The following is a 72,089-nucleotide window of genomic DNA, read 5'->3' as shown; positions in this document are numbered from 1 at the left end:
AATTTTAATACTGTTTTCGAAACAATGTAACCACCAAAGATCCAAGGCTCTAAGAGTAGAATAACGACCTCCGGATGGTCGAAACCACCAAGAAATCATTAGGTGAAGAAAACGTTCAAGAAGGTCTAAGACACTCGCACTATCCCTTCTTTAATAACGAGAACCTAAAATTTGTTTTTCATTTGAAATATCATCGTTATCTAATCCTAATGCCTTGGCTATGTAAGCCGAGTTAATATGTAAGAATTGTCCTAGGAGGTAGGAACGAACTTCTATGGTCTCAGTTTGAGCTCGATTTTTAACACAAATGACATTAGAATAAAAGATTCAAACAAGTTGATGGTAAACTATAGGTTCAAGGTCACAAAGTTTATCGAATTTCCACTCTTGTAAAAGAGGAAGATATTTAAAATTAATATCTAACATAGCTTGACGAGAAGGGATACGTTCTTCTCTAATTTTGTAATTCGAAATATTGATAATACCAAAAACGATGATTTCTGGGACCAGGATGAATGAAGCATGAATTTTGGATAGTTAAATTGGGATCAACTGGATTAGGATTAGGAATTGGAATTTTAGGAATATGAGAAGGATATGGAGGTGGATTTGGTTGACGGTGTGAGCGACTAGATGATGACCTAGTACGTTTAGGATTGGACACGATGTAGGAAATCGGAATAGAATGGATAACCTGCAATTTAGAAAACACATGTATGCAATTCAATCAATCCCAAAACTCAATTGAGTCCTTAATATTTCAAGGTTCACTAAATCAATCCTAATGGGCAAAGTTTTTGAAAACTATTGAAAAATAAGATTTTGAAAAACAATATATGTATAGTTTTCATAACAACAACATAATTCGATTAAATCACAATAATTTGAAAAACATTTTTTTTATTTCAAAAATTTCTAAATTTTTAGAAAATTCTTGTGTTTTTTATGAAATTAGTTGTAATATCTAGTTTCTAATCACTAAACAATCAATGGTCGATCACTATTTCTATCTAGAACTAATTAAAACTAGTCCTATGTTCAAAATCAATGAAATAGAGAGTTTAGAAAAATTTACCTTGAAAGATGAGATTGAGTGGATTTTGATGTTGTTTGCACGATTTTAATGATGCTAGCAGGTTTAGAAGATGATATTTGAAGTGAATTCTAATTAAAAACGTTGTTTTGAGGCAAGAATAGAGATTTAAGAGAGTAGAGGGGAGAAACGACAGAAGAGAAGAGAAGAGATGTTTTGAGCCAAAACCAAGGGTTCTACCTGATAAAACCAGAACCCAGGGGGGTATCGATTCCCTGTGGGGGGAATTGGTTCCCCTTCAAAGGGGGAATCGGTTCCCTCATGGGGGTATCAATTCCCTCTGCACCAAAATACTAAAATCTGATTTTAAACACACAAAATGCTAAATTAATTTTCTTTAGTGGTATTGGCAACTCATATTTTGAAAATTAATCATGTTCAAACAATTAAATTAATCCTTAAACGATATTTGAACATAAAATTAATTTTTCATCAAGAATCATAAACTCTTCCTAACTAATAGCAATGAATGCAATCAAAAATTACTATTCTAAGCATTTTTCATTTGGTCTTTAAAAGTGTTAAAATTATTTTAAACACTAAGTAAAGATAGGTTGGCAAACCTAATTCTCTCCTAAGTGTGCAAAATGTTTCCTTGTCTAAAGGTTTTGTAAAGATATCCGCTAATTGGTGCAAAGTATCAACCAATTCTAGAAATACATCTTCCTTAGTGACATGGTCTCTAATGAAGTGATGTCTTATTTCAATGTGCTTAGTTCTAGAGTGTTGGATGGGATTTTTAGTGAGACAAATAGCACTAGTATTGTCACACTTGATAGGAATGGTACCAACTTCAATTCCATAATCAAAAAGTTGTTGTTTCATCCATAAAACTTGTGCACAACAACTACCAGCTGAAATGTATTCGGCTTCAGTGGTAGATAATGCAACACAATTTTGTTTCTTTGAAAACCAAGAAATCAGCATATTTCCAAGGAATTGGCAAGTACCGGATGTGCTTTTCCTATCTAATTTGCATCCTCCATAATCCGCATCAGAAAAAGCATGCAAGCTAAAGCTAAAGTGTCAAGGATACCAAAGTCCTAAACTAGGAGTGTCCTTAAGGTATCTAAAGATTCTCTTAACAGCTAGTAAATGTGATTCCTTAGGGCATGATTGAAACCTAGCACATAAGCAAACACTAAACATAATGTCCGATCTACTTGCAGTTAGATAAAGTAGAGATCCAATCATTGACCTATATAATTTAACATCTACACATTTACCTTCTTCATCTAAGTCAAGATTTGTTGAAGATCTCATTGGAGTGTCATGCGGTTTGCCATTTTCCAGTCAAAACTTTTTGAGCATGTCTTTGACGTATTTAGCTTGATTGATGAAGATGCCATCTTTTCTTTGCTTGATTTGGAGTCCCAAGAAAAATGAGAGCTCCCCCATCATGCTCATTTCGAATTCACTTTGCATTAGCTTAGAAAATTCTTGACAAAGAACATCATTAGTAGAACCAAATATTATATCATCAACATAAATTTGAACTACTAATAAATCTTTACCTTTATGCTTTAAAAACAATGTAGTGTCAACCTTCCCTTTTGAAAAACCTTTTTCAATTAAAAAATTTGACAATCTTTCATATCAAGCTCTAGGAGCTTGTTTTAAACCATAAAGTGCTTTTGTCAATTTAAGAACATGATCCGGAAATTTTAAATCTTCAAAACCTGGAGGTTGTTCCACATACACTTCTTCCTTTATAAAACCATTTAAAAATGTACTTTTAACATCCATTTGATATAATTTAAATTCATGAAAACATGCAAATGCTAATAACATTCTAATTGCTTCCATCCTAGCTACGGGAGCGTATGTTTCATCATAGTCTATGCCCTCTTCTTGAGTATACCCTTGAGCAACAAGTCTAGCCTTGTTTCTCACTATATTACCACTCTCATCAAGCTTATTCCTAAACACCCATCTAGTACCTACAATAGATTTATTACTAGGCCTTTCAACTAATGTCCATACTTTACTTCTCTCAAATTGATTTAATTCTTCTTGCATACCATAATCCACTGTTCATCATTTAATGCTTCTTTAATATTCTTAGGCTCTATGTATGAAATGAATGCAACATAATTACAAATATTTCTAAGAGAAGATCGAGTTGTTACCCCTTTGGATGGATCGCCTATAATCTCACCATCCTTGACATATTTGTACTCTCTTGGATAAGATACTTCCCTTTCTTCAATGGTTGGATTCTCGAGGGGATCATGAGTTTCCTCATCTTTTGTTTCTTCCTTTGATGATGATTCTCTAACGTCATGTCTAACGTCATTTATATTTATAATCCCTACATCATCGTTAACACAAGAATCCTTCCTCGAAAGAGGATTATCATCGAAAACAACATGTATAGACTCTTCTACAACTAAAGTTCTTTATTAAATACTCGATAAGCTTTAGAATTTAAGGAATAACCCAGAAAAATTCCTTCATCACTTTTAGCATCAAATTTGCCAAGGTTTTCTTTACCGTGGTTCAAAACAAAACATTTACATCCAAAAGGATGAAAATAGCTAATGTTAGGCTTTTTATTTTTGAAAATTTCATATGGAGTTTTCTTTAAAATTGGCCTAATCATTACTCGATTTACAACATAACAAGCGGTATTTGTGGCTTCCGCCCAAAAATATTTTGGCAAATTATTTTCACAAAGCATGGTTCTAGCCATTTCTTCTAAAGTTCGATTTTTCCTCTCAACAACTCCATTTTGTTGAGGGGTTGTAGGTTCTGAAAAATTATGGCTAATGCCATTAGAATTACAAAACTCATTAAATCCAAGATTTTCAAATTCAGTGCCATGATCACTCCTAACACTAGTTATAGAGTGACCTTTATCGTTTTGGATTACTTTTGAAAATGTGATGAATTTTTCTAATGCTTCATCTTTAGTACTTAAAAATAGAACCCCAAGTATATCTAGAATAGTCATCTACCAAGACAAATGCATATTGTTTTCCACCCAAGCTAGTAGTCCTAGTTGGCCCAAAAAGATCTATATGAATCAATTGTAATACTCTACTAGTTGATACGTCATTAATGGATTTAAAAGAAACTCGCTTTTATTTTCCTTTAGCACAAGCATCACAGATTTTATCATTATCAAATTTAAGCTTAGGCAACCCTCGAACTAAATCACCTTGAATTAGCCGTTGCAAAACACTCATACTAGCATGTCATAGTCTCCTATGCCATAACCAACTATCATGTTCATCCTTAGCAACTACGCACAAATTAGTCATATCAATAGAATCTAAGTGCACCATGTATATGTTTCCTATTCTATTACCAACAAGCATAATCCAATTAGATGCAATGTCAATGACTTTACAACCATTAATATCAAACATGACATTGAATCCCTTATCACAAAATTGACTAATACTCAATAGATTATGCTTTAATCCATTCACATATAAAACATTCTTAATTTGTATGGAAGAGGTATTACCAATAGTACCAATACCTTCAATGTAACCTTTTGAATCATCACCAAAAGTCACTTCTCCTCTATTTTTGGCGTTAAGTTCAATGAAACAGTTTTTGTCTCCGGTCATGTGTCTTGAGCATCCACTATCAAGGTACCATGAATTTGGATTTATTTCCCGTGCCTTGTAGCAATGCTCCTTTTCCTACAAACATAGATTAATTTCTAATTTTTGGTACCCAAATTCTTTTGGGTCCATACTCATTAGTTTCCAAAATCCTAGTCCCCTTAGGTACCATTTGTGTAGGATATCCTTATCTTTAGTAGTAATGAGCTCTTTAGGAACCCATATACTTCTAACGATTTTTCCATTAGAGGTTCTTTGGGGACCTCTATGATTGTAGTTTTTAAAACTTTTTCTAACAAAGTTGGATTTTGAATTTTCTCCATTTTAAAAACGTTTGTTCCAACTTTATCAAAAGAAGTTTTAAGATCATCAATTTTCTTTTCATGATCATCATTGACCTTTGAAAGTAAATTTTGCAAATCCAAATTTTTCTTTTCAAACTCTTCTAGTTTGATTTGCAAATCTTTGATTTTACTTTCAAGATCGTTGTTGGTTTTGGATATGAGTTTATTTTCATTTTTCAATTTTGAAACATCATTTTTATATTTTAAAAACAATTTCTCATAATCCGTAGCCAACCCATTATATTCCTCTAATAACTCATCATAAGATAAATCATCAAAATCAGATGAGTTAGAGGTTACCTTAGAATCTTCCCCGAATGCCATCAAGCACAAGTTTGCTACTTCTTGTTCCTCTTCTTTAGAACCTTCTTCATCGCTCCATGTAGCCACATGAGCCTTGTGCTTATTCTTTGATTGACCCTTTCTCTTCAGTTATGGGCAATCATATTTGACATGCCCCGACTTTTTGCATTCATAGCAAATGATCGGGTCCTTCTCTTTTGGTTCATTTTTGAGCCTTCATTTCGTTTGAATTTTCTTCCTCGGTAAGGTCTCATCATTTTTCTGAACCGTTTGGCAAACAATGCCATTTACTCGTCATCGTCATCTTCATCCGAATCACTATTATTTTTTGTGGATTTGAGAGAAACTCCAATGTTTTTCTTCTTCTCCTTCTCCTTTGGTGTCTCTTCAATCTTATCAAGGTCCACCTCATCTTCAAGCATCATTTCATGAGTGAGAAGTGAACCGATTAGCTCTTCAAGAGTTAAGGATGTTAGATCCTTAGACTCGATGATTGTCATCTTCTTTGATTGCCACGATTTTGGGAGGGAGTAGACTAACTTCCTCACAAGTTTTTCATTTGAAATGATCTCTCCATATGATTTGAGACCATTGACAATCGTTGAGAATCTATACGTCATAGCTTTGATATCTTCATTTGGTTTCATCTTGAAATTTTCCTAGTTATGTGTTAGAATACTAATTTTAGATTTATTTACCTCATCAGTACCTTCATGAGTGGCTTGAAGTTTGTCCCATATTTCTTTGGTGGTTGTACAAGATGAAACTCTTCCGTATTCATCTGGTCCAAGAGCACAAAATATGATATGGATGGCTTTGGAGTTGATCTGGAACATTTTTATCTCTCCTTCACTCCATAATCTTGGATGAGTGAGAGGCTTGAAGTATCATTCTTCTACGACATTCCATGCTCCCATGTCACTTGCTTGAATGAAGTACATCATCCTATTTTTACAATAGGCATAATTAGCCCTATTGAAGAAAGGAGGCTTGTTGACGGGTATCGAATCGAGACCGGAGTCAAAGTTTGAAGTAGAGGTCATTGATGACTTTGATTAACGATATAACTCTTCCCGAATCGACTCAAGAGACGACTAAACCTTCAAATGAGTTAGGCTCTGATGCCAATTATTGAGTTAATCAATTGACGGAATCAGCCAATAGGGGGGTGAATTGGCAAAAAAAAATTTGGTGGAAGCTTTTGCAGAAAATTGAAAGAAATTGCACAGCGATTTAGAGTGGTTCGACTTTCTCAACCAAAGTCTACGTCCACTACCTTATCTATCCACACTAAGGATTTTCCACAAATTCACTAATTTGTCTTTCTTTTGAGGACAAAGAGTAACCTTACAAACCCTCAAGAATTATACCCCAAATTCTTGAGAACACTCTCTCCCAAAGAGAACAATACAAATTTGCAAACTTACAAGGAAATCCTCACAAGGTAGATTGTTTGCACAATTCTAGAACAAAGAAAAGAACACTCAATAATGAATACAATTGAGCACAATAAGTGTTCTTGAAAGCAAAATGAATATTGAATGAAAAATAGGCTTGAAATGCTCAAACTTGAGGTTTGATGCTTTATCTTTGATTCTCTCTTGATTCTAGTTGCTTGATGTTTCTTGTTATTGATCAATGGCTTCTAAGCTTGCTTAAATACACCTTGAATCACTTTTGAACGTTGGGGATCATTAATGAAGATAATATAGTCGTTTTAGTGTGAAATCAATTAATAAAACAGTTTGGAGCGTGGGGGAATCGGTACCCCTTAAGGGGAATCGGTTCTATAAGTGTAAAATTCAAATATTTTAACCGTTAAACAGGGGGAATCGGTACCCCCTTGGGGGGGAATCGATTCCCTCCGAGCATACTGGAATTCTCAGAGCCAAACCATTCAGGGGGAATCGGTACCCTTGGGGGGAATCGGTTCCCCCTGAGCAGTCTAGAATTTTTGGCTTTGAAATGGTTCGAAATATTTTGTAAAATCGTTTTGAAATTATTTTAAGATAAAAACTTAATTTTACACTTGAGTAAGGACTAAAAATGACATTTGAAAGATTTGGAGTAATATTTTGATATTTGAATAATTATATCGAATATACTTAGAAAATCTTTTTGGAAAATCTTAAAATTCATTTAACTTAATTTGTTATATCGAAATATTAAAATGTTTTCAACAGCAATATCGATACTCGATCCCAAATCCCTAATTTTTACCCTAATTTAACCAATATTGATACTATTCATCCCAATATCGATAGTCGAACCCTAGAAGGCTTATTTTAGGCTCGAGAATCACTCAAAAATCATCATAAAAGACTTTGTTTGGGTTCTAAACTTATTTGAAAGATTTAACAAGTTGTTTAGGGTCTTAAGGAAATAAAAACATATTTTTAACACCTAAAACGTGAATTGATTGAGAAATTAAAGATGAACCCTAAAATACTCAAATCACCAAATCTTAGAAAATACTTGAAATTTATGCAAGTTTGATACTTCAAAGGATTAGAAATAAACTACCTTGATTTTAGAAACCTGAAATGAAGCTCATTTTTCTATCAATCACTCTCTTTTATGAACTTTGATGTTTTTCAGCCCTTTCTCTAGCCAAACTTGAAAGCAAAGATTTTCTTAGCATGAAATGGAAATATGGAAGGTTAAGATATATTTTGAGGCTTAGGGAAGGATGGAAGAAATAAAAACTCTTACCTTGAGCTAAAATCTTGCTATGAAGGAGGAAGACAGAGAAAGAAGAGAGAAATGAAGAATAAGAAGAGATGGGAATAGAACCCACGTATAAGACACTTAAAAAACCCCCAAAATAAGCTTCCAAATTCTTCAATGGTAAAATTTCACTTTTACTCCTTTTCATTTTATCTCATACTCAAAAATCAACTTCTTGAGGCTAATTAGCCCAAATCCAACCTAATTAAACCCAATAACTTAAATCATGAAATCTACAGGGTCCACTTACCTCTCGGGTAAACCTGGAACTACTAGTCCAGAAATTGGGGTGTTACAACACTCCTATGGTGTCAATTTGCAAGTTTTCAGCTAGTGATGGAACTCATATCGATAATGTTGCTCAATATAGAAGTATTGTTGGTGTTTTATTGTATGTTGTGGTTACTCGGTCTGACATTATATTTTCTATTAATTGTGTGTTTAAATTCATGCAAGCACCCCCTCAATGTTTATTTTCAAGTTGTCAAAAGGTTTTTACAATATCTGCAAGGTATAATTGACTATGGTTTGTGATTCACAACATCTTCAAGGTTGTCTTTGACTGGGTTTGCTGATGTCAATCGGGGATTTGATGTTGATGACAGGCATTCCACTTCAGGATATTATATCTATTTTGAGGGTAACCTTATTTCTTGGAATTCTCGTAAGCAGTAGGTTGTTGCTAGGTTCACTATAGAGGTATCGAAGTGTTGCATCTACTGCTATTGACATGGTGTGAATTGAATCTTTGCTCAATGAGTTACATGTGGCTCCTCATGGGATGTCTACCTTTTAGTGTGACAACTCAAGCGTTGTAGTTGTTTGTGTCAATTTGGTTCTTCATTTTAAGTTCAAACACGTTGAGCTTGACTTGTTCTTTGTTCAAAAAATGGATGTTGCTGACAAGTTATAAGTTCATAAAGTCCTAGCCTATGAACAAGTGGTTGATGTTCTAACCAAATTGATGTCGCCTCTTTTGTTTCTTAAGCATAGACAGAAGCTTTTAATTACTTAACTTAGGCCATGAGAATGTGTTTAATATGGTGAAGCAATAAGGGGAATGTTGAGGTCCAGAGTGAGAAGACTATGAGAGGTTCAGAAGCAAGGTGAATGTTAGTATTGTATCTGTTAAAACGTTGGTTATGTGACTGCTAGAGTTTTCTGTTATGCATGCAATTATGAGTTTGTTAGGGTTTATTTTATTCATACAATTATGAGTTTGTTAGGGTTTTTGTTATGTATACAATTATGTTGAGTTTCTCTAGCTGCTTGTATCAATACCTAGTATTTACCTTGTGAGATTTCACAGCTTCATTAATAAAGTTCTAGACAATATTGACTCTCTTTCTCTCCCATTGCTTTCCTTTCTTTCTTTAGATAGCTCAAGTGTTATCTTATCAGAGCTAGACATGTATTTTATGAGAGAGAAGGTGAAGAGTGTAATGTTACTTGTAAACTATGTTCCGTCTGAGCATCAAACAGCGGATGGGTTTAGAAAACCACTTACTAAGTCATCCTTTTGTAACATTTCGATAGAAGATTTTATTGCAAAAGGAGTTGGAGATGGAATAGTAGAGACAATGTTAGAATAAAAGATGAGGACGTTGAATAGTCTTCATATTGTTTGGTCAATGTAAGCTTTCTGCTAAATAGTTAAGAGTAGTTGCAGCTGTTAGTTTAGTTGTTGTTCACATGTAAGTGGTCGCACTATAAAAAATCAAAGCATCGTTGTATTGATAATTCATTCAATTTCTTAATACATTGCAATTATATTCTTCTTCAGTGTATTACCAAACTCAATTAGTTATTGGGTTTAATAGATTATGAGGTAATATATATTCAGAATCATTTTAGCTATTGAGAATGCATACACATCCTACATTTGAAATTGCTCAAACTCATATTCTTTATGAAAAATAATATTCCCTTTAATCACTAAAGTCACTCAATGAATTCAAATGAAAATAATAACTTGAATGAAAGGCATTGGAACTATGAATGCGGTAAAGGGTGATTTTTGGCTATTTCCATTTATTTTTTCCTTTCTTTTTAATGTTTGATTTTCAAAAAAAGTTATAGAAGAAAGAAAGAAGAGTAAGAAAACATAATTTGAAAGATGGAAAGAGAATGGAAGCCAATTAGATGATATAGATCAAACTTGATGTTAATGGTATACGGGTTAATGATTTTTTTAATGGTTTCGAGTGATTAAAAGGTAATGTTCATAAGTTCCTTAGTCATTGACAACACAACTTATATATGAAGCTACTCGAATATAGGTCTTCAAAGGAAACAATACTCTCTTTAATCACTAAGTCCACTCAATGAGTTCAAACTAAATAGTGACTTGAATGGAAGTCGATGAGACTATAAATGTGGTAAAGGATGATTTTTTATTATTTCCATTTATTATTTCGTTATTTTTAATTTTTTTAAAGGAAAAATTATAGAAAAAGAAAAGAGAAAAAAATGAAAATTAAAAGATGAAAGGAGATTGGAGAATGGAAGGTCACGTGTTATATATTCATTGATTAATATTCTTTTACAAATATAAAAAGTAGACTTTAAATATGAATGAATATGCACCTAAATTTAGGGGATTAAATGAATTGAGTCTGAAAATGGAAAGAATAGGAAACAGACTGCATGATAAATATATATAAATGCAATCTAGAAGCTGTTAAGGAAGTTGGTCACTCGTTCTCATAAGTTGTAAAATTACATTAGCTTTCCTTTTTGCTCTGTTTGTTCCGGTTAGGGACATCTCAACTAAATGCTCGTAAACACCAAACTGAAGTGCTGCAAGAATATGACAAATTATTCAAACTCAACTCCAGAAGAACTGAGGCGGCGCACTCCTTATTCTTTGGTGTCCCATCTCTGATGATATCGACCAACATTCCGATGAATGAAAGCTTTCCAATTTCATGTCTACCTTGTGGATGAGTTGCTAGGAGCAAGAACATAGAGAGTGCCTCATCGAGCATCCTAATCCGCTTATCTTTGAGCAAGAGCTGTACTAGTGGCACAATGCCAGCATCAACAACCCTTGCCTTGTTGGCATGGTTGAGACACAAGTTGAACATGGCAGTGAGAGCATCTTTTTTGCCCATACCGTCCCGATCTCTAACAATTCAAATAGTGCGGGAATGCCTTTGGAGAGAGTGATCATTACTTTGTTATCGTCGAGCATCGATAAGCTACAGCGGAATTCTCTCTCAACTCTATACTTCCGTTTCGTAAGACGTTGATTATAGCGGTATGGCTTGTTCTTGAGCTATGAGCTTCTTGTTAGTATCATTAATGGATAAATTCAATAGAGATGTCACGTCATGCTCTTGAATTTTATGATTGGTATAGGGTAACAACCTCACCAATGATGGGATCGCGCCACAATTGGTGAACAAAACTTGGCTCTCTGGGCTCTCCTTAGAAAGCATACGAATATCCTTTACTGCCCTTAATAGTACTTCTAATTCAGTGGAAGATAGTTCTTCAACTAAAGATATGATTTCTTCCTCTTTAACAAAGGACACTTGCGAATACTCAAGATCCTCTGTACTGGGATGCTTATAATTGTTCTTCTCACGCCATTGGGTGATAAGGTTCTTGTGGGAATGATTTGGTACTACCGATAAATGAGCCAGAGTCTCCCTCATCTTCGGGCATGTCCGATTATTTGAATCAAACCATTTCTGTATGCTCTCTCTCTCTCAAATGTCTGAACCAAAGGACATTATCAAACATACAAGTTTTGCATACCTTAGCATGCTAATCATGTGTAAATTATTCAACATGATATTGTTACCTGTCCACTTTCTATAATAACTGGATCTCTCATTACTTCGAGTGTGATTGGAAAAAGGAACTCGTGAGGTATCACCAAAGATTCGAACCTCTCTAACATTTTATGCTTGATGGGTTGCTAAAAAATATTGGTTACTTCCATGCCTAAAATTCGTTTGAATTTGTTGAGAATTTCAATAATCTGCACTATACACTCTGATGTTCGGCCCTTTTCTTCGGTAAGTTTCCTTATAGCTATGGTTTCTTTCTTCAAATACTCAAAAATAATGTAAATCTAGTTTCTTGGCTAGCCTTTCTATGATGGCTATATCAGCCTTCCGTTCATTAGTTTTAGAGAATACTCCCATCAAATCGAGTGCAAGTTCCATGTCCTGCGTATGTTTTCACCGTTTCCCTCAACGTAATTGTGTCACCAGTAGCTCCACCTGAACAACATCCGAGATTTGAAATTCGAATAAATGCATCTCAAAATAAGCTTGTAAAAACAGAGACATATGACACATTTGATTCATACCTTCTCCTTTACTTCCACGGAAACATCAATTTCATCGAACGATATCTCATCAAGAACTTGGTATAAATTAACATTATCAGCAGGAAAATCTTACTGCCATCACTACAAGTTTTTAAGAAATTCTTCGCTAAACAAGGAACTTTCTTCCTCCTCGTCGAAGAATGGAAACAAACTCTTCATCCTTCTGACGAGGCTGTAACATTCTTGTCTTTGGGTGCTTCGAAAATCTCTGAACTGAGCGACGTACTCGATGAGGCCCACGCTTTTATCACGGGCCAAGAACTTAGGTCCAATACATTGATATAAGCGTCTGAAAATGAGGTTCAAAATATAATATCAAGCTTGTAAAGATAACCAGACTTGGCCCATCACTTGGAGAATGCTTACAAGTTCGTTAAGGATCAATTCCAAGGCGTCCAAGAGAAACGACGAGGGTGTTACATGTGCGATGGGGGAAATTTTATCAAGGCTCATGGATTCCAACCGAGACATGCGTGCGTATATTTTTGTAAGAAAATAATATAGAGGGTTGGGCTTACCTAGAACCATCAGATCTGGCCCGTTCCATGGAGGATTCTAGAAGGATAATATTAGGTGGGATTTACTTGATTTAAAGGATTTGGGTTAGGTGGGAATCAATTCTATCCCTTCATGTAAAACGATCTTGGCCATTGTTTGAGAGAAAGCTCAACTATAAATAGAGAGCTCTCCTCCTCATTTGTAAAGACCCATTCCATTTTTTTCTTTAAGATAGTAATATAGCTCTGAGGCATTTACTCTATACTTTCAGAGTTCTTTTGTTCCTTGTTCTCTTTGTGTTGTTGCCTATCTTAGTGGCCAGGAGTAGCCACACTTGTGTTTGCACTCCCACACGATAGTCTGACCTTAGTGGCTTGGAGTAGCCACGTTGGTGTTAAAGCTTCCGTAATCCTAGAAGCCTTGAGGGCTTGGTTCCAACCTTTATGACTTTGCATGCTCACTTAGCTTGGGTAAGGCTTACTTAGTTGTAGAGAAGACCAAGAAGCGTCATGAAGCGTATAAGGTCACACGACCCATCAGACCTTAACTCTGATATTCTGATGATTTGAGGCGTTGAAGTTATGAGGGCGTGACAAGTAGTATCAGAGTGAGTCATTGTGGGTAGACAACGATCGTTTCGATCGTGTTTGGTGGAAAGTGCGAAACCAGGTAAGTTTGATTTACTTACTTAGTCAATTTACTTTCGAAGTTAAGTTCACAAGATTTGCGCTCAAGCTAGTCAAAGGTGAATTGAGCTAGCTCGTGGCAAAGTTAATTGAAATGGGGCATAAGAGAAAAGGAGTTTCCACATGCAAAGGTAAGGAATGCCATGGTAGGAAACAGGAAGAGAGTTTGGTGGGCTCAAGAGCATCGTCGATGTCCAAGCATGAGGATGCCATGATGAGTACACAAAGAATGCTTGAGGCAATGAAAGCACACCAATGAGAGCTAGTTCTCGAGGTAGAGAGGCTCAAGGGTGACGCTGAAGGCATGTTCGAGTGAGACAGTACGTTCTCTCATTAAGACAAGGAGAGTTTTGATGAGGAACAAGAAGAGGAACTAACTATAGAGGAGAAATGGGCTTATCTGATGGAAGGTTTAGCTTTCCACACACAGAGGCTCATCAAGTTGGAATAGATCTCAACTTCATGGGAAGAGAGGGTCAGGAGACTTGAAAAAACTGAGGATGAGGCCAATGAGACCCAAGATGTTGTGGAGTCCCGCCTTGATAAATTGGAGTTCATGGATGATAAATTCTAGGATGAGACGCAACGAGTTATCGACGAGTTGGAGACGGTTCGAGGGAGTAATGCCCAAGAAGCTGAGGTAATGGCTTTGAGAAATGAGGTGGATGAGCTCAAGAGGGGGATGCTCATATGCAAGGGAGCAATAAGTGAATGGGGTGCGCTCAAAACCTTCTTATAAGGACTTAGACCAGGGACGATGCTCAGGGGAGAGCAAGGTGATGCCTAGAGACTTTCGGAGGCCATAGTTGTAGCTGGAAAACTAACTGAGCTTGTAGATGACAAGCCAAGTAGCGATATGTCGACCATGCCCATGCCTAGAGATAGTGGAAATAGTGGGGGAGATCAGGAAAAGGTGCATCAGGGAGATGGTAGAGAAAGCTCTTCGAATGGTCAATGTGAGCCATCGACTGTTTGTAGCCAAGGAAAACCATCGAGAAATAATGACAAAGCTAAGTACGGTGCAAAGAATAAGGGGAGCAAGGAAAAATTAAAATGCTACTTCTATGATGGTCCTCATTTGATTAGAGGATGTCCCGAGAAGCTCGCCTTGCAACCATCTTGAGGATGATGGGAGAAGGAGAACTAGCACGAGTTGGCGCAGGAACAAATGTTAAAGTTGCCAAGCCAGGGGAAAGACTTTATCCGATTGATGGGATCAATGCGGCCAAGCAAGGAAAGAGTCGAGGTAAGGCTGTTGATGATGAGGAGGTCGAACCCAGAAGAAAGCCTAATGTGATTGCGAGTGTTCAAGCAATCAAGTAAGGAGGACTTGGTGAGGGTACATGTTCCAAAGTAGCCGAATAAAGGGGCAAGGATGTTGTGACTATAAGTTCTCAAGTAGTCAACCCAGGATCGAGACGTGATTAGATTGCGGGTGTCAAAGCAGTCGAGCGTAAGAAGGGACCCGGTGAGATAGCAAGAGATAAAGCCGTCAAGCCAAGGGTGTAAAGTGAGCAAGTCCGCTCACAGTATGCCAGGATGGAGGCGTGGTCCAAGTTGAGGTATCTCAAGCATAGAGGGACACTTAAGGAGTATGTGAGCCAATTCAGAAGACTAATGCTCAAAGTCCCGAGTTTGACTGAAGAATAAGGATTCTTCACCTTCATGTTCGAATTGAAGCCATGGGTGAAGAAAGTGTTGGAGAGAAGGGAAATTAAGGACCTATCTAAAGCCTTGACAACCGCTGAGTCTATCAAAGAATTTGGAGTCAAGAAGAACAAGACTTCCAAAGCAAAGTCGAAAGTCAAGGGTAGCAGTAAGGGACTCCGAGATGAAGATAAGTCAAATGATGAGGAATGTTGTTCCTCAAGTGGCAGAGAAAGTCCACTCAACGATGAACTAGATGGTGAGTTTGGAGAAGATGTATGCAGACTTGGCACAATTTCAACTGACAAAGATGCTAAGCCAAGGGTAAGAGTCGAGAAAATGAGGGGCATAGACTTAAGATGCCAGAAGTGTTGCAAGATTACCCGAGGAGAGTCGGGTCATCCAAGGTGATGGATGAGCCCAGGATCGAGTTGTCCAAAGAAAAGGACGAACCCAGGATCGAGGGGCATTTAGAATTGGCTCAATAAGGTTCATTTCTGCCAAGGCAAGTAGAAGCCAAGGGCAGGAGGTGTTGGCCATGTCCAAGGAGATTGCTGAGCATGTTTGTGTAGAGAACATGGCTTCAAAGGCCATCATAAGAGAAGGGTCGAAGGAGGGGTTTGCCGAGGATGTTCAAGTAAGGAACAATCCTTTAAAGACTAACAGTCAAGAGTCGAAGGGGGCTAAGACGTTGAGGGATAAGGTAACCAAGGAGAAACTACCCATATGCAAGGTAGGGAGTGAGCTCCAACCTTTGTGTTAGAAGGGAGGAGGCAAGAAGGGGCATCGGACTTTCCATGAAAAAGTGTTGATGCATGGTGGCGCAAAGAACGCCAATGAAAAGGTTTCAATGTGAGGAGTTTCAGACTTCATGGAGTAAGAAGGGCTGACGCAAATTTTGAGTAAATGCTCACAAAATCAGAGGGGGAGGTATATCTCATGATTCTAGTGTTCTTTTGAGTTTGATTTGTTATTTAAGTGAGTTTAGGTCGAGCAAGACCTAACCTTTAACGCGGAGGAAACAAGGTTTGGAGGGGTTCCAAGACTTTGTCGCAGGGCCAAGAGGGTCCAAAATGAGGCAAATCAAGACTTGTAGGAAAGGGTTCCTACTGTAGAGATGCACTTGTGGGCGTGTTAGCCCGTTTCATCACTTGGTGACAAGAGCCGAAGCAAGCACAACCGTTATAGGAGGCCGAGTTCTTATGGGGGTACGTGAGCAAGTGGAGGCATCGAAAGGCAACCAAGTTGATGTGATGTATGGCTCGAGAAATAATGAAGTTACTTGCAGAAAAAGCAAGGCAAGCAATTCATATGGGAGAACCACAACAAGACAAGACGTTGGAAAGTATCCAAGGTGATGTTTCCCATGATCGTCGAGAGCAGTGACGAGGTCATCGCTAGGTTTGGTGGGGGAGAATGTCACGGGCCAAGAACTTAGGTCCGAGACATTGATGTAAGCGTCCCAAAATGAGGTTCAAAATATAATATCGGGCTTGCAAAGATCACAAAACTTGGCCCATCACTTGGAGAATGCTTATAAGTCCGTGAAGGATCAATTCCTTGGCGTCCGAGAGAAGCGACGAGGGCATTACAAGTCCGTGAAGGATCAAACTTAGGCTCGTGGATTTGAACCGAGACATGTGTGCACAGATTTCTGTAAGAAAATAATACAGAGGGTTGGGCTTACCCAGAACCATTATATCTGACCCGTTCCTTGGAGGATTCTAGAAGGATAATGTTAGGTGGGATTTCCTTGATTTAAGGGATTTGGGTTAGGTGAGAATCAATACTAGCCCTTCATGTAAAATGATCTTGGCCATTGATTAAGAGGGAGCTCAACTATAAATAGAGAGATCTCTTCCTCATTTGTAATGACCCATTTCATTATTCTCTTTAAGTAATATAGCTCTGAGGCATTTACTCTATACTTTTAGAGTTTTTTTGTTACTTGTTCTCTTTGTGTTGTTGTCTATCTTAGTGGTCAGGAGTAGCCACACTTGTGTTTGCACTCCCACAGGATAGTTCGACCTTAGTGGCTTGGAGTAGCCACGTTGGTGTTAAAGCTTCTGCAATCCTAGAAGCCCTTAGGGCTTGGTTCCAACCTTTGTGAGTTTGCATGCTCATTTAGCTTGGGTAAGGCTTACTTAGTTGCAGAGAAGACCAAGAAGCATCAAGAAGCGTCTAAGTCCGTACGACCCATCAGACCTTAACTCTGATATTCCAACGATTTGAGGCGTTGAAGTTCTGAGGGCGTGACACTTTTCTGGACCAAATCGATCTCGTTTTGCTAGTTGATTCCTTTCTCTTCCTCCAACGTTTCCCCTCTTCGAAAATCGATGTCTCCGTCTCTCTTCCTGTTACCACCATCGGAGTTTGTGCAAGCTTTTTCACCGGACAAGTAGGGACCGTGCCGGTGGGCTTGTCATCGGGCGGTTGGTTTTGAAGAAAGGGAGAAATCATGTTGAGAGATGAAGAGAGGAGACAAATCTGAATAGAGGTTTTGAGGGGGAATCTAGAGACATTAAACCCTACAGCATGTCTCCATGGATGAATATGATGGTGTTAGTGGTGATGTTTCTTACGTGCGATCCCTAAGCGTGCATTTTGGGTTTGTTGCAATGAATTTCGCCGGAGTTTTATTTCTTAAAATAGAAAATCTTGAACAGGTGCTCCGTCTCTTATCGTTTTATATAGAAATAGAATATATATATATATATATATATATATAACTGAACTATATTTATGTTTATATAATTGTAAAACAATATATAAACAAAATAAAATTAAAAGGCAGAGAGAGAGGTTAATTTCATGCTTATGACTACATTAGTGATTGCGTCATTTCTCTAATATATCTAGGTTTAGAGTCTCTTAAATTTTCTAAATTATTAAATTTTTTAAATTTTTTATTTTTTATTACTCATCTATTTTTGTTTTTGAGAATTTTATAAATTTATCATCTTTTAAAATTTTAAAAATTTATTCCTCTTAATATTAGATTATGTGCTCGTCTTTGTATAAAATGTTTTTGAGTAGCCTATAGGATCATTTATTTTGAAAAAAATATTAATTTATCTAGTTTGTACTATAATCAAGTCAATTCATGTACATCTTGAAAGTTATAGGAATTTTAAAAATATACTTAAGTATATATTTATTTTTTATTGAGAAAAATAAAGTTTTAAAAGAATATAAAACTTTAAATATCATATTATAAATTAAAGTAAAAGAATTTAATTCACGTGCTTATTATATGATCACTAATCTCTCTGTCAAATACTTTTATGCAATTTGTAAGTTCGAAAGGACAATGAATGTTCTTGCGATGCGCATCTTGTTATATATATATATATGAAACATCATCATTTATAAATTTCATGGTGTATGCTTTTCACTGACGACATTGTCCTAGTTACCGAATCAAAAACTAAGCTGAACAGAAGACTGGCTTCCTAGAAGACTGCTTTGGAAGCAAAAGGTCTACGGATCAATATTGAAAAGACCGAGTATTTATGTTCAAACTTCAGTGGGAACCAAAACGATGAAGATGTAGAAGTCTGCATAGAGGGGCACATTATCCCCTCAAAGGAATGTTTCAAGTACCTAGGGTTTATGATACATAAAGATAGGGGTGTAGATGATGACGTTACACATCGTATAAAGGCGGGATGGCTAAAGTGGAGGGCTGCAACTGGAGTTTTGTGTGATAAGAGGGTGCCTCTAAAACTTAAGGGAAAATTTTATAGAATGGCAATAAGACCAGCGTTGCTGTATGGATCATAATGTTGGGCAATCAAGAAGGATCACGTAAGGAGGATGGAGGCTGTAGAAATGAGAATGCTTAGATGGGCATGTGGTAGAACTCTGTGGGACATGGCACCAAACTCTTCTATTAGGATGTCCTTGGGGGTGGTGCCTGTATCTGAAAAATTGAGGGAGGAAGACTACGGTGGTTTGGGCATGTCCAAAGGCGACAACCGTCAGATGCGGTCAGGAGGGTAGAGTTGATTACAGTCGACGGTGCTAGAAGGAGAGGAAGACCAAGGCGGAAGTGGGAAGACTGCTTGATATCTGATATGAAGGATTTAGCCATTACCGAGGACATGACCTCTGATAGGAAAGTATGGAAACTTAAGACCAGGGTAGCCGAGTAGTGCGGGTCACAGACATATGATATAATATCTCTGTCCTCTTTTTAATGCCTTTGTAATAAGATCCATGACTTCTACTTTATATACGTTTCTGTCATTAGATTTTATAAAGGCCTAGAACTAGGGTAGCGGAGTAGTGTTTCCTTAGTTTAAGTTTTAACCCATTTGACTTTATTCCTTCTCGTAGCTTGCTATCGTTGACTATTGTGTATCCTTCTCTTCTGGTTTCCTCTTTTTAAATTTAGTCGGGTCTTACGTTTCTGTCTATATGCAGAGATTTTTACGCAGTAATTTATTTACAGGGATTACTTCCCATTACAGACACGCATATGAAGCCTGTATATGAAGACTGTTCAAATATGTATTTATTTATTTACTTATACATGCATTACATTTAATCTTTATCTTTGTTTTTTTGACTGTCGGTGGTCTTCCACGAAGCTTCTCTCAATACTGGCATTAGGGGCAGCCTACTACCCTACCTCCCCCTTACCCTATTGCACATGAGAATAGGGTTTTATTGTTGTTGTTGTTGTTGTTGTATCGTTTATAAATTTCATAACCTTTTTTTCTGGATTCATATTCTCTACTTTTTTAAGACTGAAAGTCCCCCCTCCAAACACCCACCACTAAATCTTGTGACACTCCTATCAAAGTTATCCATCTTGCCTACTCCATCTATTAAGGTGTTCAACGTGAAATCAGACAATTAAAGAATAAATCTGATATAACGTATTGTAGAATTATTACTCTCTTCCTAAAAGATATAGTTTTGTAATGCTATTGTTTATAAATTCAATGACCTTTCCGACATAGGATTCATTCCTCCATCCTCTCCAAAACATGACAATATATTCAGTTCTAAAACAAGTTTTCTCTTCTCTTTTTTTTTTTTGAATAGTTTGGGATAATTAAAAGGTAATATATGTTCATAATTTTCTTAACATATTGACAATACACACACTCCAAAACACAACTGCTTGAACCCAAAACTTTTAAAGATAATAAATTCTCTCTTATCAATGAGATCACTTGATACAAGAACGACCTACTCGTGAGGTAAGACTTACACTTTGATTGTAGGACCTAGGAAGGCTACAAGTGTTCCTGAAATAAGAAGGCTTTAAAGAAAACAGTTAAATATGAATAAATAAATTGGTAAGATAAAAATGTCAGCGGAATAAATGAAGATTATGATATGTTTGAAAGGATTTCAAGAAGTATTTGTATATGGAACAATGTTATGGTGATGGAAGAAAGAAGTATGGAAATGGTAGTGAAGAATGAAGATAGTATCTCAAGAAACAAAGGAATCAAACTAAGCTTTATTAAAGCTTAACCCTAGAACTTATAGAAACTTGAGTGATGGTGTTTAAGGACTTTGACCCTTTAGGTATATTAAACCAAAAGAACCAAAAGTAGCAGGTGGATAGAAGATAGGCGACGCCACAAGCACAAGAGCACTTGTTAAGTCGATATAGTTCTCAAAGAACTAGAAAGAAAGAAAATCTCACAAATTTTGATTGAACAAAGTTGGTTGATTTACAAAATGAAAGATAAACTATTTATAGGCCTAAGGATTCCTAGGATACACATACAAGCTTTAATGAGTGAACATTCATGGATGAATGTTCATACTTTAAGTAAATACAAAGCATGACTTAGGCGAATGAATTTGATGAATGGATGTTCATCTTTTAATGGAATACATCCTTTGGCCGAATTCATCCCACCTTGTGTGAACTTGTTGATTTGTCCTCTATGGATGAATGTTCATGAATGTATCTTGGCTGAAATTCTTCCCCCCTTGTGTGAACATGACTATTTGGCTTCTTGCATGAATATGCATGAGTAGATGAACATAAAAGCCTTTGAATGAATCCTTGCACCTCCTCACAAATGTGCTGATTCATTTTAATATTCTTTTCTCGTCCATGCATGTGTTCATTAATTCCCCCCATGCATAAGTCCTTTGAAGGAGATGAATGGTTGTAAATCTCGTATTTATTTCCAGCCTGCACTGTCTTCAGTAATCTTGACATATCTCGAGCTACCAATATCGGATTGATACGATTCAGAGTGCGTTGGAAAGCTAAGAGATAGGGGATTAAATGTTAAGAGACTTCATCACCCAAAAATGCTTGGAACATGTTAAAAAATGGAGATAAATCTGACTGACGTGAACTGTCCATTGGAAAGCCTTGAATGTACCTTGCACTAAATACAAAATGTATATAAGTTACAATTCTCAAGTTCATGAAAAATTAATAAGTAACATTATAATGTAACACATGATTCCATGGGTAATATAATAATGCAATTGATATGATAACATAAGAAAGGAATGTGTAACATATGCATGAATTAATCTAATTAAAGATGTGACATGCATGAATATCATATAGGATGCAAGCATAGGACAATATATGAGTATTCAAGCATAGTTTAGAATGTCAAAGCATAATTATAACAAATATAAAGCATAAATGAGCAAATAAGTAATAAAATAAGAAAGAACTCCCTTAGAATCATCTGGGAAGAACTTCAAAGTTGTGAGCATGTTTTGTTTGAACTTGGTGGTCGGCAGGATCATATCATCACTTGATGAGTTAAAGAAAAAATTTAATAATATTTTGATAAAAAAATATTTATTTAACAATCTTTGTAATGATATATAGTTTGGACTATAATTAAACCTTCAGATAAATTAATCTCAATACCTCTTAAAATTAAATGGATTTAAACACAAATTTATTGAATTTTTTTATTTAAAAGAAAACTTTAAACAAACTATTAATTTAAAAAATGTGTAAAAAAATAAATAATGAAAATGTCAGCTCATAAGCATATTATTTGAATGCTAGTTTTTACAGGAAGATAATTAAGAGTTAGTTTAACATTGTTTTTCGATAGTGCAAGGAAACATATTTTACAAAGTAATTATAAAAAGAATTAATTGCATCACATATCCTCAAAGTTCGACCCTTATTTTAAATTGATCCTTAAACTTTTACATGTTCCATTTTCATTCCTAAACTATGACTATTAGGGGTGTAAACGAGCTGAGTCGAGCTCGAGTATTGATGAGCTCGAATCGACTCGAAAACTCTGAAATGTAGCTCGGCTCGACTCGAAAACTCACTGGTTTAAAATTTTCAAGCTCGACTCGAACTCGAAATCCTGAACTGAAGCTCGTGAGCAACTCGAAAAGGCTCGAAATGAAAAAAATCTTAAACTTAACTCGATTGAAGCCTCAAACTCGAACCTAAACCTTAAATACATAAAAATCTTACTGTATTTAAAAAAAATGAATACATGAAATAAATATTATTAATAATTTATTTTTTAAAAAATAAAATCTTAATATATTATATTTTCGAGCTGCTCATGACCTTTTTTAGTCGAATATCAAGTAGCTCGTTTCGACTCGTTAAGAACTCGAGTCGAGCTTGAGCTCAAGTCGAGTCCATTCGATCCGAGTATTTATCGAGCCTTGATCGAGTCGATCTCGAGTAGCTCACGATCTGTCTCGTCTCATTTACAACCTAATGACTATCATTCTAAATTAATCCTCATAATTTTGAGCATTTCAATTTCATCCCCAAACTATGACATTCATTCTAAATTAGTCCCCAAACTTTTTTGAACATTTCAATTTCATCTCAAACTGTATGTATATACTAGTCACATCTCTCATTAATAAAGTCGTTAGACCAAGTTATATTATTATATGTTTGAAAAAATATCTAGATTAAAATATGGTTAAAACTAATTACATATTTAGATGAATTTGGGCATGAAATTGGAATTTTAAAAAGTTTGGGGATTAATTTAGAAAGAGTGTCAGTTTAAGGATGAACTTAGAATGTTCAAAAGTTTAAGGACTAATTTAGAATGAGTCATAGTTTGGAGATAAAATTAGAATAATCAAAAGCTTAAGGACCAACTTAAAATGAGGGCTACCGTTTAAGGACATATGATCCAATTAACTCTTTAAAAAAATCTTTATTTATTGTTTAATAAGTATTTAACATTAATATCAAAAAGTATTTTTGAGAAGGTAAATAATCATTTTAGATAAATATTAAAAGTTAAAAAATATGCCTTTTGATGGTAATTAAATTCTTTAACATTGTTTATTAAATATATAAACTTAAATTAGGATAAAAGTGTAACAATATTTTTAAAATAAATAAATTTATAATAACTTTGAATGTTCTATGAAAATATATAAAATTTTAAATAACTTCTATTTAAAAAAATAATACTACAATATATAATTTTTTTAACTCATAAATGATTTAATAATCATATGATAATTTCAATAAAAAATGCATATGATAATATCTTGATAAAAAAATATAAATTTATAAGTTATAAAAGAAACATAAGAAACATAACATTGACAATAAGTGAATGTTAAAATAATAATTTTAGCTCAAACAACAGTTTTTAAACGTAAAAAAAATTAACTTTTATGTTTGAATTTTAAAAAAAAAATCAAACAGACTTAATTTTTCGAAAGTATTTTGTTTAAACTAATAACTTAAAAAATACTTTTAACCTTACAATCACTTTTTTTACATAATGCTAAACAAAATTTAAATAGTCACTCTGAAGAGGGACAAAATGTTTTCTCATGCGGGTAAGGGGTCTTGTACTACACCCTTTTATTTATTTATTTATTTATTTATTTATTTATTTGAAAAAGTTGTACTACACATCTTGTTATATAAAACCACCAATAAAAAGTTATATTACAGTGAACGTCCCACAAGCGTCAGTCAGACCAAATATGACAACTATTACGGGATTAAGTTACAGAAAGTATAGCTCCTCATGAGTACATATACACAATGAAGGCCAAAAGGCCGTATGATTGCCTGAATTACCTCTGTTAGCGTCCAAATAAAAGATAAAATGGCCGATGAACCACCAAAAAAAAAATACCCTAATTTAGAAGACTTTATGACATTGAAGGTACCATTTCAGATGATTCAATCCTTGTTACTCGAAATTATTGGATATGAAAGTGTTCAATTTTTTCCGAAATTTTTCATATGCATTAGAATCAAATTCTCTATGTCGATATTTGTCAAACCAAGGTATCAGACACGAGTAATTTAAAAATAAATATATCAAAGAACAAAAGATAGTCACAGTTGCAGTTTTTCCTATGATCACAAACAGTAAGGCAGGAGCAAAATTCAGACCAAGGAACGGGTTCTTAGATCAGATTGCATGATTTATAATTTCCCCTGCCTCATTTATACATATTAAAAAAACAATTAGAAACTGTTGAGAAATTAAGATTCAATGAATAAAATCTGATATTTTATTATGCTTAACATGCAACTACATCATATAACCAGCTTATATAGCAGCTATGACTTCAAGCTTACTCAATCTATTAACTTCCTATACAATATTTATAAAGAATCCAAAACAACTATAACAACTCACACCACACTCAATGCACACATCAGCAGTGCATGTTCTAGAATGCATTGCATATTCTAGAATACATATTCCAATATTCTCCCTACTCTTTTCCTTCTTCTTGAGCAAATAAGAAAACATGCACTTTGGGTCGAAATTGTTCAAAGATTTGGACAATGATTTAGGAAACCATCTGTTCTAGTTGAGTTGAAAGTGCAATGATTCCTTCCGTTCGACTTGAATCGAAAGTGCGATGCTTCCTTCCATTTTACTTTAATCGATTTTTTTACAATGAACCCGTATCCTTCATTCTTGCAAGATTAGCGCACGGCATGCTATTGAATTGCTCATTAAAAACCTGCTAACTGAGCCTCAACATCAATCAAAATGCTGCAAACAGATTCCAACGATAATGGTTCTCAACTGGTGGATAAGATAGCCATGAATGGCTGATATTCTATTGGCAAACCCTTTAGAATGTTGGTAATACGCTCTATCTAGGACACCGGATTTCCATGCGAGGACAAAGGATCACATACTTCTTTAACATGCTTGAGGTAAACGCGTATGCTGTCATCTCCCTTTCGAATCAATTGGAGCTTATAATGCAGCCCCGTCACAGTAGTCGTGCATCGGTTCACAAAGAACTCAAGAGCCATATGCCAACCAATAGATGTTGTTTCCGCACCAACGAATTGAGGCAAGAGATACACGCCCACCGTGGATAACAACCATGTGGCAAGTGCATTGTCTTGCGCAACATATTCTTCATATTCGTCGTTGACAACCACTACTCTTGCACTATCTCTACAGTTTTCGGTTGCAGTGTCATCTTTCCAGCTAAAAGATTCTCCAAACGGTGACTACGGCCGGTAAGTAATTTTTGTTGCTTCCATAGAAGGAAGTTGGACTCATCAAGAACAATGTTCACTTCCTTGTTAGTGAAAGTACGCACATCTAGCGAGGAAAACTCCACCGGCACACCACCAGGATCTTCGCTCGAAAGACCCAAAGGAATAATAGAACAAAGTCTCCTAAGCGAACGGATCCGACTGGAGGATTTCGTCGAACACTTCACGTGCTTCTTGGTTTGACCCATGTCGCCCAGCAACAACTTGGCATGTTCCTTGACCAATTCACTTCACTCAATGAACAGCTCCAGTTTGGCGATTTGCAATTTCCTCCATCTTGCCTCTATATCTTTTTGACAGCTTGAAAACATTCTGTTCATGGGCTTTAGAAAAGGTTTGATCCTCACCCTTTTTATCTTTTCCGACATTGTTTTCAAACTTTTTCTTTAACCTTATAATCTTATCCATCAACTGTGCTTTCGTAACACCAGTATGAATCAATTTCTTAACAAAATCATAAAATACATTCATATTAGTACAAGGGTCAGCTCCTCTTTTAGCAGAGTAATCCAACATACCTTTCAACAGAGCAATCTCGTCGTCTTCACTGAATAACTCTGGAAAATCTGCTTCTTCACATCTTCACCAGATTTTCACCTCCTCAACAGCAGGAGTAACAGTGTTATTCCCTTCTTCCACAACTTTCTTCTTGGATTGTTTCGCTTCCTTGGCATCCAGCTCTATCTCATCAGGCCGTTTTGATGAACAAGCCCTAACGAGAGAAGACAACGGCTTGTTGGATATGAGTTTCTAGGTTTGGGGTTCTTTATCATCTTCTTCTTCCTTAGATGAAGATTCAACGTCTTCATCCTCGGAGGTAGTCTCCTCATATTCTTCAGAAGTAGAAGCGGTTGTTGGGACTTTAATGTGGTTTGAATGATTCGGTGCCATCGATTTTCAATTCTGAGAAAGAGGAAGAATGAGAAATTAAAATTTAATGAGTAAAATCTGATATTTTATTATGTTTAACATGCAATTACATCATAATCAATTTATATAACAGTTATGACTTTAAATTTATTTAATCTCTTAACTTACAATAGTAATATTTATAATAAAATCCAAAACAACTATAATAACTCACACCATATTCAATGTAAAATGCACTGCATATTCTCAAGCAGTCATGCTGGCAATTTCATTATCCTCGCACTCGACCATGCCTCCTCTGTAAAGCTTCCCTCTCTTAAGCTCCACCGTTACTACGTGGCCAGAAGCCTCATGTATAGCTCCATTGGTATGCTCAAGCTCCGCCTATATTTTTCCTTTTATCTTTCTTTCTCTCTCGCTCGTCCACTCTGCTTTCGCACGAATCAAAAACCCTAGCATTGACAGAAATTATTTTTCCTGGTGAGTTGTTTGTTTAAATTTCTAATAAACAGAAATCTTGGGGTTATAGTTGTAATTTTGTACACATGATGACAACAAGTTTAAATAGTCGCGATGTTTGAAGGTGATTTGACAAAGAGATACGATTTTTGATGAAAAATTATAACTTTTGGTGGAAAGATATGACTTGAAACGACATCTCTTAATGAGAAATCATAACTTTTGATGAACACGATTTGAAATGACATTTTTATTGAAAATACATGACTTAAAATGACACATTGTGACGAAGAAACGTTTTTTGTGTGAAGGACCCTTCAATGAAGAGACAACTTTTGATGAGATATGACACAACTTTTGTTGAGACACATCTTTGTAAAGAGTCATGACTTTTCATAAAAAGGTATGTCCTTTCAGTGAAACATTGCTTTCCTTAATCTCTTAGCTATCCTTGCATGATTAAGTGTATCATTTGTCTTTGCACTCTAATCGTTTGTTCCTATAAAACAAAACATAGTTTATATGAAAACTATATAATATAATCAAAGCATACATTTTAACATGTATATCATGCATGCCTAAGTAAAAATGAATATACAAATGTATAATATATTAATGAGATGTATAACAAGATGATTCGTGCAAACTAATCAAACATTCAACATAAGTATGCTTAATATAAACATATAAACTATAGGTTATGCATAGGCATCATATAATATATAATTCATAGTATATAAAAACATATTATAATAACCTAAGATATGATATGAAACACTAAATGCATTCATGACATGCATATGAATGATATAAATGAAATGATAGCATATGCTAACATGTGAATGCGTGTTCATAAATGAATAAATTGTATACATGAAATAAAGTAAGGTAAGGAAAGAAAGAACTTCCTCCAAATCAGAAATTGAAATCTTTAAAGGTGTGAGCAATGCATGGAAAATTTGGGGCCGGTCAGGATCACATTATCCGAGGAGGTTTTATGAATATTTATTTATGTGGATGTCTTCTTATAAGATAATGTTTTGATCACTACTAGAAAAAACCCCTTTAATGACGCGTATTGCGCGTCATCTATGGCAGATGACTCACAAATGCACGTCATTGAAGTCACCGTCATAAATCTCAGATGACACGCAATTGTGTGTCATAAATCTATGACGCGCATTTATAACACGTATTTATGACGTGCATTTATGTCGCGCATTGCGCGTCATTGAAGCCCCGTCATAAATGAAGACGACATACATTTATGAGTCATAAATTTATGACACGCATTTATGACTTACATTGCGTGTAATTGAAGCATATATCAATAAAAAAAGATGACACACATTCGTGTGTCGTGATTGTATGTCGTAAATTATATATATATATATATTGTAGATTGACAAATAATCAAACTAAATCACATTTAATGCCTCATAATACTAAATATATATATCATATTATATATAAGCAATCCATTTACATACAATATATTAACATTAAGTTATCAAAAATATTGTAATCATATGTCGATATAAAATATCACGGCATAATAAAGTTTGCCACATAAGATACCCATTCTTTGCGAATATCATCAATGTCATCATCCGTGTATTCTTCATTCTCATCACCAACCTAAGTAAAAAATATGAAATAAGTATATAATTTATACTTATTTAAAGTGAAGTATATAACTATCAAAGAGTACTAAAATGACCAATTTTATTCATCCGTTTGCTTTTTAACTAAAGACATTGAATCAGGAGATGCTGCAAATGAGAGTTTTGATTCTGAGAAAGAGTGGTCTTTGGTGTTTTAGGAGCAAAGAAAGAAAATAATACAACTATGGAATGAATGAATGCAACATACAATTGCATCACATGACCTATTTGTCTTGCCTTTTTCCACAACAATGCTCTATCAATCTCGTCTTCCTCCTTTCCCGTTTCTTGCATCTAAATTGTACATCCGTACTATAGTTTGCTAACTATTTGAAAGCTAAAAGATTCTGAATAGTTTATGCATCAAACTATGACAAAATTGGAAAAATAACTACCCTTTTGTACAATTAAATAACAACTAGAAGTTTAAATTAAGGATGACAGGAAAGGAAAAATAAAAAAACATACCCAAGTTGCAATAGTGAACGATTAATATTGTCGGCCTCTTTTAAGCGCTCCCCTGCAGCACCAGTTAGCTTTTGTCGCTCTGAGCCAGCTAGATCATCGAAATTTATCCGGCTTGTTTTAAAGCAACTTACACCATTAGTTACACTATGTAATAATAAAGAGTACTTCTGAATCCCTCAAGCATTATTGAGAGGGTATACAAGAAATTAGCAAATAAATAATGACATGGTATATAAGAAAATTCCTCTTTGCATAGCTAAGAAATTAGTGATTTGATTCCACCAATTTGTAATTGGAGAAAGTATATCGGCTCAAACCTAAATACTATAAACACAAAATAGAACATTTGGCATTCGAAGCATTATTACCTTGCATCGAGATTCAACAACACAAGTTAAAACACTATGGGAACGAGAACTTTCAGCATTGATACTAGTCGCACCTGTCCTTCTACTTGATAATCCCTACATCATTCATTCAGCAGCTTATTACTGGAATAAATGGTCTAATTCATTTCTCTCAAGAAAAAGAAAAGCATTAGCATTCTAAACATAAAAATTGATTATCTTCTTCTTGAAAGATTATTAAGAAATTAGCAATCAAAGCATTGGCCAAAATGAAAAGAAAGAAAAAGAAGAAAAACCTTTAGCAGTAGCTTAGTCAATCCCTTCATTGAATGCACATACTCTTCTGTCAAAATCTCAACATAGACGCCAAATTTACATCTTCTCTTATCTGGATGAAAATGATAGAACAGTATAAGAAAAACCAATTTTTTCGTCCAATAAAAAATGGAAACTGAAAAGTTAAATAATAAGCCATTCTACCTGCAGGTTTCTTTGATTTGGATCCAATAAATCTGTTTTTTCTCATTGTATATCTGCAAAAGAAAATTGAAAATGAAGTGATAAGAACACGAATAGTACAACGCTAAGCAGTCCAATTATGTCAAAACTAAGAATCAAAATAATTCAATTAACTCTACCTCAAGAAAAGAACAGCGGATTTGATACTTGAGATGTTTATCAACATGCTTAATTTGCTCCTATAGAATAAAGAAGGTCAAAACACAAACTATTGAAAATGATCCATTCTTAAAATTCAAAAAAATCAACATAGTGGAACACCATCATAAAACTTCTAGCAGTAGAATAAGGCTTCACAAAAATTCAAATTTTAAAGTATTATGAAATCTTAGTTTAGGCTAAAATTTGAGTGCTCACCCCAAGTACAATACCATATGCAACTTTCTGTAAAAGAGATTCCATGTGTTGAGCCTGCTCACTCATAAAACAAAAATGATTCCACAAAGATAGGGATATATCTGAAAATTTTCAATCATGAAAATCATTGGCAGGAACAGAGTAGTCTAACCTCATGCCGAGGGACCCTTATCTTAATATCATCAAAATATTTCAACCCTATCACTTGAGAATTTGTTAAAGAATCTTCGTTCTTCAAGTCATTTAATGTGTGGTGTCCTTTCTCGTATAATTTTAGGGTTGTAGTTGGGCCAACTCCCCAAACTTCGCCAAATAAACTTATTGTTCTTACCTACAAAAGATTGAAAAGAAAATGTTGTAAAGTAGAAAAGTATTGGCAAGCATTTCCTCTCTATAAAATTTACTACCAAATATAAATATGGGTCAATCATTGTAAGAAAATTTATATTTGTAAAAGTAAGCCCAAAGAAACAAAAAGAAAAGAGTAGTCTAAATTAAATTGAAAAGGAACCTTTTATCTTACCTTCTCATCAGTTTCAAAATGCCCCAATTTGGATAACTTTCCAGTAGTCACTATCTCCTGAATCTGCATGAATATTCCACAGTCTGGAATTTTAGGGGACTAAAAGGTTTTTGTTAAAAAAAAAGAGAGACTAAAAGGTCTATACATCTTTGCAAATCACTTATAAGGTACATTTTTCGGTAATTTATATTACTACCTCTGTCCCACATCACTGCCCTCTCAGAAAAGCTTAAATGGAAAAATTAAAACAAGTTAACCAAACTAAGCAGCAAATGCTGCAAGCAAAAGTTCAAATCAGAACATGTTCACTTATGATCTTGCATTGACTTTCCAATTCCAGGCAGACCTTTTACCTAATCTACACTTTCAATTTTAAAGGGCAGCTTCTCACAACTGAAATAGCCTTGTAGTAGCTAAATGATCTGCGGTCATCACCCAATGCTTTTGAAAGAAATTAACCATATCATGTTAGATCCTCAGAAAGCAATATGTGTAACTAGCAGTAATGGCACATATCTGAAGCACAACCAAGTCTCGCCTCTATATATGTTCACAAGTTTCCCAAATATCTCTGTGATGTCTTTGTTAAAATCTGGTGGACTGTGCTGCAAAGGTGTAGGTGTGCCAACCTAATCACCGAACATAGTATAATTAAACAAGCAATAGCACAACAAAAGCTTGAAACTTAAAAGCATACACCTTACTGTTAAGATGCTTATTTTTAAGGCTATTATTTGCATTATGCAAACAAAAAGAGTGGAAAAATAGACAAGTTTCATCGGAACCAACAATGGAACGGGGAACTCACATCCTTATCTTGAGTACTGAGGTTTTCAGGACTGCTAGGTACAGAACTGGGAGAGTGAGGCTCAGTATCTGATGTTGCAGATGCAGAGTTAGTTTCTATATCTCCTTTCCTTTCTTCGTTAGTTTGCTTTATCTCCTCGGGTGATGATTTGATCCTTTTGCAATTTAACTGTTCATCATAGTCGCAAGAATTTCTGTTGGCTAGTTTAGGTTTTTGACTCTTGTCAGGTACATCCAGTCCTGCCGGATCCACTTTCAGGGTATAGAAATCCTCAGAAACCTTTTCACCAGCTGCCAAGCTGTCCTCCAACCACTGACACAACAGAACATGCTTCAACAAGTATTTATTGCAAAACAACTTATACTTCAAGCAAGCACTTTAGAAATAAATTCCAACATACGCACAACACATCAAAATGGATTCCCAATTACTGGTATAATTTGAATACAAATATTGAAAACAGATGTGACTATAAATGAATTGTTCAAATAACAATTCTGCATTGTCTGGAAGATGAATTTGATAGAATGAATCTGGACTTAGCTTCCTATATAAATTGTGAGAATGAAACGAACACACTAAATACAAATCAGCTAAAGTTCAATATACCCATATATTTTAAAGGGTATAACAAGATGAATTCCAAATTCAAAAATACCTACAAGTATTTCAAATCCACCGCCAAGCTCTGTTTAGAATATATATTTCAAATTTTGGATTTGGATTTCCTTTGTTATATAAATTATGGGAACAAACTACACGCATTCTGTATAAATTAGTTAAGGTTCAGTATGGTTGTATATGTAGAAGATATAAACATATGAATTTCAAATTTACAAATATCTATAAATATGCCAAATTCACTGCTAACCTAAATCTATAATCATGAATGTCACTTGTGTTTCATTTAACATACACTACCGTTCATTCTTGAAATCTAAGTTCCCAAACACAACCCTAAAAAATCATGAATTTAAAAATAATCATTGAAGTCATAATTACATGTTCTTTATCAATTTACCGAATTGAAATGTTACGGTTTTCCCCAAGCAAAGTCAGGACATCAAAGAATTTCTAGTATTCCGTTGAAATACCATCAAATTAAAAAGACGAGAAAGAGCACTGACCCCTTTGAAGCGAGCCAATTGGTCCTCATTGATGCGGTGTAAAAGAGCATTTGAACTGATAGCAAAAACATGAGTCACTTTATCCGACAACTGAGTCTCGATCTTAGCTCCCATTTGTACTAGCTTTTGCTTCCAAATCTACAATTCACCCAATAAATGAAGTAACAAAAAATGTGGCAAATAAATGAGATAGTTAAAGAAACGAAGAATAGAGAACAGAGAGACCTGCTTTTTTTTTGGGTTAAAATTATGAAATACCTTTATACCGGAATCGAAAGCTCCAGAGATGGGGTTTTCATGGAGGTTTTCCATGAGAAGCGGGTTGAAGGACGGCGGACGAGGTGGCAAGGGGCACTTGATCTTAGCTGTTGCGGCGGGGGAGAGTTGTTAGTTTGGATCTGGCAGCGGAGCGTTATCCTTAGATGATTTTGGGTGCTTTCGTTTGGATTTTGGAGGGGTAGGGTTTGGGGAAGAAGCATTCTCCATCTGATCTCTCAATATCGTGTTTCTTGGTAACGTGAATGCAAAGAGAAAAAGGGGGAAGCATGCATGCATGAACTGATGCAAAGAGAAAAAGGGAAACATAGGTTTAATGTGAACTGATGATCGAGGAGGACTAGAAGCGGGAAAGCATGCGTGATGAAAATTATGGGGGGAAATTAAAAGACGACTTTTAGAGATGACACACAATAAAAAGTGTACTCCGTGTGTTTGCTAATTTTTTTGGATTATGACTATTAAATATGATACACATTATTGTAAGTCATAAATCGTTCAGATTTTAAGAAACATGACATTTTTTTATGACACACATTTTTTGCAAGTCATAAATTAGTGTGTGTCATCGTTCGTGTGTCATTAAAGGTATATTTTCTTGTAGTAGATATACTTTATTATTAAGAATTTAATATCTATTAGATTCAGTGTTCTATCTGATATAAACTCCTCATGCTGCTTAAATATGTAATTTAGAGAAAGCATATATACAATTTAAATTAGGATAATAATACAATTCTCTTTGCATATTCTTATATCTCCTTGTTTCGTTCTTTCTTATTTTATAACATAATCTTTATCACTTCTAATATATGGAAGTCCAATTTATATATAATAAATCGAGGGTAAAGTACATAAATAGTCCTCGATTATAGGGTGTTGCTTTGTTAAGTCTTTCAATTATTAAAAATTATAAGATGGTCCTCCAATTATATAAAGTTGTTTTGTTAAGCCTTCAACTATTAAAAGTCATAAAATGATTATTTGACTATTCATATGTTCTAAACTCGTCATTTTTGTTAAAATATTTGTGTCTATTTGAGCTAAACATTAATATGTTAATTGTAATATGATAAAATTTGATTTTAAAATCATTTGAGTTATGTTTTGTAGACCAATTCTTCGTTTATATTATGTCGTAGAGTTAGTGCTTGAACAATTATATCGTTGAACCAATGCTTGAAAGCAATGATAGTGTTAGTAGACTTCATTAAAATATGATTTTATCATATCTCAGTCAGCAGGTTAACATCCAGCTCAAACAACTGCCATTGTTTAGCAAAAAAAAGGATGAGTTTTGAACATATGAATAATTAAATGATTATTTTATAGATTTTAATAGTCAGAGGACTCAACAAAATAATATATTATAGTTAAAGAACTATTTTATAATTTTTAATAGTTGAGAGACTCAACAAAACAAACGTACTATAATCCGGACCTTCCGTATACTTTACCATAAATCAAATAAATATCAAACACTATAAATGAAAATTGAAGTCATACATATGATAAATCAAATAACATGTTTTTCATTGTGCTGCAGTAGAAGAAGAGATGAGATTCATGAATTTTCATTTTCTTTTAAAAATAATCCGCTGGATTTTAAACGGGCAGCTGAGCTGCAACGTGTTAGTATATGCTTTGTCTCATTCGGAAGGCAACTCAATCATTATTTCAACTGCAGCACTTGTTTTTCTGCGGAATTTTGATGGCGATATTAAGACTGGACAAAACTACTTCGCTTATTTATCGTTAAACAACCAACGGCCTAGATTTTTTTCGACAATATATATATATATATATATATATATATATATATATGGAATCTGCACTAATGCCAATCAATTTTCCCTGTTGAAACCATTATTTGCTTGAAAGAGGCAATGGAATTGAGCTGAGCTGAGCTGAGCTGAGCTTGAGAGGCTGAATCTCATGGATTGGCAAAGATGTTGGGTTCGTTGAGTCTTCTCGCTTCGCCTTCTGTTTTTCGATCTTTCTCGCCTTCATCGAGCAAGAATCGCTCTTTGGTAATTTTACTTTTTTTTATTTAAATTTCTTCAAAACCAGACCATTTTCATGGCGTTTCTACTCCTTCCATGGCCGTTTAATTTGTTTATGTTTCCACGGTGTTCAACGACTAATCATCGACTAGCCAAACAACTAGCCGCTGAATGCCGGCGTGGATCCCAAATTTTGCTCCGGGGACATGTGTTTCCCTCCAACTCTGTGCGTCGAAGGATAAAATTTCTCCTTTCAATTTCTTTTATTTTAAGCGCCTGTTTTTTTTTCTTTTTTTTTACGAATATTAGTCATAATCACGCTCGATGAAATATAAAATAGATTGAACTCCTTGGCTATATTTGATGTCAAATTTGGAATTGTAAGTTATATGGTGTTAATTAAGCCATCGTTCGTACTCTACTTTCCCCTCCTCCAGGTCAGCTATGGTTCCCCAATATCAGCTGTAATGATTCAGGATACTTCAACGATGACAACCTCTGAGGAAGACAGAGAACAACACATCGGTATCTTGGATGTGGATACTGCACTCGTACCATTTAAAGATCACTTTCAATATAGAATTAATAAATACGTGGATCAGAAAACTCTATTTGAACAGCACGAGGGAGGCTTGGAGGAATTTGCAAAAGGTCATTTCATTGCTATCCACTTATTAATTTGTGTTTATCAATGGCTATTTCCATGATGAAATTGCTTGCTAAGTGGTAAAATCAATATTTTATATGAGAATATTCAAGTGAAATATATCTTTTACCTTATTTTGTAGGTTATTTGAAATTTGGATTTAACAAAGAAGATGATGGAATTGTCTACTGTGCGTGGGCTCCTGCTGCTCAGTAAGTTTTTGGTTATGAAACACAAAGTTGCTAACTTTTTTGTTAGCATTTTATATATATTTGATTGCTAGCTAGAGTCTTTTGCATCATGCAGGGAAGCTCAAGTTGTTAGAGATTTTAATGGATGGGATGGTTCCAACCACAAGATGGAAAAAAATCAATTTGGAGTATAAAAATTCCCGATGCTGAGGGGAAACCTACTATTACTCATAATTCAAGAGTCAAGCTCAGATTCATGCACAGTGATAGAGCTTGGGTAGATAGGATTCCTACTTGGATTAAGTATGCCACTGTAGACCCTAATGCATTTGGAGCACAATATGATGATGTGCATTGGGATCCTCCACCTTGAGAAAGGTACAATTTCTTCATATTTTATTTGATTTATATTTATACTAATGATTCCATCTTAATTAAAAGAAATATAGTTAGTAGTCAATAGAAGTGATGTGTTTAGGCCAAAAAGAAAAGGGGAAAGAAGAAGAAACAACTATGTGGTGCAGGGTTTTGGTTATTGTAGTACTTGTGTATACTTTTAACCCAAAATTTAAAAACCAATATTAAAATCAGTTTGATATTGCTTGAGGTTGGAAGCTTGCTGCCTTATTCTTTTGATGTTGCTAATTTTCTAATTTTAATCTATGTGATTGAGAAAGTGTTCGTTTCAAATCTTCATTTATTATGCAGGTATGAGTTTAAATACCCCCGTCCTCCAAAACCTAAAGCCCCAGAAATATATGAAGCTCATGTTGGAATGAGTAGCTCTGAACCACTTATTAATTCATACAAGAATTTGCTGATGAAGTTGTACCCTGACAAATAACTATAATACTATACAATTGATGGCTATAATGGAGCATTCATACTATGCATCATTTGGATACCATGTTACAAACTTTTTTCTGCTAGCAGTAGATCTGGAACTCCTGAGGACCTCAAATATTTAATTGATAAAGCTCATAGCATAGGTTTACGGGTCTTAATGAATGTTGTTCACAGCCATGCAAGTAACAATGTAACCGATGGACTCAACGACTTTGATGTTGGCCAAAGTTCATAGGAATCATATTTTCACACTAGAGAACGAGGTTACCACAAGTTATGGGATAATCAATTGTTTAATTATGGTAATTGGGAAGTCCTGTGCTTCATTCTTTTGAACTTGAGGCGGTGGCTTGAGGAGTTCAAATTTGATGGGTTTAGGTTTGATGGAGTAACTTCCGTGTTGTATCATCACCACGGTATCAACACGGCATTCACAGGGAATTACAACGAGTATTCCAATGAGGCAACTGATGTTGATTCTATTGCTTATTTAATGCTGGCCAATTCTCTGATACATAGCATCTTGCCAGATGCCATTGTAATTGCTGAAGATGTTTCTGGTATGCCTGGACTTGGTAGGCTTGTCTCTGAAGGGGGAATTGGTTTTGACTACCGCCTAGCCATGGCCATCCCTGACAAGTGGATTGATTACTTGAAGAATAAGAATGATGAAGAGTGGTCAATGAAGAATTTATCCTGGAACTTGACAAATAGGAGATACATTGAAAAGTGTATATCATATGCTGAAAGTCATGATCAGGTATAAATAGTGAGGAATTGTTTTTCTCACCAATTATTTCTAAATTTAGTTAAATCATTTCTTCATGAAACCAAAACTTGTTTTGAAGTGGGCTGATCTACACACTTTGATGGAAGAGAGTAGATAGCCTTATTGTGGCCCGATCTAGGATTGACAAGTACTGATGTCCTTAAATTATAAGCTTGGGCTGTAATAAAAATAAGAAAGAAATAATATTAATGGTGGACTTAAGAAATGGATAATAATAAAAGTAATGGAAATAGAAAGAAATGAAATAAAGATAGAAAAGAGATGGTTGCAGAAGAATGATGTTGGTATGGTCTTGATGAAGGATGTTGATGATGGTTAATGATGAAACGACAATGGTGGTGATGTTGTATCTCAAACTCGCCAAAGATGAAACAATGCTAAGGAGCACAATCCCGATCTTTACAAACTTGCTTGAGGGGTGGTGATAGTGTCTTCAACCTACTAGATATCAATCTAGGAATTTTGGAATCAGGATGGAAGGTATGACGCCACAAGTATATGAATTATACTTGCTTAATCGATAAAGTTCACAAAAAACTTTGAAGAGAAATTAACTCACAAGAGTAATTTTAATATATGAGATGAGATCTTTATAAATGATGGCAACCTCTCAATTTATAGGAAATGAGAGGGCTGGCCGAATAATTAGATGTTTATTTGTCTAAATACATGACTATTTGAAGGTGCATGATGCTTTGGACGAATGGAGATGCTCATTGGCCTTGGTGTTGGTTCGGTTACTCCTTCATGAAAGGATTTGATGTTTCGGCTGAAATGAACATACATCTCCCTTGGCCGAATGGTTAGGTGATGTTTCAACCAATTCTAGTGCATGTGCTAGGCATGTGGGGGCTGGCCGAATGGTCATGTTGTTTGTCTCATGTCTCTTCATGATTTAGGCCTCCAATAGATGCAATCTCTTCACCAACGCGTGCCTTAATGAACGGACTTCTTCATGGACAGCAACATTCATGAAAGGTCACAATTGTTGGAAGGTAACCTTTCATGTTTGAGCTAGTTCTAGGGTGAATGAGATGGAGGTGAGCTAGCCATAGGTGAGTTGTAACATGATGAACATTATGGCAGCTCCTTGTGAAAAGGTACCTCTTGAGGTGGCAACTATTCGTGAAAAGGTATGATTTCACAAAATTTGACTTAGGACATATTTGAAGTGTCCTAAATGGTGATGATGATGGTGCAGCTCCCCAGCTGAATTGAAGTCATCTTGTAGCTCAAATCTTCAGCTCAACCAGCTATGAGCTCACGGGTCTCCGGACAACTTTTCACCAATTGTTCCTTATGCTCTCCTAAACGTCCCCATGTAAGTTTTCTTGCTGTTGCATGCTCCATTTAGCTCCAATATAGCTCCTAAGTTGTGGCCGAATGTACCTACACATATAACATAAAGAATTAAGTATATGAACTTATATAATGTGTATACGATATAAATGTGTACTATAGGTTATAATAATAACTCATGCATCATATGATAATGAATATTATTATAATTATAGATTATATGCTTGAATATCAATGATTCAAACCAAATGACATAATCAATGCACAAGTTATGATAATTCAAGTATTGTCTATTATGCAAATGTATGCTCATAATAATATATAGTGCATAAATGAGTAAATATAATATGAAGTATGGTAGAACTCCCTTAGATTGAGCTTGATGAATCTTCAATGATTTGAGTGTTTCATGAAGAAAGTTGGTACTAGACATGATCACATCATCATCCCTTTCTTTTAGGCGATTTGTCCTCAAATCGTAAGGTGATTTCTTCTTAGTGTCTTTCAATTCAAATGTTGCTGATTTAACTTCAAAATGTATCAATTCAATAGCAAATTGTTCAAGACATTCCCTTTTGAAAAGATCTATGAAAGGATCCTTGTGAAAAGTCATGAATATTGAATTAGTACTTTGAACCTCCTAGTCCTGGAAAGAAAGAAGACTTTTATAAGTAAGGGAAATATTAATCATTAGAAAGTTAAAGGTATACTCCCTGTTCACATCTTTTGGATGGCCAAAAGTGATGTCTTTTGAATCACAAGATATGTTGCTTTGAACGATCATGTCCCCAAAAGTCATGTTCCTTGGTCCTTCAATAGGTGTATTCATTGAATCATGAAGGGTTATAACTCTTGGAATGGAAATGTCCTCAGAATCCTCATAAGTCACATCCTTTGGGTCTCCCTTTGCCTCGCATCTCTTGGCTCTTTGAAGGTCACGTCCCCTAGCCTCCCAATTTGACAAGTTGTGTCGCTTGGAACATTCAAAAAATCAAAGAAAAATTATGCAATTTTATGGTTAGAATAATTGTCCTTGATATTTCGTTTCATCTATAGGCATTCTCGAATGACCTTTCCATCACCAAGTGATAAGATAATACCATAGATATGAATCGAATTTCTGCCAAATAAATCAAAACATGTAAAGGAAAAACTATTAACAAGATAAATAGAAATATCAAAACAGGGTGGATATTTAATGGGAGTTAGTTGCTGAATTCTTTTCAGGTTTGGCAATGCACTTGGAATGTCAACGAACACAACTCTTGGCACTTCAAGTGATGCTTCTTTTGGAAATTCAAATGGCATAACCTTTGAAATATCAAGATACATGTTTTGTGAATTACCAAAAGTTATGACTATTGGTTCTTCAAAAGTCGCATCTTTTAGTTTTTGAAAAGCCATGATTCTTGTATCATCTCCTTGAAAAGAGACATCTCTTGAATTTCCCTGCAAAACAAAAAAGAGAATAGAAGAAGAAGTAAGATTAGATAAAAATTGTTCTTCACTCTTGTCTTTTCCTCCAACTTCATTCTTTTCAATTCTCTTATTTTTAAATTCCAACAGTTTCTACATCCACTCTCTGTTCATCATTTTCAACTCCAACATTTTGTTCAACTTCAAAATGCTTTTGTTCATTTGAATTTTTCTCCAAACATTCTTCAGTTGTGTTATCTTTAAGTTGTTCTTTCATTTCTTCAATGTTCTTCTTCAAGGTGTTTTGATCTTCATTTACTCGGCTAGGAGATAGTGGAGTCAAGATGACTTTCCTCTCATTGTGATAGAATGAATACTGGTTTGTGAAGCCATAATAAATAGCCCGTTTGTCAAATTGCCATGGCCTCCCCTAAAGTAAATGACTCATATTCATAGGCAACACATCACATAGGATATCTTCTTTGTACCTTCCAAGTGAGAATGGCACAAGTACTTGTTCAGTGACCTTCAACTCTTCCTCGTTATTCAACCATTACAAGTCATATGGGCTGGAATGTTTAATTGTCATAAGTCTCAATTTGTTCACCATGTATGTGCTTGCAATGTTTGTACAACTCCCTCCGTCGATAGCTACAAGACACACTTTACCATTTATATGGCAACGAGTGTGAAATGTATTTGTTCTTTGTTATTCGTCCTCCAAGGTTTGGAAAGATGAAACTTCACAAGACATTGTTAGTAAAAATTAAAGAAAATTAAAACCTTACCAGCACACTCACAAAGCCTCATAAGTTTCACTCCAAAGAAAAGTTATGATCACTCCACTCAACACTCGTGTTTACTCTCAGGAATATAACTTGGCTTTTAACAATTCCCCTTCTGATCTCACTCTCTCAATTAGCCTTTTTCCACTCAAATTCTCTTGCTAAGTCCTTTGAAGAACTTACTCAAGATTAGAACAAGTTAATTCTCTAATTGTGTGCGTCGGTTGCAAATGGGTTAGGGTAGAAAGGAATAGAAAAAATAGAAAGGTAGAAGAAAGGATTTAAGGTATTAAAAGAAAGAAATGGTTAAAGACAAGGAAAATGAAAGTATAGAAAGGAAGATGTGACTTACAATTCAAGAAACAACACTTATTGCAACCTTTCTCAAGAAACAATAAGGTTATCTTCTCTTAGTGTAGGTAGGCCTCTTTGATGTACTTGTAATGGTAGAGCATTTTCCTTGACTTTGCTTTCTTTTTGAAATTCTTCTTTTTATTTTCTTCTTTTCTGAATTTTTCTTCTTTTTGTCTTTTCTTTCTTTTTGTACTCCAATTTTGATGTAGGAGTCTTTTTCTTTTGCTTTGCATGCCAATGACACTTTTTTGTCAATCCAACTAAGCTCTGATTACCGCTTGAAGTAGGCTGATCTACACACTTTGATGGAAGAGAGTAGATAGCCTTATTGTGTCCCGATCTAGGATTGAAAAGTACTGATGTTCTTGAATTATAAGCTTGGGCTGCAATAAAAATAAGAAAGCTAATATTAATGGTGGACTTAAGAAATGGATAATAATAAAAGTAATGGAAATAGAAAGAAATGAAATAAAGATAGAAAAGAGATGGATGCGGAAGAATGAAGTTGGTATGGTCTTGATGAAGGATGTTGATGATGGTTGATGATGAAACGGCAATGGTGGTGATGTTGTATCTCAAACTCGCCAAAGATGAAATAATGCTAAGGAGCACAATCCCGATCTTTACAAACATGCTTGAGGGGTGGTGATAGTGTCTTCAACCCACTAGATATCAATCTAGGAATTTTGGAATCAGGATGGAAGGTATGACGCCACAAGTATATGAATTATACTTTCTTAATCGATAAAGTTCACAAAAAACTTTGAAGAGAAATTAACTCACAAGAGTAATTTTAATATATGAGATGAGATCTTTATAAATGATGGCAGCCTCTCAATATATAGGAAATGAGAGGGTTGGCCGAATAATTAGATCTTTATTTGTCTAAATACATGACTATTTGAAGGTGCATGATGCTTTGGACGAATAGAGATGCTCATTGGCCTTGGTGTTGGTTCGGTTACTCCTTCCTGAAAGGATTTGATGTTTCGGCTGAATTGAACATACATCTCCCTTGGCCGAATGGTTAGGTGCTGTTTCAACCAAGTCTAGTGCATGTGCTAGGCATGTGGGGGCTGGCCGAATGGTCTTGTTGTTTGTCTCATGTCTCTTCATGATTTAGGCCTCCAATGGATGCAATCTCTTCACCAACGCGTGCCTTAATGAATGGACTTCTTCATGGAAAACAACATTCATGAAAGGTCACAATTGTTGGAAGGTAACCTTTCATGTTTGAGCTAGTTCTAGGGTGAATGAGCTGGAGGTGAGCTGGCCATAGGTGAGTTAAAACATGATGAACATTATGGCAGCTCCTTGTGAAAAGGTACCTCTTGAGGTGGCAACTATTCGTGAAAAGGTATGATTTCACAAAATTTGACTTAGGACATATTTGAAGTGTCCTAAATGGTGATGATGATGGTGCAGCTCCCCAGCTGAATTGAAGTAATCTTGTAGCTCAAATCTTCAGCTCAATCCAGCTATGAGCTCACGGGTCTCCGGAAAAGTTTTCACCAATTGTTCCTTATGCTCTCCTAAACGTCCCCATTTAAGTTTTCTTGCTGTTGCATGCTCCATTTAGCTCCAATATAGCTCCCAAGTTGTGGCCGAATATACCTACACATATAACATAAAGAATTAAGTATATGAACTTATATAATGTGTATAAGATATAAATGTGTACTATAGGTTATAATAATAACTCATGCATCATATGATAATGAATATTATTATAACTATATATTATATGCTTAAATATCAATGATGCAAACCAAATGACATAATGAATGCACAAGTTATGATAATTCAAGTATAGTCTATTATGCAATTGTATGCTCATAATAATATATAGTGTATAAATGAGTAAATATAATATGAAGTAAGGTAGAACTCCCTTAGTTTGAGCTTGATGAATCTTCAATGATGTGAGTGTGTCATGAAGAAAGTTGGTGCTAGACATGATCACATCATGTTTTCCTTTGGATTGTGGTTTTCTCACTTTTGGATGATGACAGAAGCAGATATAAAATAAAGAAAGGCCAAGTAATAAAATGCTTACTACCTCATCCTTTTATCCTTTATCCATTAGCAGAGCCTAAGAGGACATAAATCATAAATGGTTAATCGTAGATGATCTCCTTGCCTGAATCTGACTGTAGAAATTGAGTTTTCCGACTCTGGTAAATAGAGTTTTTCGACTAGTTAACAGGGTTTTTTGATTCTGAAATTATTTTTATTCAAAGAATAATTGCATCTTACATAAGAGGGTATATAGGCTTTTTATACACATGAATTAGAGACCTAGATGAAATAGGAGTAATTTTTTCTACAAATTAAGAAGTAGTTTTAGAGATAAATTAGGAAGAAGCGTTTAACTTAAACACTACTTACACTCCCCCTCAAGATGGGGAGTAAATATTGTGAAGACCCAGCTTGGATGTAATTTCATCAAAGGAAATCCTTGGAAGTGCCTTGGTCAATACATCTGCTAGCTGGTTTTGTGAGGAGACATAGTTTAATTTCACAGTTCCAGCATCTACTTTTTCTGCAATAAAGCGTCTGTCGATTTCCATATGTTTTGTTCTGTCGTGGTGCACCAGATTTTTTGCAATACTTATTGCAGATTTGCTATCACTTTGAAGTTCAAAATAGTTGTTGTCGCACATCTCTAGTTCAGTTAAGTCTTTGTAGCCAAATTCCTTTTCATATCCTGAGTGTTATTGCCTTATATTCTGCTTCTGCACTGCTCCTGGAGACTCCTGATTGTTTCTTGCTCCTCCATATTACTAGGTTTCCCCCATACAAATGAGTAATATCCGGTGGTTGACCTTCTATCTGCTAATTCTCCAGCCCAGCTTGAATCTGAGAAGATTTTAACTGTTCCTAAATCTTTGGTTTCAAATTCCTTTGCTAGTAAAGTCTTCAACTTTTCGATTTCAACTAAATCATCTCCCGTGATGATGATATCATCAACATAGACAATCAAGATTGATTTCTTCTTATGAGGAGCAATTTTTACAAACAGTGTGTGATCAGATTGACACTGTTTGTAGTTGTCTTGTAATATTACCTTCGTGAATCTATCAAACCAAGCTCGAGGTGATTGTTTTAGACCATATAAGGATTTCAGTAATTTACATAAGAATGAATTCTTGGTGGAACTTGCATATAGACCTCTTCTTAAAGATTTCCATTGAGAAATGCATTTTTCACGTCTATTTGGTGAAGTATCCAATCCTTGTTTACCGCCAAGGATAATAGAACTCGAACAGTGTTGAGTTTTGCAACTGGAGCAAAGGTCTCATGATAGTCAACTCCATAAGTTTGAGTGAACCCTATTGCCAGAAGTCTAGCATTATATCTCTCAATTTTTTCGTATGCCTTGAATTTCAAGTAAAGACCCATTTGCAGCTGACTGGTTTCTTGTAGGTCAACGATGACCCAGGTTTTGTTGTTTTCTAGAGCTGAAATTTCTTCTTCAGCTGCCTTATTCCACTCATGACTTTTTAATGCCTCCTTTATGGCTTCTGGAATGTGAATATGATCAACCTGAGCTGTGAAAGTCTTAAGACCAGACATTAGTTTCCCATAGCAACAAATTTACTAATAGGATGAGTTGTACATCATCTAACTCCCTTTCTTCGAGCAATTGGTAACTAGTATCAATTACAACATCCAACTTACTTTGGTCACCATCTCCTTCATCTGTCGATAGATTTAAAATCGGTTTTGGCTCTTAACAATGCATTGGCTGCGGTGTGGAAGGTAGGGCTTGTTTGGGTCGTCTTTTGTAGATGAGAATATCGGTAGATGGCTTGAGTGTTTTAGGAGTGTCGATGAGATTAGTGGATTGGTTTTCATTATCAGATTTGGTTATGTTAGGAGGTTGTGGAGTGGTAGTTTTTTTAGTAAAAGATGGACTTATGAGTAACTCAGTAATAATTGGTAAAAATTGAAATTCAGACTCACTCTCCCCCTAGATTTTGGTTTTTGAGAACAGTTTATGTTCTTGAAAAGTGACATCCATAGATGTGAAGAATCGTTTTGTAGAAGGAGAGTAGAACGATAACCTTTCTGATGGGATGAATAACCAATAAAGACACACTGAATTGCCCGAGGATCAAGTTTAGACTTATGAGGATTGTGGTCATGGACAAAGATAGTTCAACTAAAGTCACGAAGAGGAACGAAAGAGGTAAAAGGTTTGAAATGAGGGAATTTAGTAGAAAGGATATCATGTGGACAATTAAAGGCAAGAATTTTACTAGGCAAACGATTGATTAGAAAAGTAGTTGTTAAGAGAGTCTCACCTCAAAGGTATTTTAGAACATTAGAAGAAAAAAGGAGTGCTTGGGTTACCTCAAGAAGATGACGGTTTTTATGTTCGGTGACCCCATTTTGTTATAGAGTGTCAACACAGAAAGTGAGATGGACTATTCTGTTTTCCTGGAAGAAAGATCCTAACGACTGAGAGAGGTATTCCCCCACATTATCAGATTTCAGGATGCCAATGGAACTTTGGAATTGTGATTCAACCATTTAGTGGAATTGTTTGAAGATGATACACGACTCAGATTTGTCCTTCATAAGAAAAGTCCAAGTGGTACGAGAGTGGTCATCAATAAAAGTAATAAACCAACGAATTCCATGTAAACCTGTAACCCGTGAAGGTCCCCAAATGTCACTATGAATTAAGAAAAAAGGTTTAGCTGAGCGGGAGAGAGGAGGATAAGAGCTCTGAATGTGTTTTGCAAGAGAACAAATGTCACAAGAAAACGATGCGGGATTTTTATTAATAAATAATTTGGGAAATAATTTTGTTGTGGAGTGTCGACACAAGAAGTGAGATGAACTATTCTTTTCCTGGAAGAAATATCCTAACGACTGAGAGAGGTATTTCCCCACATTATCATATTTCAGGATGCCAATGGAACTTTGGAATTGTGATTCAACCATTTTGTGGAATTGTTTGAAGATGATGCAAGACTTAGATTTTTCCTTCATAAGAAAGGTCCAAGTGGTACGAGAGTGGTCATCAATTAAAGTAATAAACCAACGAATTTCATGTAAACCCGTAACCCGTGAAGGTCCCCAAATATCACTATGAATTAAGGAAAAAGGTAGCTGAGCGGGAGGGAGAAAGAGGATAAGAGCTCTGAATGCGTTTTGCAAGACAACAAATGTCACAAGAAAACGATGCGGGATTTTTATTAATAAATAATTTGGGAAATAATTTTGCAAGATAAGGAAAGCTTGGGTGACCTAACCTAAAATGCCATAACACAATGTCGGCAACCGTATCTGTAGGAGAAACTGAAACAAAGAAAGAGATAAATGGTGTGGGTGAGTGGTTTGGAACGAGAACATAAGGATGAGCATCAAAGATGTAGAGTCCACCAAGACGCCTAGCATTGCCAATCACCATCCCCGAGGTCAAATCCTAAAATTCATAATGTTCATAAGTAAAATGAGAAATACAACCCAAATCGGTAGATAATTTGCTAATCGAAAGAAGATTGCAAATCAAACTTGGAACAAATAGAACATTATACAAAATAATGCGGCTATTAATGCGAACTGAGCCACTGCCCTTAACCGGTAATAGGGAGCCATCTGCAGTACGAACACTGCATGAGATACCATTTTTTTGAAATGTTGAAAATAAACTGAAGTTAACTATCATACGATCACTTGCTCCGGAATCAACAATCCAAGAGACACATCCGAGTAAAGGGGATAAGGAGGCAAAAGGAGAACTACCTTCGCTAATAGTGCAGACAGACTTGAGCTCAGTAGGAAGATGAATTTGTAAATGACCAAACATCTGTCGTAGATCGTCCAATTGTTGACTAGAAAATGAACCACCTTCCAATTTTGTTACAACAGAGTTATCGTGGGATGGATGCGAGGAGGATTTCGATGGAGTCTAGTTGGTCGGACGACCATGTAATTTCCAGCATTTATCACGAACATGACCAGGTTTCCGGTAGTGATCGCACTAGGGACGACATTTCTTGATACGGTGCACCGGAGGAATGGGTATTCAAGGCAGAACTTTCAACGGATGGCAGAAGCATCAGAGAGCGACGACTTTCTTCACGACGGACTTCAGAGAAGGGATTTGGTGTTGTGATGGGTACAGCGGTGTGATCGGATATTCACGATTGGGAGGACGACAGTGTACTGGAAGCACACTATTGATCAGAGGGATGACAAACGTCAGCGACAGCAAGGCTACCGGCAACTGATAGAAACAGAGTTTTCTGACCTGATTGGTTAACATTCTGAAACTATTTATATTCAAAGAATAATTGCATCTTACATAAGAGGGTACATAGGCTTTTTATACACACGAATTAGAGATCTAGATGAAATAGGAGTCATCTTTTCTACAAATTAAGTAGTAGTTTTAGAGATAAATTAGGAATAAAAGTTTAACTTAAACACTACTTACACTGACACCATATTTTCACTTCTTAATGTTTCCTTTCCTTTTAATGTTTATATATTTTTCCATTTGTCGTGCTTCTCTGATATTATTATTGTTTGGAACAGTCTATTGTAGGTGACAAGACAATAGCATTTTTCCTGATGGACAAAGAAATGTACTTGGCATGTCATGTTTAACAGGTGCTTCTCCTGCCATTGAGTGAGGGATTGCACTTCACAAGGTTGGTGCTAGCTCAAATCTTAGAGGTTTTTCTCTGTCTCCATAATGCCTTGCCTTGTTGATGAATTACGACAACCATGAATCTGTTTTGTTCTGAAAATCTGCAAAGATGAAACTTTGGTCAATTTATTCAGGAATCTTATCTTGCGTCTGTGTAGATCGTTTTCTTTACTCAAGTCATTTTATCATTGTTTCTTTCTCCCCCTAACATTTTTCTTTATTTAAAATTTATTTTGCAGTTGATACATTTTATCACTATGTCATTAGGAGGAGAGGACTGCCTTAATTTTATGGGAAATGAGGTAAACATTTTTACTCAACTTTTTCATACTGAACATTACATCAATATTTTATTTGGGTGGATGTTGGATATGATATTAAGGTGGTGTTTGTTTTTGCAGAGGTAAAAGATCCACAGTCTGCGGACCACATCTGCAGGCATCTGCAGCAGAAGAGGTGGACCAAAAGTCTACAGTCTGCAAGAAGAAGTCTGTTTGTTTTTTAACGTCTGTAGACTGTTAAAATGAACTGAAATATAAATAAACTGATTTTTTAAACTTAAAAGAGTTTTGCAATACTGAGATTTAAATAATTTTAGTTTTACAATACTGAAATTTAAATAATCCATACAACTATGATAATAAATTATTTAAAATAAATCAATCCATATTTTAAAATAAATCAATACATACTAATAAATTATTTAAAATAAATCAATTCATACAACTACAATAATAAATCAATCCATATTTTAAAATAAATCAATCCATACTAATAAAATATTTAAAATAAATCAATTCATACTAATAAATTATTTAAAATAAATCAATCCATATTTTTAAATAAATCAATCCATACTAATAAATTATTTAAAATAAATCAATCTATATTTTAAAATAAATTAATCTATAATAATAAATTATTTAAAATAAATCAATCCATATTTTAAAATAAATCAATTCATATTTTAAAATAAATCAATCCATACTAATAAATTATTTAAAATAAATTAATCCATACAACTACAATAATAAATCAATCCATATTTTAAAATAAATCAACCCATACTAATAAATTATTTAAAATAAATCAATCCATATTTTAAAATAAATCAATCCATACTAATAAATTATATAAAATAAATCAATCCATATTTTAAAATAAATCAATCCATACTAATAAATTATTTAAAATAAATCAATTCATATTTTATAATAAATTATTTTAAAATAAATTATTTTATAATAAATTATTTTAAAATAAATTATTTTAAAATAAATAACCTTATTAAATTATTTAAAATTATTTTAATAAATAACCATATTTTATAATTGTTCTTGAAGAGGTTTAAAGACCTTTGAAGACATAAAACCATCTCTGTACCAAGTAGAACTCGTGCAGACGTTAAAAGAGCTTCTGTCTTCTAAAAAACAAACGGTCTGCGAAGCCTAATGTCTGCGCGTGGTCTGCGCGGCGCAGACATAAGAGGTTTGAAGAGGTTGCACAGTGAAAACAAACTAAGCCTAAGTCTAGGAAAGTAGGATGAACTGATGGAGATCTGCCCATGATATTTAAGTTGGAAGGACACTAAAAAAATAAAGAGATGATAGGCTATACCTGTCTAGAGGGCAATTTTTTAATATAAGGTTTTGCTTTCTCTTTTAAAAATTAAGTTTACTAGATATTTCTTCTGCATGTTTGTACAGTTTGGACATCCTGAATGGATTGACTTTCCGAGAGAAGACAATGGGTGGAGTTATGAGAAGTGCAGAAGACAATGGAATCTGGTGGATACCGATCACCTAAGATACAAGGTCCATGGTCATTTTCCTTGTTAAGAGTTTCTTAAGGTTTCTGTGCATTATTTCTGAGGGGAAACTGGAGCACTGCTGAGATTTGAACTTTTTAGTCTTAGGGAATAAGGTAGTGACTATAGGCCAAGAGACTGTTAAATCTTTCACTATCTTTTCGTTACCATAACATAATTCTAAGATTCGGATGAAAGTCCAAGTTGAGAGGTCAAGCATTTTGTTGAACATGGATCATTTTCAGTGACCTTCCTTTTTAACCTTGAAGGCATCTGTATAATCTATTTTATAAGCTGAACTTTCTTCGCTAATAATCATTTTGTGTCTTACTTTTTTTTCTTTCTCCATTCAGGCATTCAGGAGTGGTTTGCTCCTCCTATGCAATCTTTACATAAACTTTTCCCTTTGCATTTGGCTTTGCAGTTCATGAATGCATTTGATAGAGTTATCAATGCACCTGGTGATAAATTTCCATTCCTTTCATCGACAAAGCAGATAGTGAGCTGCACTGATGAAGAAAACAAGGTAAATCTACAATGGCAGTTGGTGGTTAGACTAAGACCGTCGCAGCACTTCGTTTGATTCATGATACAAAATACATGCATATTGTTGATAAGCTAGGATTGAACTTCTAAATTTTAGAAATAATAAATTGTTTATTTATCACTCTTTTCTCGTTAGCTATCTGAAAACCAAAAGACTGAATTAACCAGCAAACAAGATTATTATTTCCTTTTATGAGTTTCAAACACGTATGATATAATGGAAGGTTTCTTGTTATGCCATCATGCTGGTGTATCTTTTTCTGTATTCTTTTTACCTCTGATGGATGGAGATAACCGCACTACACCCTTGTTGAATTCTCTGCCTTATAACCTTTTTCAATAACTTCAGTTTTGGTGGTTTCAATAATGATTTCTTGATTTAGGTTATCGTCTTCGAGAGGGGTGATCATGTTTTCGTTTTCAACTTTCATCAAGAAAATACATATGATGGGTATGTATGCCTCATATCATGAAAATGTATATATTTATTTTTCTGTTTGTTACAAGGATCCATTTACTGGGGACTAGTCTGCTTATCTCTATGTGTCAGAAAGTAATAACATGCACCTTAAAACTCTTTTTAGTGAATATTGTGTGAAACATGCAGGTACAAAGTGGGGTGTGACCTGCCAGGAAAGTATCGAGTTGCGTTGGATAGTGATGCTTGGGAATTTGGTGGCCATGGAAGAGTAAGGAACTTCTGATATTCTTCTTATTCTTACCTTAACCTATTGGTATAAGGGAAGTGCATTATGGCTTGATTTCTTCCAATATAATTGTAATATTAAAGCTAATTTCATGAACTTTCTTGGGACTTGAAATCAAAATTTTGATTGTTTCCTTGGGTCGAGGGGTGGCCTGTGCTCCTGTAAGTTGGTAACCACAGTGTGCCTACCCTGATACCGGTTACTAATGAAGCAGTAGCATCTAAAGCCTCTCTTTCTCATCTATGTTTGATTTCTCTGCTGGACCTGGTAATGCTATAATTCATTATTCTGGTAGGTGGCTCATGATGTGGACCATTTTACATCTCCTGAAGGAGTTCCAGGTATGCCTGAAACTAATTTCAACAATCGCCCTAATTCTTTCAAAGTACTGTCACCAGCTCACACATGTGTGGTATGATTATGTCTTCTCGGTCTTTCTGATTATTTTAGGTTATATCATTTATATCCATCACAGCCAACTAACAGTGCAATTCTGGTATGGAAGTTTTATTCCCTTTTCTTTTTATGGCATGGAGATGCACTTGACTGATGACTCCCTACTTACATGCTTTGCATTGGATAATTGTGTATATTTATTGTTGTGCACTTAGGGTTATAGCTTTTGGAAGTTTGAATGGCATCATGGTCATCAAATCTCTACCTGTATCTATTGTCTGCGTGCCTTCGAACGGAAATGAGGACTGACAGATTTCTTACAAATTTTCCACGGGTTTATTACAAAGTGGACGAAAGTCTAAAAGAAACTAATGATGCAATCTTAAGCGGTGTCGATGAGATGCTAAAAGTTGATGCATCAAAGCAGGAGAATGTTGAAGAGTCGACTATCTTGGTAGGTGATCAAATCTGCGCCTGTTTATTTGGCCCTGAGCCAATGAATGAAAACTTGAATTGACAGATTTCTTAAGAATCTCCCCAGGTTGCTCATGGAGCTGAAGAAAATCCAGGAGAAACTAATGACAGTCACTCTGCCTGTGTTGATGAGAAATCGCAAAAATTTCAGGCAAAGCAGGAAAGTAATGAAGAGCGAGCTTCTGTGGTAGACAAAATTATTTCTGCAAGTTAGCTAGACGATCCTGAAGTGGAACAAACAGAGGATGGAATGTTGGACGAATAAACTTTTCGGCTCCAACACGAATCCGCGGGACGCATTTGATTACGGAAGCCTATGCGTAATAAGTGGTTATTGTCTAGTGAATAATAATAGTGCCAGGACTAAGCAGGGAAATTTAATTTTGTTTTGCAGTTGTAAATAGTATGCAGAGAACAGTAAAAGTTTGCTTAATCACTAGTTATGCTATCTAATTACTTGAATAAAAAGCTGTTCAAGTTTAGCAGTGTAACGCCCCTTCCCCGTACTCGTACTTAAATACGAGTCGGAGATGTCACATAACACATAACATTTATAAAATAGGTGATTTTTTTCTTAAATCTTATTCCATTAAAACCCTTTCTAGCAAAATTTCTCAGTCGCACAAAATAAAAGATAATATGTTAAACATCTAATTTAAATCCGATTTCAGACAGAAACTAGACAATTCAATATTGTTTCATATAAAGAATGAAATTGCCTAAAATCTGCTGGAATTAAAACTCTTTACATTAATGAAATATAACTTTATCAAATATTTAACTAAAACCCATATTTATAATCATTTTTATACTTGCTAAAAATCCACACATAAATATTGTTACGAACCATTTAAAAATTATACGCATATAAGAGTGTTTCTAATTCATTTCAAATATAATTTTATTAAAATATTTATGACATTTATTACACATATACATGCCAACTATAATTCATAACAAGAGTAGGATGTCATTATTGTTACCTGCAATAAATCTTCAATATTTTTTATGCCAAGTTCAACTCCTTACTCCACTTGCTTTATTTTACCTACGGGTGAAATAATCACACGATAAGTATACGAGACATTAATAATAATAAAATAGAATATCAATGAATATAATTATTTTCTTTTACCTACGCATGAAATAATCACACGCTAAGTATACACTTAGTGAGACATTAATAATAACAAAATAAAATATCAATGAACATAAAATCTTATGTAAAACTTAATATAATAATTTCATATAAAATATGAAACCATAAAAAATAGACTTACTAAAATCTTTTCATTTATTGTAAAACACAGTTTTATTGTAAAGCAAATTATTTTAATTTAGAATACTTATTGAAATATATGCTTTTATTCAAATCATATAACTTGTACTCTTCACATATTCAAACCATATTTGTACCTTTCAATTTCAAATAAGTATAACTCAATGTATATTAAATGAGAATGAAAGATACGTGAGTCTCGTTGAGTGTGTGTAATATGCACTCGAAAATGCCTCATATATAAATTGCACTCGAAAGTACCTCATATTAGATATACATGTACTGCAAACACTTCATCAATATATCAATAATAAGGAATACATTGCACAGTGTACTATATTGTATAAGCACAATGTATTGTGTTTTGCAATATAATGTATCATGTACGTACGTTTTGCACCATGTACTATGTTGTGCTATGTACCAATGAATGTACAAATATGTACCATATAATCACTCCACCTCATGGCATACCAATTATACCTGCGACACTCAATGCACATACAATATGCTTTTGGTTTTAAAATTGTATATTATTCACTTATCAGAAGTATTTATAGATACCAACATATCCAAATATCATATAGAGGTGCGGTGGGCAATTCATACCTGAAATCATCCATAAGCATTTAAAAATATCGTATAAAAATGCATTTGGGAAATCATATCCCAAAATCATTCAAAAATCATTTAGTAAAATGCCATATAAAAATGTATTGGGCAATTCATACTAAAAATCATCTGAATACTATTTTGTAAAACCGTATAAAATAAATAAAAATTATGAATTAAATTATTTTCTTTTAAATTCATTCGAGGTTGACTTATCGCAATTCTTCCTCCTATTGTATTTATATAAAATAAGTAGGAATGCACTCACTTGATATGCCTCACTAGCTAACCTTCACTAACGATACGCTTTACTCTTTAACTTTTTAATTTGCTTGAAGCTTCCTTGTATCATAGTCTAGATCAAAGTCTATACAAACATAATTTACCAACAGATACAATTCAATGTATATGTTAGCATCAATAAAAAATAAACATATATTAGGAATAAAATTCCTAAAAAGTATATCGATGTAAATTCAATACTAATTCTAATTCACAACATCAATGTTGATCTTAACACCTCCAAAATAACACATCAAGTCCCATCCATCAATAGTTCACATAATATTATCAAATTTCATATCTCAACCACTAATTATGAATTCTTTTAGAGTGTATCTCAACTTTTCCAATTTATTCAAAATGGTCATTTCCCAATAATCTTCAATTTTCAAGCATCACTTACATAATCAAGCATTCCAACAATGTATTCAAACTAGTGTATCAATATTATATCAATTTCCATTTTAAGCCTAACTTTCATGCATTTCACGTTTTGGTCCCCAAACTTTAATAACTTCAAAAACAATTCAAATCAACCCTGCAATATCAAATTAACATTTCAACATTCAATTCCAACATAGTACATCAATTATTGAATAATTATACTTTAATTCCCACATTTATCAAATTATGTGAATAGGTCCCTATACTTTCAAAAACTTTCTAAATTTATCCAAATCATATTTCAAAGCATGTAAAATCATTCTAATACCATTTCTAGGCTTAGGGAAGTTTTTGTATAATTTTCCCTTATTTTTCTTCCTTGGTTGAACCTATTTAAGCAATTCTAGCATGGTTTTCACTTTAATTCAAGCATGAGTTCAACTTCCTTTCATCACTTCCATGCAATTCAACTCAATTCCATATCAACTTAAACTCAAACAACCAATTTTTGAGAGAAACCCTTAGTGGTCGAATGTTATATAAGCAATTCTAAGTTGTTTTAATCATCATTTAAACTTGGAAACAAATCTACAACAGTAACATCAATTTCCAATATTAAATCATTGAATTTCAACTTGTTCTTCATCCACCCTAATCACCAAACCAATTATCCAAGTAAGAAAAACATGACCTATGTATACCAAATGATAAAGAATTTGATGTGGATTCATTCCCTATTTCACACCTTAGTCCAAAAACCAACTAAATAAGTTTAAAATAAAAATAAAAATAAAAATTCCTCACTTTATAGCTACGGAGTTGATAGAAAAGTGGCAACGGGCGGTGTGAATGTTGCTCTCATCGAAGGAACAAACTTAAGAAAGTTCTAGACTTGATGAAGAAGCGAATGTCTTTGAATGGTTACTTGAAGGTGGCGATAAAGATTAGGGTTTTGGGAGGCTTTTAGTTGCTGGAAAATAAACAAAGAGGTGAGATTAAGACAAAAAAAATAAGGGTAATAAAAACTATAAAGAATTAAAGACACAAATAAAGTATGTAATAAAAGAAAGATGTTCTTATCTCCCTTGTAATAGGTGCCCAAGGTGTTTATAATCTGATCTTGATGGATGATGGTTCCTTTGGAAGAGGGTGAAAAGATGAAAAAGGCAGTGAAGACGTATTTGAAATTGGATGGTCGAATTGTGAGAAAAACACAATTGAAAATTTACCCCGATAGGTTTGTGTATTAATGGAAACCCTAGATTTGATGTGGAAGGTGGCGTGAATGATGGATGATGTTGATAATGGAGTTAGTGTGATGATGATATAGTTGGATATGTCCTATCGAGCTTCCTAGTCGCAATGAAAAGGCAAACTCGAAATACGGCTCTAACCTGCCCTCCTAATCGTAATGAAAAGGAAAACCATAACGTGAAGATCTCTTTCAAGAACTCAAATGAACTAAAGAAGAAAATACTTCGAAGGCACAAGGAAATCAACTCTTATAAAAAATGATCTCTTATTGTATTGTATAAAATTGAAGAAACGTTGAAGATTTACAAGGAGGGGGAGGGCCTCCTTATATAATGTTTGAGGAGTCCTTGTGGGAACATGAATGATGAATAAAATAACAATAAAATACTATCCTAATCCATGTGATGTGGGAAGAATCAATATGGGCCCTTGAAGGTAGTGCTTGATCCGATTGTGGAGATGGAAACTAGGAATTTGAATGCGGACTTGATCCTCGGCCGTTGGATATGATGAACCAGATTGAGCTTCTAGAAGGTGGAGGCTTGGAGAATAATATTGGGGATACTAGGTTTTTATCATTATAATAAAATTACCCTTATAACCTTAACTTAAACCATTCCTAAGATGAAAATAAGGAAAATTGTAATTAATTATAAAATCCCGTAAAATCCTATATAGGGATTTCTGCACGCGTTATCTTCACTAAAATGGTCATATATTGAGTTACCGATATCAAACTGATGTGATTCAAGAACCATTGGACAGATAAGAGGCAGCTGGTCAGATCTATAAAAGACATGTTGACCAAATAACATTAGGACCCATTAAAAAAAGAAGTCACAATTATGCTGATATGTTATTCTTCTTTTCCTAGGCTTGATCGTGTGAGTACATTGGAAGCGTTAATCCATCTTCCTCTTATGCGAGCCTTGTGATGCATGTATCATCCACCCTCTCTTTAGAAAGATTCGACCTCAAATTTGAAGCATCAAAGAGAGAAACATTAGAGCCTTTTAAGAATTCACTCATATTATACTTACCAAGTAGATATGCTTTAAATCTTCAATACTTATGTCTTCTAATAGGTTAAGTATAAACATTACTCTAAAGAAGTTGGTGTTTCAATTTTTATGGACTCTATTACGTGTATCATTCCTCAACTCCTCAAAAGGATTCGTCCACGAATCTAAAAATTCAAGAGAAAGAGAATTAGACGTGCAGAAAAGAAAAATTGTAAAATACTTACCTAGATCAATGTGATGTGTCTTTATGCACTTTAGTAGAGGTTTCTTCCTTATTGGAATCAAATTCTTGTTGTCATGAAATCCTCTTTTAAACACAATTCTTGAAATCTGAAGTTTTAGTTGAAAATCAACATGGCGCCTTCAACTGGTTGTTTTCTTCGTGATTGCTTCATATGTTGTTTCCATGATTTTACTCTTTTGTGGTGAGAAGGAGTGTTTAAAAACCATGTCAAGTTGTTCATGAAAGTAGTCCATGAAGTCCCCGAAGTGTGGTTCAGGAAATAATGACTCTCGTGAGGAGCTTTTTGGATTGCATAACATGTTTAATTGAAACGAATACCCATATCGATATTTTAACCACTAAAAGAATTCATCAACATAGATAACAATGCACTTACCTGTGGAGTGCTTTAATTCGTGTGTCGTCACAAAGATGGTACAATGACTAAGGCTTTCCTGGAAGTAGCCTTTTTGCATCAATATAATATTTTGGTTCCTTTAAGATTATTTGTTCGATGGAGTATGATAAAACCATGAATTAGATTAGTTTGGTGTTGTTTCCCTCTTTTCGGTGGTAATTCGTCAGGTTGATCACCTAAAACTTCTTGAAAATCCTGCAAGAGAGAAATAAACAAACTAGGTAAATCCTTATTAATGTTAGAAATCGAAACCATTGATTCTCTAAAGTGAACAAGGGTGCAAGGCTTTTTATGAAGGAGGTTCACTCTCAATAATTTTGTTCTCACATCTATTTTTTGATTCGCTTTTTTTTCCTCACAAATAGGATCACTCACCTCATGTGGGTCATTTTTTTTAGATTTTATGGGTTGTGACCTCATTTTGTTTTTCCTCTTTCTTTAAATTCCCAATCTCCTCACGAATTCTATTTTGATCTTGCTTGATGTCCTTTGGATGTATTAGATTGAGCGCATAAGGCTTACCTTTGATGACGATGGAGTATTTTGCTTTATCATAGTAAGTGATGTCATTTTCATATTGCCATGGTCGTCCCAAAAGGATGTGAGATGTTTGCATTGGAAGTACATCACACCAAACATCATCGTAATACTTGCCCATTTTTAAACTAACAAGGCATTGTTTCATGACCTTCAACTCGGCACTCTCAATGAACCACTGTAAACAATATGGATTTGGATGTCTCTGACAAGGCAAGTTAAGTGTGTCCACCAAGTAACTACTGATCACATTGACACAGCTTCCATTGTCAATGATCAATGAGTATATTTTCTCTTTAATTTGACATCTTGTGTGGAAGATGTTTATTCGTTGAATATCTGAGTCATCAAATGTTTGTATACTCAAAAATTTCCTTAAAACCATGCAATATGTGTTATTTTCGAAAGACTTGGGACAGTCTGTTTCAGTATCCATTAATTCATCATTCTCTTCTCGGATTACCATTATTCTCATATTCGGACAATTGTGATTGATATGGTCGTAACCTTTGCATTTGAAGCAAGAGGTTTTTGTATAGTGTGATTTTTAGGGTTTTTAACCATATCTTTTTTAGCCCCCTTGGGTTTTTCATCCCTCGTTTTATTCATGATAGAAGAAGGGGTAGAAGATAAAGAGGGTTTAGATGAATTACCAAAGGAAGAAGATGAAGCACCTTGGTAGTTTTCTCATATTCAGAATTTCCTTTGAAGTTGTTCTTCAATTTTTGTGGCTCTCTTCAATGTTTCTTCAAGGTTTACATATCCATGTATCTCAAGAAGATCGTTTATGTTTCTGTTTAAGCTAATAACAAATCTTGAGACACTATCTTCTTCGTCTTCATTTATGTTTGCTCTGTTCCACAAGGACTGCATTTCCTTATAGTAGTAGTCTTCAACTAAATACGTTGATTTTTTGTGAACTAGATACGCTGGGGTACTTCGATGATTGATGCTTGGAGAACAAGTCAAAACTCTTTGATTCTTTCCAAGAATTATCCCAAATCTGATACCAATTGATAGAGAGCCATAACAATCGAAACAAAACTTCAAAGGAAATTCTGAATCTGAGAAAACTGCCAAGATACTTCATCTTCTTCTTTGGTAATTCAGCCAAACCTTCTTCATCTTCTATCCTTTTTCTATTGCGAATAAAACAACGGATGAAAATCCCAAGAGGGCTAAAAAAGATATATGGTTAAAAACCCTAAAAAGTCCCACTATACAAACTTAGGAAAGTTCTAGACTTAATGAAGAAGCGAATGACTTTGAATGGGTACTTGAACGAGGCAACAAAGATTAGGGTTTTGGGAGGATATTAGTTGCTGGAAAATAAACAAATAAGTGAGATTAAGATAATAAAAATAAGGGTAATGAAAACTATAAAGAATTAAAGGCAATAATAAAGCATGTAATAAAAGAAAGATGTTCTTATCTCCCTTGTAATAGGCACCCAAGGTGTTTATGATATGATCCTAATGGATGATGGCTCTTTTGGAATAGGATCAAAAGATGAGAAAGGCGGTGAAGATGAATGTGAAATCAGATGGCCAGATTATGAGAAAAACGCAAATGAAAATTTACCCTGGTAAGTTTGTGTGTTAACACAAACCCTAATTTAATGTGGAAGGTGTTATAAATGATGGATGATTTTGATGATGGAGTTGGCACGATGATGATATTGTTGGATATGTCCTATCGAACCCTCCTAGTCACAATGAAAAGGCAAACTCGATAATATGGCTCTAACCAGCCCTTCTAATCGCAATGAAAAGGCAATCCGAAGTGTGAAGATCTCTCTCTCAAGAACTCGAAAGAATTAAAGAAGAAGATGCTTCAATGGCACAAGGTAATCAACTCTTGCAAAAACGATCTCTCGTTGTATTGTATAAAATAGAAGAAATGTTGATGATTTACAATGTGGGGGATGGCCTTCTTATATAGTGTTTGAGGAGTCATTGTGGGAACATGAATGATGAATAAAATAATAATAAAATACTATCATAATTCATGTGATGTGATGTAAGGTACTTGTACCTTTTCAAATGATTGTGGATCTAGGAAGGAAGCAAAACAACCTGCAAAGTGAATGGCTCAAAATAGAATGGTTAAGGGTGGTAGACGTATGGGTGAATTGGTAGGCTATTTAAATAATGAGTAATGGAAGCGGAAGATAGTTGATAAGGCTATGGTTATGGTGATGAAATAAAAGGATGGTTGTGAGGATAGTATCTTGAAGAAATCTCAAAGAAGAACCAATGCTATATAGAGCAGAGACCCAATCTTTATATTATTTCTTCAAGGGATGGTGTTAAGTACTTTGACCCACTAGTTATATGAACTAGGAACCAGAAGTATCAAGATGAAAGGAAGGGGTTGACGCCACGAGTATAAAATACTTGATAAGTCGATAAAAAGTCACCAGGACTTAAGAAGAGAATAATCTCACTTTAATTGAATAAAAAGGTGTAGTTACAAATGATGGAATGTTTTCCTATTTATAGGAAATGGAGACATGGCCGAATAAATACAAGATGATCGGCCAGCCTATGTATCTCCCTATAAAGACATAATTTAAATGCTAAAAGAGAGGATGGTTCGGCCCTAGATGGAGGGAAATGATTCTTGGCCGAATAGTTCTTGTGTCTCCTCAAGTTGGCGCCAATTTGGATGGAAGATGATGCTTGGCCGAATAAGTAGAAGGCTCTTCATCTTGGCGCCTAAATGAGTTCACATGCAAGGCACATGGGGGCTGGTCATATGCACGGCACATGGGTGTTCTAGGAAGCCTTGTGGTGCACCCATGTGCATTGGATGATGGCTGGTCATGTGCTTCTTCTTAGGCGTGCATGTGTCTTCTCCAAGCTAACTTGAGTGTTGAGCTAGCTAGCAAGCATGGGGCTGTTTGTGAATGATCTTCCTAGCCGAGTCCTTTTGAGCTCCATAACAGCATGTTCAGCTACATTCAGCTACCTTTGTCATCACTTTTAGCAACTCAGCTTCAAATAGTCCAACTAGCTAAGTTTAGCTAGCCTGAAGCTTCTCCAGCTGAATCGAGCTTCCCTTAGCATTCCATGAGCTGCCTTGTACTTTGTGAGCTGTTTGTGAGCTATGTATGACGTCCAAATCATTCACCAAGCTACCTCAACGTGCATCACACTCCATTGTACCTATATGTGCAAGGAAACAAGGTAAGTTCATGGTATTGAGCTAAAATGAGCTAAATACCTTGCTGCCATGTTTGTTTATGGTAATGTGAGCTAAGTATGATGGTCATGAGCTAAGTACATCATCTCCTAATATGTGTAAGATAATGTATAAAGCCTAAGAGTTAATATGAATGCAAATAAACTAATGAAATGCATTATAAGTATGCTGGTTTGATGTATATATAATAATCATGCTTAATATGATAATAAAACTATCCTAACATGCTTAACATATTAAAAAAATAACAATGTGTAAGATGTGTTCATACTAAGTTATTCTTTAGCTATTAAAACATTATATAACATAACATTAGAGAGTGTTAAGTTATCAAATGAATCAAAAGCTTCAAGACACTTAGTTAAGAGAACTTCCCTGAATTGTTTGGCCCTTGACCTAGTAATGGGACCATGTGGCATGACCTTCGGATCTGGTGTAGATGTGACTATATCATCCCCCCTTCTTTTAAGCGATTTGTCCCCAAATCGTGTCCATCCTCAAAGGGAGATAAGTCAGTGATGTTGAATGAAGCACTGACGCCACCAAACTCACTGGGCAATTCAATTTTATAGGCATTGTCGTTGATCTTTTCTTTAATCTGAAATGGACCATCTCCTCGGGGTAATAGTTTAGACTTCCTTTGGTTTGGGAATCTTTCCTTCCTAAAGTGTACCCAAACCCAATCTCCTACGTCAAAAGTTACCTTCTTCCTTCCTTTGTTTGCTTGTTGTTCATATTGTCTTGTTCTTCTCTCAATATTGTCCTTGACTTGTTGATGGAGTCTTTTAACAAATTCTGCTTTGTTCTTTCCATCTTTGTTCACTATCTGATCATAAGGTAAAGGAAGTAAGTCCAAAGGAGTTAAAGAATTGAAACCATACACTACCTCAAATGGAGAATGTTTAGTTGCCGAGTGAATGGTTCGGTTGTATGCAAATTCCATGTGTGGTAGGCATTCTTCCCATGTCTTAATATTTTTCTTGATGATGGATCGTAGTAGCGTTGATAAAACTCTATTAACTACTTCAGTTTGACCATCCGTTTGAGGATGACATGTAGTAGAGAATAGTAGTTTTGTGCCTATTTTACTCCACAAAGTCCTCCAAAAATGACTTAGGAACTTAACGTCTCTATCTGACACAATGGTTCGAGGAAGTCCATGTAACCTTACCACTTCTCGGAAGAATAAGTTGGCAACAAAAATAGCATCATCAGTCTTGTGACATGGTATAAAGTGAGCCATTTTGGAGAAACGATCAACCACCAAATATTGAATCCTTTCCACTCTTTGTTTTTGGTAAACCTAAAACAAAGTCCATTGAAATATCTATCCATGGCATGGTTGGTATTGGCAAAGGCAGTATAATCCATGAGCATGACTCTTGATTTTGCCCTTTTACATACTAAACACCTTTCACATACCTTTTCAACATACCTTTTCATCTTTGGCCAAAAGAGGTGTTCTTTCAGAATGCTAAGAGTCTTTTCAACTCCAAAATGTCCCATGAGTCCTCCTTCATGTGCTTCTTTGGTTAACACTTCTCTTATGGAACCTTGTGGAATACATAATTGTCCTTCTTTGAAAAGATATCCATCATGCTGATAATACTTATCATGAGCACCTGTTTCACATAACTTATACCTTTCTCCAAAGTCCAAATCAGTAGCATAATGTTCCTTAATGAATGAAAAACCAAGAAGTTTGGAATCCAAAGTGTTAAGTAAGACATGCCTGCGTGAAAGCGCATCTGCCACGACATTATCCTTTCCTCTCTTATAGTGGATGACATAGGGAAAAGACTCAAGAAATTCAACCCATTTGGCATGTCTCTTGTTGAGTTTGTGTTGTCCTTTGATATGCTTTAATGCTTCATGGTCAGTGTGTATCACGAATTCCTTTGGCAATAATAGTGCTGCCAAGTTTCCAATGCTCGAATGAGTGCATACATCTCTTTGTCATATGTTGGATAGTTCAGAGTTGCACCATTTAGTTTTTCACTAAAATAGGCAATGGGTTTTCCTTCTTGACTTAGAACAGCACCAATTCCAATTCCGGAAGCATCACATTCAACTTCAAATGTTTTCTCAAAGTTTGGCAAGACTAGTAATGGGGCCTTTGTCAAACAATCTTTGAGTTCGTTAAAAGATTTGTCTTGTTCATTGCCCCAAGAGAAGTTTGAATTCTTCTTAATAATCCCTGTTAAGGGTGCAACAATGGAACTAAAGTTTGGTACAAACCTTCTGTAAAAATTGGCTAATCCATGGAAACTTCGAACTTGACTGACATTAACCGGTTTTGGCCATTCTTGTATTGCCTTAATCTTCTCTGGATCCACTGATAATCCCTGTGAACTTACAATAAAGCCTAAGAAAGTAACTTGATTAGTACAAAAATCACACTTCTTGAGATTAGCATATAAATGCTCTTCTCTCAAAGTGATAAGAATAGATCGTAAGTGTTCAACATGATCTTTTAATGACTTACTGTATATCAAGATATCATCAAAGTAAACAACACAAAACTTACCAATATAAGGCCGAAGGACATGATTCATTAAACGCATAAAGGTACTAGGGGCATTAGTCAAGCCAAAAGGCATGACTAACCATTCATACAAACCTTGTTTGGTCTTGAACGCAGATTTCCACTCATCACCTTCCTTCATTCTTATCTGATGGTAGCCACTTTTCAAATCAATTTTGGAAAAGATATTGGCCCCGCTAAGTTCATCAAGCATATCATCCAACCGAGGTATAGGGTGCCTATATTTGATAGTGATTTGATTCACTGCTCTACAATCCACGCACATTCTCCAAGTTCCATCTTTCTTTGGTACCAACAAAACGGGGACAACACATGGACTTAAGCTTTCTCGAATGTAACCTTTGTTTAGGAGTTCTTTGACTTGTCTTTGTAATTCCTTTGTTTCTTCAGGATTACTCCTATATGCTGGTCTATTAGGAATGGTGGCTCCAGGAATGAAATCAATTTGATGTTCAATTCCTCTAATCGGTGGCAATCCATCGGGAATTTCCTCAGGAAACATATCCTCAAATTCCTGCAAAAGATTAGAAATAGAAGAAGGCAAACCTTTAGGAGGGTTAGTAAGAAGAAAACTTTCCTTATACATAAGTATAAGTAGAGCTTTCTTAGTTGATAAATGTTTCCGAATATCTCCTCTGCTGGCATAGATATTCATCTTTGGAGTATGGATTTCTTGGCCTTCTTTTCTTTCTCCCTTCTTCTATGCGTGATTTGAGGGTCACTTGACATTCCTGAACTTGGCTTGGTAACAAAGGTGCCAATATGATTTTCTTTCCCTGATGTTGGAATGGTACTTGTTAGAGAATCTGTCATGGGTGGCTTTCTTATCATATTGCCAAGACGTCCTAGTATAAGGTGACTTGCACTCATGGGCACACGTCACAAAGGACTTCATCATTGTATCTTCCAATTGAGAAAGGTACAATCACTTGCTTGGTTACCTTGGCTTCTCCCACATCGTTGAGCCATTGAGTTTGTAAGGATGAGGATGTTTGGAAGTCTTAGACCCAACTTTTCCACCATGTGAGTACTTGCTACATTGGTACAACTTCCTCCATCAATGATCACCACACAAATTTTATCCCACGTGACATTGGTATGGAAGATGTTTCTCTTTGTTCATCATCTTAACTTTGATGTTCAAAGTCCTTTTGACTACAAAATGTTGGATGTAAAGACATGTTAGCAATAGGAAAAAATTGAAATGTGTGTAGGACTTACCAGAATACTCTCACAAAGCTCACGAGTCACTCCAAGAAAACTTGATGTCACTCAATCCGCTCGTGTTTGCACTCTAGGACTTTAATGGCTTTTACTTGTTCTCTTCTGATCTCACACGCTCCAGCCTTTTTCCCTCAATTCTCTTGTCTCAAGTTCTAATGAACTTTTACTCAAGACTATATCGAGTAATTTCACTTGTTTGGGCGTCGGCTGCAAATGGTTAGTAGGAATGGAAAGCAAATATAATTGAAAAGGTGGCTTAGAAATTAGAAAGAAGAGAATGAAAAGGGTTACTTACACAAGTCACTTCACAACCTTCTATCACCACAATCAATTTTAAAGGCTTACTTGAAATGCTTGGTGATGAGAATTGTTGATGAGTGCTTCCAACTTTTTTGCTTTTTTTCTTCTTTTTGAGTGCTTTGACTTTTGAGTCCTTTAATTTTCTTTGCTGATGTTTCTTTTTTTTTCTTTTTCTTTGACTTTGCACTTCACTTTTGCACTTCTTTTTGTATTTTTCTTTTTGTTGTTGTTGCACGTTGCTTCTTCCACCAAAGCTCTGATACACTTGATGTAAGGTACTTGTACCTTTCAAATGATTGTGGATCTAGGAAGGAAGCAAACAACCTGCAAAGTGAATGGCTCAAAATAGAATGGTTAAGGGTGGTAGACGTATGGGTGAATTGGTAGGCTATTTAAATAATGAGTAATGGAAGCGGAAGATAGTTGATAAGGCTATGGTTATGGTGATGAAATAAAAGGATGGTTGTGAGGATAGTATCTTGAAGAAATCTCAAAGAAGAACCATGCTATAGAGCAGAGACCAATCTTTATATTATTTCTTCAAGGGATGGTGTTAAGTACTTTGACCCACTAGTTATATGAACTAGGAACCAGAAGTATCAAGATGAAAGGAAGGGGTTGACGCCACGAGTATAAAATACTTGTAAAGTCGATAAAAAGTCACCAGGACTTAAGAAGAGAATAATCTCACTTTAATTGAATAAAAGTGTAGTTACAAATGATGGAATGTTTTCCTATTTATAGGAAAGAGAGACATGGCCGAAAATACAAGATGATTCGCCAGCCTATGTATCTCCCTATAAAGACATATTTAAATGCTAAAAGAGAGGATGGTTCGGCCCTAGATAGAGGGAAATGATTCTTGGCCGAATAGTTCTTGTGTCTCCTCAAGTTGGCGCCAATTTGGATGGAAGATGATGCTGGCCGAATAGGTAGAAGGCTCTTCATCTTGGCGCCTAATGAGTTCACATGCAAGGCACATGGGGGCTGGTCATATGCACGGCACATGGGTGTTCTAGGAGCCTTGTGGTGCACCCATGTGCATTGGATGATGGCTGTCATGTACTTCTTCTTAGGCGTGCACGTGTCTCCTCCAAGCTAACTTGAGTGTTGAGCTAGCTAGCAAGCATGGGCTGTTTGTGAATGATCTTCCTAGCCGAGTCCTTTTGAGCTCATAACAACATGTTCAGCTACATTCAGCTACCTTTGTCATCACTTTTAGCAACTCAGCTTCAAATAGTCCAACTAGCTAAGTTTAGCTAGCCTGAAGCTTCTCCAGCTGAATCGAGCTTCCCTTAGCATTCCATGAGCTGCCTTGTACTTTGTGAGCTGTTTGTGAGCTATGTATACGTCCAAATCATTCACCAAGCTACCTCAACGTGCATCACACTCCATTGTACCTATATGTGCAAGGAAACAAGGTAAGTTCATGGTATTGAGCTAAACGAGCTAAATACCTTGCTGCCATGTTTGTTTATGGTAAGTGAGCTAAGTATGATGGTCATGAGCTAAGTACATCATCTCCTAATATGTGTAAGATAATGTATAAAGCCTAAGAGTTAATATGAATGCAAATAACTAATGAAATGCATATAAGTATGCTAGTTGATGTATATAATAATCATGCTTAATATGATAATAAAACTATCCTAACATGCTTAACATATTAAAAAATAACAATGTGTAAGATGGTTCATACTAAGTTATTCTTTAGCTATTAAACATTATATAACATAACATTAGAGAGTGTTAAGTTATCAAATGAATCAAAAGCTTCAAGACACTTAGTTAAGAGAACTTCCCTGAATTGTTTGGCCCTTGACCTAGTAATGGGACCGTGTGGCATGACCTCCGGATCTGGTGTAGACGTGACTATATCATGATGTGGCCAACATCAATCTGAGCCCTTGAAGGTAGTGCCTGATCCAATAGTGGATATGGAAACTAGGAATTTGAATGCATGCCTTGATCCTCAACTGTTGGATGTGATGAACGGTCCATATTGAGCTTTTGGAAGGTGGAGGCTTGGAGAATAGATGGGGCTGCTACGATTTTATCATTACAAGGAAATTACCCTTATATCTTAAATTAAACTAGTCCTAAAATGAAAATAAGGAAAATTCCTAATTAATTATAAAATCTCGTATAGGGATTTCTACACGCGATATCTTCACTAAAATGGTCATATCTTGAGTTCTTGATATCAGATTGATGATATTCAAGAATCGTTGGAAATATAAGAGACATTCGGTCTTATCTTTAGAAGACATGTCGAACAAATAACCAGGATCTCATTCAAAAAAGCTATCGTAAGTCTGTTGATATGTTATTATTCTTTTCCAAGGCTTGATCGTGTGAGTCCATTGGAAGCGTGAGTCCATCTTCCTTTGATATGAGCTTTGTGATGCATGTATCAAGTTCACGATTTTGGGAGGTTGAAGAACACCAATTTCTTGATTATTTTTCTAAAATATCTATTACACTGTCTTAAAACAAATTAAATGAATTCAAAAATTCATTTAATGCTAATAACCCTTTTACCATTACTAAATCATGCAAATTACCACCATGCCATTATCATGACATCATTCCTTACATCATTATCCTTACACCACCATCCTTACATAATCCTGAACTAATTTTAATAGCTTTCATTTTTATCCTTGTATTTTTCTAAAAATTATAATCTATTCACTTTAATTCAACGGTCTCAATTTAGCATGTAAAATCAACGTAAATCCAACGATCCATGTTAAAATTATACTGATTAAAACATGGAAATGAAATTTTTAACATTTCTCTATAATCCTTTAAAATTTCCTAAATTTCTAATTCAATATGATTATTCGAATATTTTACCGAACTTTACACTTTATAGTTTTTTAATAAAATATTTGGATCAAAATTGAAAAGACATAATTACCATTCTCAAAGGTAAGCTATTCATTTACGGATAAAATTATTTTTGGGAAATATCTAGCTTGGTCCCTAAATTATTTTTCAAATTTATACTTTGGCCACTAAACCTTCATAAATTGCATTTTGTTCGTTAGTTAAAATTTTTGGGGTATTACAAGCAACATATTTGTAGTAGCATCATAACTCATCAAACAACTATTGTGATTGCGAATTTAGAAAAAGCTTTTAGTTTGTAAAGTAGACTTTACCATTCTGGAAATAAGTTGAAGCATCAATTTCCATGTCCCTCAGATTTGGGTCATGTACATATGAACCAGGGATAAAAGAATGCTTTTCTCCTTAAAAGATTTGAGTTTGAGCAACCGTGTCGACAAAATGTTTGTACTTTATTGATTGAATATGTGTTGTGGATGGTACTCAAGAAGTTGTGCAATAATATAGAAACCGTGATGAAGTGGTATCGAAGTAGAGACGAATATATAATTTTATGTTATAAGGACGAACTTATAAATTTTAAAAGAATGAACTTAAAATTTCAAGGTAAAACATATTTTCAATAACAATAGAAAAATAAAATATATGATAATTTTACCATCACACACTTTTTAGTCCATCCATAATTGTAAGTTCCATGTTCATTATAGCTAACATTTTTAAGGCTTTATGAGAAATCAGTGCTTGATATGTCTTTCAAATAGAGAGAGTATTTAGATCTAAAATTGTGGAGTATCTATGCTTATTATCATCTTTTTTTAGTACATGGTTTTCAATTTTGCAAAAGAAAAGGCGTTGAGCATAAACTGGATTTGAGATACAAAACTATAACACCCTAAACTCGAATGGGCCTAAAGTGTCACATTGGATCATCGAGGCAACCCCTAATTTTCAAACCCTATTCATTTTCTTTTAAAAACATACAATATGGTATCAAAATAAACATACATGATTGTTATAAAAACATTTTATAAGTCGAAGCTCAGTGAAACATAATTTAAAATCAAAATAGAACAAACTTAGAGTTCGATAGACCAAATACATGAGTAAGGTTCTATGAATACATATGCCCACTAAAGCTACAATACATTACTGTAAGCGAGACGCTAGAATTCATATTAGGACAGTGTTCCACGAATGGCCCAAGCTAAAAACCTACGAACAAAAACATTTGAATGTTAATCTTATAAAGCTAGTGGTATAATCCCTAATCTAGAGTAGCATTATGAGTTTCATAAATGCAAGCGTGCTAAAGACATGATACTAAGAATTAGTACTGATGCAAGCATGTTTTCACCTACAAAGGGAGTACTCTTGAACATCTTTATATTGAATTTACTTTATACTAGTTCTATACTATATGCTATTATAATACATTTCATGATAAGAATACAAGTTATGTAGTTAATAAATAACATAGTATGAACACATCATGCACATTTTTATTTTTATATACTAAGCATGTTAGAATAGTCTTATAATCATATTATGCATGATTATCACATATACATCAAGGCAGCATAATTATCATTCATTTTATCAACTCCTATGCATTCATTTTAGCACTTAGGCTTTATGCATTAGTTTATACATATTATAAGATGATATATTTAGCTCATGACCTTCAATCATAGCTCACATTACCATATTCATGCATGAAAACAAGGTATTTAGCTCATATCAGCTCAATGCCATAGACTTACCTTGCACATGTAGGTACATTGGATCATAGCACATGTTGGGGTAGCTTGGTGGATTATTTGGACATCAAATGCAGCTCATAAACAGCTCACAAAGTATATGGCAGCTCATGGAACACTAAGGAAAGCTCAATTCAGCTGGAGGAGCTCAAGGCTAGCTAAACTCAGCTAGTTAGACTATTTGAAGCTAAGTTGCCAAAAGTGATATCAATGGTAGTTGAATGTAGCTTAACATGCTGTTATGAAGCTTACAAGGACTTGGCTAGGAAGCTCATACACAAACAGCCCCATGCTTGCTAGCTAGCTCCACACTCAATCTAGCTTAGAGGAAGACACATGCACGCCTAAAATGATGCACATGACCAGCCTTCATCCAATGCACAAGGCTGCACCACAAGACCCCCTAGAACACCCATGTGCGTTCCATATGACCATCCCCCATGTGCCTTGCATGTGGTATCATTTAGGCGCCAAGATGAAGAGCCTTATCACTATTCAGCCAAACATCATTTCTCTTCCTTTTTGGCACCAACTTGAATGGACACAAGAGCTATTCGGCCAGGTTTAACCTCCATTTAAACTGAACCATCATCTCTATTTGTAATTAAATTATGACTTTATAAGAAGACACAAAGGCTGGCCAAACCACCTTGTATCTATTCGGCCATGCCTCTCCATTTCCTATAAATAAGAAAGCATTTTCATTTGTAAGCAGACCTTTTTGATTAATATAAGTGAGATTATTCTCCTTCTTAAGTCCTGGTGACTTTTATCGACTTATCAAGTATTTTTATACTTGTGCGTCAATCCCCTTCTCCTTGATACTTTTGGTTCTTAGTTCTTATAACTAGTGGTCAAAGTCCTTTATACCACCCCTTAAAGAAGCATATAAAGTGGGGTCTTTGCTCTATAGCGTTGGTTCTTCTTTGAGTCTTCTTAAGATACTACCTCACAACCATCGCTTTGTTTCATCAACCATAACCATAGCCATATTAACCATCTTCCTTCCATCACTCATTTTTAAATAGTTTACTATTCACCCATACGTTTACCACCCTTAACCATCTGTTTTGAGCCATTCACTTATGCAGGTTGTTTTACTTCCTTCATAGATCCACAATCAATCGACAAGGTACAAGTGCCTTACATCAAGTACATGCATGATCTTAATCAAGTGCTATCTACTTAAGGTTCATTGCTCTAATGTTGAAGTACATGCATTATGGGTCTCACGCTTCCATCAATCCTCTGCTAAGGGCCTCGTCATGGTATACCTCTAAAAGGTCTCTAACCACACTTATGTATCTGTTGTGCATTATCTAAATGTGACACTAACACTCATGTGTATTATTTGAATACAAAACTGACTCTTGTGCATTGTCTGGATACAACCTTGACTAGTATATGGTCTCACATAGCTATCAGACAGTAGTTAGCTGAGGGAACCCGATGTCACATAGTAGCGGTGGAATTTATACTAAGATGTGAATGATCTCCTGGTTTCACATAGCCATCAGGTAGATCATAGAGGGAGATCTCGATGTCACACAGTATCGGTACAATTCCCACTCAACTAAAGCATTGGCTCAGTCTCACACAACCATCAAATCAAGCTCTAAGGATAACTCTTGTATTGGATTGATGCAACTATACATGCATGTCTAAGGGCATAAATGTGGGACTGTCGTCTCACCCCATGGCGTAGCGGAAACAAAATTCGACAGTCTCACCAGTGATCCAAGTACGATAAACCAAAATAGGGAGGAAAAGATGCGAATACTTCAACAGGTTCCTTGAAAAACAACAATGACAATAGCGGCTAATGGTGGTGTTAATCGGTTCGAATCGTAAGCCTCCACGAAATCACGTCTCGGCCTCTACTCAGTTCACCCGATTGAGAGCAATATTTATTTTCTCAAAACTATTTTGAGAAAAATGAATGAAGATTATGTGTGTTAAAAACGGTTGCTAGTCCTTACAGCTCTTTTTATATCCATGTTACCCTAATCATATTAGGGATTTTATTATTTCAAATTAATTAAATCTTTATTTAATTAATTGGAATTAAATATTCGGTGATACAGTTCAACCTAGCCGATGGATGATGAAGTCAAGGTTGTACTTTTGATTA

The 72,089-nt window shown here is 35.0% G+C and overlaps 1 protein-coding gene and 4 pseudogenes across 1 annotated transcript; 2 read left to right on the top strand and 3 right to left on the bottom strand.

The window, feature by feature from the left end:
• Positions 1 to 10,722: 10,722 nt before the first annotated feature.
• On the bottom strand, positions 10,723 to 12,931 carry LOC120126110 (annotated as a pseudogene).
• An 11,992-nt stretch (positions 12,932 to 24,923) lies between these two features.
• LOC120126013 lies at positions 24,924 to 26,624 on the bottom strand (annotated as a pseudogene).
• A 3,284-nt stretch (positions 26,625 to 29,908) lies between these two features.
• LOC120126108 lies at positions 29,909 to 33,170 on the bottom strand (annotated as a pseudogene).
• A 1,825-nt stretch (positions 33,171 to 34,995) lies between these two features.
• Positions 34,996 to 49,969, top strand: LOC120126107 (annotated as a pseudogene).
• Positions 49,970 to 50,953: 984 nt separating this feature from the next.
• On the top strand, positions 50,954 to 52,290 carry LOC120125977 (1,4-alpha-glucan-branching enzyme 1, chloroplastic/amyloplastic-like). Its single transcript, XM_039144288.1, has 5 exons — positions 50,954 to 50,961; positions 51,092 to 51,173; positions 51,487 to 51,603; positions 51,922 to 52,041; positions 52,129 to 52,290. Exons 1-5 carry the CDS (start codon positions 50,954 to 50,956, stop codon positions 52,273 to 52,275), a joined length of 474 nt encoding a protein of 157 aa, XP_039000219.1. The 3' UTR covers positions 52,276 to 52,290.
• The last annotated feature ends 19,799 nt before the right edge of the window (positions 52,291 to 72,089 follow it).

Source organism: Hibiscus syriacus, unplaced genomic scaffold, assembly GCF_006381635.1.
Source record: "Hibiscus syriacus cultivar Baekdansim isolate YM2019G1 unplaced genomic scaffold, ASM638163v2 tig00110450_pilon, whole genome shotgun sequence".
Classification (NCBI taxonomy): Eukaryota; Viridiplantae; Streptophyta; class Magnoliopsida; order Malvales; family Malvaceae; genus Hibiscus; species Hibiscus syriacus.
The sequence above is the reverse complement of the archived record's forward strand: the minus strand, read 5'-3'. Positions and strand labels throughout refer to the sequence as shown.

Bases quoted from the DNA above. Each gene is read 5' to 3' on its own strand.
- LOC120125977 (XM_039144288.1), top strand. The intron at 51,174-51,486 runs GTAAGGAACTTC...TTATTCTGGTAG, and splicing joins AATTTGGTGGCCATGGAAGA to GTGGCTCATGATGTGGACCA. The intron at 52,042-52,128 runs GTAGGTGATCAA...GAATCTCCCCAG, and splicing joins TTGAAGAGTCGACTATCTTG to GTTGCTCATGGAGCTGAAGA.